Genomic DNA, 68,783 nt, shown 5'->3' with positions numbered 1-68,783 from the left:
TGAGAGCCCTCAAGGTTTTGGGCAAGGATGGAGGGATCTGATGGTTCAGGTCTTGCTCCGACAAGATCGGGGCGCTGAGATGTTGGGTTCCTGCTTGCTCGGCTGTGCAGTGCTCCTCCCTGAGTAATCCTGCATGGAAATCCACATCCTGGCTGCATGTGGAGAGGGGAGGACACCAGCTCTCCTGCAGTCACAGTGCTGTAGCCGGGAGGTCCAGGACACGCCACTGCCCTGCGTGGTGCTGAGGGTGGGCGATGGTTGAAGCCCTGGGTTTACCCGGTGGGATTTAGTCTCTGTAATCCCATGCTGCACACAGGGGTTGTGTTTATCCCCTCTGCTGTGCTTTCGGGCTTTCCCAGCATCCTGCACCTCTCCTGGGACACAAGAAGGAGCCGGGTGGTGGCTTTGCCAGTTCCCACCATAGACAGGCAGATGCTGGGGCTCCAACTGCTGCTTTCCCATCGTGGGCATCCTTCCACGTCCCCTCCATTGCACACCTGCCCTGGCAGGAGGAATCATTCCTATCAGGGGCTTTAAAATGGTGGAGCAAGGCCAGAGGAGGCCATGAGGATGCTCAGGGGCTGGAGCAGCTCCTGTATGGAGCCAGGATGAGAACACTGGGGCTGTTCAGCCTGGAGAAGAGAAGCTGCGTGGAGACCTCAGAGCAGCTTCCAGTGTCTGAAGGGGGCTACAAGGATGCTGGAGAGGGACTCTTCATCAGGGACTGGAGTGATAGGACAAGGGGTGATGGGTTCAAACTGAAACAGGGGAAGTTTAGATTGGATCTAAGGCAGAAGCTCTTCCCTGTGAGGGTGCTGAGGCGCTGGCCCAGGGTGCCCAGAGAAGCTGTGGCTGCCCCATCCCTGGCAGTGTTCAAGGCCAGGTTGGACACAGGGGCTTGGAGCAAGCTGCTCCAGTGGAAGGGGTCCCTGCCTGTGGGAGGGGTTGGAGCTGGAGGAGCTTTAAGGTCCCTTCCAACTCAAACCATTCCGTGAGTCTGTAATTCTATGAAATGCCGTCAATCCTGCAGCTGGAGGCACTTTGTTCCCAAGGCTCAGGTGTGTTGGAGCAGCAGCCACGCTCCTTGCTTTGGAGGCAGAAGACGGCTCTGGGCTGAGCGCTTTTGCACTTCAGCTTATTCATGCTCTGAGTCTTCTCCCCTGAGCTTCCTAAACCTCTCCTTGCTTTCCAGGCATCTCTATGTAACTGCTTCTGGCCTAACTCGAGCTCTTCCCTGTGCCTTCCTCACTGATGCAGCCAAGGGGGAAGACCCCAAACCCCCAGAGGAGGAAGGCACCAAACATGCCTGGTGCTGCCTGAAGATCCAAGCCCTGAGCCACAACACTCCATTTCAGTACCCTGTTGTGGTGCTCCAGGTTTCCATCCCTGCTCCCTCCACCCTGCTCCCCTCTGTCCCAGGGCTTGGGGCTGATCCCAGCCCTGTGCTTTGGGTGGTTCTAATCCAAATGAACCCCTTCCCAGGCTGCTGGGCTTCCTGCAGGCTCCTGAGGGCTCCCAGGGCTGTGTCTCAGCATCTATTATTTGACTGAAGATTAGGCACCTCTCCTTCACTTTCTAATCCGTTTATAGGTGTCCCTGCTTAGCTTGAGAGCTTATCAGCCTTGCTGGGGCGCTCAGCCCAGGATCTGACCAGCTATTCCTGCTGGGATGGAGGGCTCAGAGAGGAGCAGCCCGATGGGGTAGGGTTGGGCAGGAGCATAGGATGCTGGAGAGGAGCTCTTCATCAGGGACTGTAGGGATAGGACAAGGGGTGATGGGTTCAAACTGAAACAGGGGAAGTTCAGGTTGGATCTGAGGCAGAAGCTCTTCCCTGTGAGGGTGCTGAGGCGCTGGCCCAGGGTGCCCAGAGAAGCTGTGGCTGCCCCATCCCTGGCAGTGTTCGAGGCCAGGTTGGACACAGGGGCTTGGAGCAAGCTGCTCCAGTGGAAGGGGTCCCTGCCCGTGGCAGGGGTTGGAGCTGGATGATCCTAAGGTCCCTTCAACCCAAACCCTCCTGTGGTTCTATGATGATGCTGGGAGTGGAGCCAGCACCACGCTTTCACCCGCTGACCCATGTCTGGCAGCGGGTGGCCGCGGGGGGGGCTGCCCGTGTCTCTCCAGCAGATTTTCCCTCTTTAATCTCTTGGCATTCTGGGATGGAAGCATCGCTGTGGGCTCAATCTGTGCAGCTCGGCCAGCCCGGGCCGTGCAGGGTGAGGAGGGCTGAGTGCTGCTCATCCCTGTCCCCTGCGTGGCATCCCTCCTCCCTTGCTGCCTCCAATACCTTGTCCCAAGCCATCCCATGCCACATGTAGCTCTGTTCACCCCAGTAGGGAGAACATCCATGTCCACAGCCCCCATTTGCCCTGCAAGCCATGGGGCAGAGGAAGAGGTTTGGACTCTTTGCAGATCTGGGAGCTTTGGATCCACAAGGTCCCTTCCCCAAGGCTGGGAGCAGCGATGTGTCACCCACCATTACAGCTTGACAGGGATGTAGCAGCCCATCAGATCCCATCACAGCTGGAAGGAAGCTTTTGCTGAGCTCCTCCAGCTTTGCTGCCTGTCTCTTGGCATATTGAAGGGCCAGGGGAGTGACATATCCCCAGCTCTGAAGCAGAAAGTAGGGAATGGGCACCTAATCTGACAGCTCCTTCTGTCACTCCCACACCAGTGTTCCCAGGCTCAATATAATCCACAGGGATGCTCAGGAGCTGCTCGCTCTTGCTGACAGCACGTGCATAACCCAGCAATGTGCTCCCATATGCATGTGCTAATGGGCTGTGCTGAGCCCTAATTCCCACTGGCTGGAAGAGCACAGCTCCGGAAGAGGCTTGGCCGGCACCATGGAGTCCTGTGGTGGGGTTCACCCTGGCTGTGGAGTGGTCCAAGAGCAAGGGTAGGATGGTGCCTGGGCATGGCAGAGGCTGGTGATGGAGGTTTGGGGTGCTGTGATTGATTTGGGGGACAACTGATGGGCACAGGGATGACCACAGAGCTGGAGTGGTTGCCGGGGAAGCGAATGGATCTGGAAAGGAGCTCAGGGATTCAGGCCCTGGGGCAATGCTGCAGTGAGGATGCCCGGGGGCAGCAGCCCTGAGGCGTGGTGATGGGCAGAAAGCAGCTGTTTAGAGGGACAGTGACTGATTTTGGCCTCTGCAATTGCTCTTTCCCTTCCTCCACATTGCAGCACACTCGAGTCCTGTCCCGCTGTGGGGTCTCAGCATCACCAGCAGTACCAGCATCCCCCCCCAGCCCTGGGCTAGAAACCACACCAGTGCGAGCAGCTTGGGGTAGGAAGGGAGAGGGAAAAGCTGGCTGGGACAAAGAGAGGTTAAAAAGCTCGGAGGGGGGATGTCAGCTATTGCAACCTAAACCTTAACATTTTGCTTCCGTTTGAAGGGGTTTGATTTGTTGGACTTCAACATGAAAGTGGATTTCATGCTGTAAAACATCTCGCAGCCCCCAGTGAGATTTGGGCTGTTAATGCTCAGCCAAATCCTCCTCAGCTGCTTTGGAAACCCTTCTGCTTTTCACGTTCTTCTCAACACTGTGAAACTGGTGTCAGTTTGGGAAAAATTTCCACATTTGCATTTTTCACCCCAAAATTCCCCAGCTGCGGAATGTCGCTTAGTGCTGGCACCACTTAGTGACCGGGAAAGGAACTGGGAGCAATGGGAGGGTGCTCCTGGGCTAACTCAGGTGCTGGGCTTTCGTTTCCTAAGGGAAACTGAACTCTCCTGCATCCCAGGAACTCGGGAGCGAGTTTCCTGTCCCCTCCGCCACAGTCACAAACACGACTGCTCTGTTTCTGAGGAGCCCATCGCATCCCAAAGGATGTGCTGGCTCTGCTTTGGCACTGCCCTGTGCATGGCTCTTCCCTGCTGGCTGTCACCTGCCTGGAGGGAGCAGTGACTGGAGCAAGAGCTGGTGGTGCCAGGCACATCTCCTGCAGTGCCTCATCTCTCTCAGCTGGGATTTGAGGTGTGCGGGTGCCCCACACGACGGCTGATGGGGCCCCCCATGCTGGATTGGGGCAGCTCTTGCTCTTAGGAAGGAGATTGTGGATGATGCCTGACCCTGAGGCCATGGCAGAGGCAGTTTTGGGGCCGGGGGACTCATCCTGGCTGGCTGTGGCTTTGTGGTGAGCTTTAGCCTGATGGGATCCTCCAAGGTGGGTCTTGCGGATGGTGCTGTGCAACGTCAAGGGGATACTGTGGTGGCCTTGGCTGGGATGCTTTAAATGCATCCAAATAGCACCTCTGGGGCTGTTGAGCAGTTTCTTGTGTCATTGGACATCAAACCAAATGGATAAATATTGGGATGCTGCGTTCTTCCTTGTCCAAAGCACTTGGGGGAGGCAGCACTAGGTCACCTCCCAGCCTGGCAGTGCTTCTCCACTGATTTCTCAGTGTTCCTCTTGGTGTCACCATCTCTCACTGGTTGGGTTTGGATGGGAGATGCTCTGTCTGGAGATCCTGCCAGAAGTCTCCATCCCACTCTCCCTGATCACTTCCATGCCCTGATTCCTGCAGGAGTTTGCCACACTGACACGGGAGCTCAGTGCGTGCCGGGAGCAGCTCCTGGAGAGGGAAGAGGAGATCTCAGAGCTGAAAGCCGAGCGCAATAACACCCGGGTAAGCACATGGAACCTGCTGCCTGCCTTCCAGGCCTCAGGAATGCGGGACAATGCGGGCTGCTGGGCTGATAGCAGCATTGAGAGCCCCGGGCTGTGAGAGCCTCCCTCCTGCCTCTTGCAGCTCTTGCTGGAGCACTTGGAGTGCCTGGTGTCAAGGCATGAGCGGTCCCTGAGGATGACCGTGGTCAAGCGTCAGGCCCAGTCACCATCCGGGGTCTCCAGTGAGGTCGAGGTGCTCAAGGCACTCAAGTCACTCTTCGAGCATCACAAGGCGCTAGATGAAAAGGTGAGGCAGGCTCTGAGCCCTCCTTCTCCAACCCTCCTCCTCCCTCCCGCTGGATGCTGTTCTTACTGTTAAGCTGGGTGGTAACATGGGGTCCCTCAGGAGGAAGCTTTCTGGATATCCAAAAGCTTCAGCATCCTCATTTTAGGAGCTGGTGGGGCTGCCAAGGAGATGCTGTGGGTTTGAGGCTGTTGGAGATGGGGATCTTGCTTCCCTGGGTAACTCATGGTGATGGCGAGTGCTGGTGTTTGGTACCCTGGTTCAGTCCTGTTACAACTGTTGTTGTTCCTTCTGATTCATTCGCCTCAAGCATCTCCTTCCTCTGCTAAAAGATGTCCTCAGGCTGGCCTGGCCGTAGGTCTCCAAGTCAGCTTGGCTCAGGCTGTTCCTCTCCAACTGGAGCATCCCTGAGCCTGTTCCCTGGATGTGAACACACCTGAGCCTGGCTGCAGCCAGAAACAGGGTCTGGGAGCTGATGCAGATTCTGGACACCCACATCACAGATAAATGATGGCCTTTCCCATTGCCTTACCCACCTGCAGGTCAGGGAACGCTTGCGAGCAGCCTTAGAGCGAGTGGCAACCTTGGAGGAGCAGCTCGTGGATGCCCATCGGCAGGTAAGAGGTGTTTGAGCAGCCAACCGTGGGCCTTTGGTGGGCACCCACTGCGCTGGGACTGCACCATGTCACGACGGTGAATTCCAGTTGAATTTGCTGGAATAGTACCCGCAAAACATGGTGCAGAGCAGAGAAATGGCATTTGGGCACTTTTAATGTAAGACTTTAACTCTAAACTTGCCATTCACATGAAGCATTGGCTGTGTTCAAGTGAATACTCCATGCAAAATAAACAGGCTTCATCCTCCATCAGCGCTGAGCCTTCACAGCATCTCTGCCTTCCCTTTCCCTCTATCCCCCCAGTTCCTCCCCATCCACATCCACCAGGTGGAGGAAACCAGCCCGAAGCTGGTTGCAGATCCGGGTGCTCCTGGGCTGTCCCCACCAGCAGCCGCTCAGGCTGCTCTCATGTCCCTCCTTGAGGAATCCCTGTTCTCATGCAGGTGGCAGCTCTGCAGCAAGGCGCCGTGCGGGAGGCCCCGCTGGGAGAGCGGGATGAGAGGGAGCCCAAGGAGCCAGCACAGAAGCTTCCCTGGAAGGTGAGAGCCCTGGAACCCCCTGCTCTGACCGCGCTCACTGAGGCCATCGTGTCTCCAAACCCCTCGTGGCTGGCTCCAGGGTGCTGAAAAGCTTTTCCTCTGTCCCCTGGTTCAGTTCCCTGGGAAATACCCTTTCTGGTGGATACAGGCTACATCTGAGCAGATGGGAGTTTGTGCTCCCCCTGGGGTGCTCCATGGGGCTGTGATTCCCAGAGATGCTTTGGGAAGCCCTTAGCCATCCCTATTGCATGTGAGAAGCCACATCCCTGGCTAGCGGAGCCTGTTGACAGGGGTCCCAGAGCCCCATGTCCCCACTCCTCACCACCCCACTGGGTCCCTGCAGGGCCGTGTTCCCCCATTGCTAGCCCATGCTCTGGGGCAGCCCAGCATCCATCTCCCTCTCTGGTGCCTTGCAGCGGCTCTCCAACGGCTCAGTGCACCCGGACGATGAGGCAGGGCGGGTGGTGGAGCTGCAGGAGCTGCTGGAGAAGCAGAACTACGAGGTGGTCCAGGCCAAGGAGCGCATCTCTGCCTTGGCTGCCAGCGTTGCTGAGCTGGAGGAGGACCTCGGCACCGCCAGGAAGGATCTGATCAAGTCGGAGGAGATGAGCAGCAAGTACCAGAGGGACCTCCGTGAGGTTAGACCCTGCCCTCTCACACTGCCAAGCCTCTTGCAGAGACATCCACAGCAGCTTCCACTTGCTCTGGATTGGGAAGGGATTGGAGCTTCTGTTTTATGCAGGGTTCCACAAAAGAGGCCCCTGCCTTTGGGAGGTTGTCCCCAAGCCCATCAGCAGAGCATCTCTGAGGTTATAAGCAGACACTGAGATACCCGGCTGGGCTGCAGACCTGGGGCACTGAGCTGTGGCCATGCTGGAAGATGCCGCTGTGGTTGCTTGCCTCTCCCTTTATTGCTCTGCTGTGAAGAGTGGAGCAGGGTTTTCATGGCATGCTTGGACTCAGGGCTGGGTGGCCCAGTTATTGCCAGGTCAGTGGTTACTGGTCAGGGTGTGACAGCCCTGTCACTTCCCCAGGCCCTGGCTCAGAAGGAGGACATGGAGGAGAGGATCACCACGCTGGAGAAGCGCTACCTGGCAGCCCAGCGAGAGGCCACCTCCATCCATGACCTCAATGACAAGCTGGAAAGCGAATTGGCCAACAAGGAGTCCCTGCACCGCCAGGTACCGAGCCTGCACCCAAAGACTCCCCATGACCCTGGGCACTTGGGAGGGAGAAGTGGGTGCTGAGGACGGGACCAGCCTTGGTGCTGGGCACCCACCCTGCCCTGTCCCACAGTGTGAGGAGAAGGCCCGGCACCTGCAGGAGCTGCTGGAGCTGGCGGAGCAGAAGCTGCAGCAGACGATGCGGAAGGCAGAGACGCTGCCCGAGGTGGAAGCAGAGCTGGCTCAGCGCATCGCTGCGCTCACCAAGGCAAGTGCTGGGGCACCAGGGCCAAAGGGAGAGCAGAGACCAGGGGAGGAGGCAGCTCTGGCCACCATGGGTGCCACCCTGCTCTCGGGGCTGTGCTGTCTTCTGCTTCCCCATGGCTGCAGGGACAATGAGCTGGTTTTGAAGCTCTCCACATGTCCTGCATGCATGGGGCTTGCTCCCTTCCCTCAGCTCCTTTCTCCGAGGCGTAGATGGTCCTGTTGGGGTAGATGCCCTTTGGCTTGTGCTGGGATCACTCCGGGATAAGGAGGAAGAGGAAGGACCCAGGCTGGATCTGGGAGGGTGCGGGCCTGGAGGGAGGTTGGATGCACCAGCCCTGCACTTCCTGAGTGCTGCAGCGGGTGCTCGGTTCCGCACAGAGCACCTCCAGCTCCCATCACCTTGCTATCGGGGCCGGTTTGGGCTCACAGCACACAGCCAGCCGTGGCAGGGATGCAGGCAGTGGGAGAGAGCCCTCCATCGTGGGAAGGATGCAGATGCAGGGATGGAAGGAGGGACGCGGGAAGGTCTGCAGGCTTTTGGGGAGCATCATCCGAGAGGGCTGCTCTGCTTTTCCCAGGCAGAAGAGAGGCACGGGAGCATCGAGGAGCATCTCCGGCAGCTGGAGAGTCAGCTGGAGGAGAAGAACCAGGAGCTGGCCAGGGTAATTGATGCTCAGCCTGGGCAGGGGGGGTCCTGGTGAGTCCTGATCTGGTTAATTCCTCCCCACCCAGGATCTCTTAAACTAGAGCCATACAGGAGCTCATGACGCTCTGCTGTGATTTCCCTCTCTCCCAGGCATCCAAGCACTGCTGTCAGCGTGCCACATCCCTCCTCTCCCAGCATCATCCCTTGGGGCAACCTGGGACCCCACACACAGGGAGGAGAAGGGGAAGCTCCAGCAGCATTTCCCCAAGCCTGGATCAGCAGCAGGATGAGACCAAAGGGCACTGGGAGCAAAGAGTGCTGCCCCTCAAAGAGACAGAGAGGCTGAGCTGATGGGTCATGGGCTGCACAGTCCCTGCTGTGCTCCTTAGGCAGCGGCTGGGCTGTCCATGCGGGAGGTTGTGATGCTCATGTCCCAGGTTGCTCAGGTGGGATTAGAGCCCCTGGGAAGCCCCAGGTTGTTTTGGCCTAGGACAGACCTTTGCAAATCACCAAAGCACTCACTGGGATCTGGAATGTTCCCCCCAGTGTGGCTGTCCCTGGTTGCAGAGGTGAAGCTTTCCTGAGGGGCAGGCAGGACAGGAATCCTATGCTCTCTCCTGTTCATCCCTGGCTGGGGAATGCAGAGCCCAGCAGAGCCGCAGCAGTGGGGCTGATCTGTGCTGTGAGGGGAGGGTTTGTCCCCAGCAGCAGGGACGGGGTGGCAGGAGGGGCTCACGTGTTGCTGTTGGCTCCTTCAGGCCCGGCAGCGGGAGAAGATGAACGAGGAGCACAACAAGCGGCTCTCAGACACCGTGGACCGGCTGCTGAGCGAGTCCAATGAGCGGCTGCAGCTCCACCTCAAGGAGAGGATGGCGGCCTTGGAGGAGAAGGTAGCGCTGGGGAGTCCTCGGGGGGGGCTGAGGGGGATCTGCGTGGTCTGCAGCCCCTCTGGCGCAGAGCCTCAGCCACAGCACAGGGGTTTGGAGGTGCCTGTGCAGGGATGGAGAGATGGTCCCATGCAGGGATGGAGAAATGGTCCCATGCAGGGATGGAGAAATGGTCCCGTGCAGGGATGGAGAAATGGTCCCATGCAGGAGTGGAGAAATGGTCCCATGCAGGAGTGGAGAAATGGTCCCATGCAGGGATGGAGAAATGGTCCCATGCAGGAGTGGAGAACTGGTCCCATGCAGGGATGGAGAAATGGTCCCATGCAGGGATGGAGAAATGGTCCCATGCAGGGATGGAGAAATGGTCCCATGCAGGGATGGAGAAATGGTCCCATGCAGGAGTGGAGAAGTGGTCCCATGCAGGGATGGAGAAATGGTCCCATGCAGGAGTGGAGAAATGGTCCCATGCAGGGATGGAGAAATGGTCCCATGCAGGGATGGAGAAATGGTCCCATGCAGGAGTGGAGAAATGGTCCCATGCAGGAGTGGAGAAATGGTCCCATGCAGGGATGGAGAAGTGGTCCCATGCAGGAGTGGAGAAATGGTCCCATGCAGGGATGGAGAAATGGTCCCATGCAGGGATGGAGAAATGGTCCCATGCAGGGATGGAGAAATGGTCCCATGCAGGGATGGAGAAATGGTCCCATGCAGGGATGGAGAAATGGTTCCCATGCAGGAGTGGAGAAATGGTCCCATGCAGGAGTGGAGAAATGGTCCCATGCAGGGATGGAGAAATGGTTCCCATGCAGGAGTGGAGAAATGGTCCCATGCAGGAGTGGAGAAATGGTTCCCATGCAGGAGTGGAGAAATGGTTCCCATGCAGGAGTGGAGAAATGGTTCCCATGCAGGAGTGGAGAAATGGTCCCATGCAGGAGTGGAGAAATGGTTCCCATGCAGGAGTGGAGAAATGGTCCCATGCAGGGATGGAGAAATGGTTCCCATGCAGGGGTGGAGAAGTGGTCCCATGCAGGGATGGAGAAATGGTCCCATGCAGGAGTGGAGAAGTGGTCCCATGCAGGAGTGGAGAAATGGTCCCATGCAGGGGTGGAGAAGTGGTCCCATGCAGGGATGGAGAAATGGTCCCATGCAGGGATGGAGAAATGGTCCCATGCGGGATGGAGAAATGGCCCCATGCAGGGATGGAGAAATGGTCCCATGCAGGGATGGAGAAATGGTCCCATGCAGGGATGGAGAAATGGTCCCATGCAGGGGTGGAGAAGTGGCCCCATGCAGGGATGGAGAAATGGTCCCATGCAGGGATGGAGAAGTGGTCCCATGCAGGATGCCAGCCAGGCACTGGGGCCGGTGGGAGCGCTGGGAAGTGTGCCCTGCATCAAACCCAACACTGCCACTGCCTTCCACCTCCAACAGCAGCAGGGTTTGTCCTGCTCTACTCCTCACTTCCCTGTGTCTCTTCTGCCTGTCCAAGCAAAACCCTGCTGCATTTTGCAGGTGAAAATGCAGTGTTCATCCTCTCCCACCTGCCCATCCCCTCCACATGCTGCCTTCAAACCTCCCTGTCTACAGCCCGACCTGCTCTGCCTGCTCCAAGCCAGGGCAGAGCCCGTGAGCAGCTCCCAGCTCCCACCCTGGGGCACTGGGCTTTCCTTAGAGGAGCCAGCTGGAGTTGCTGCCGCTTCCCAGCATGAATGCAATTAGCTGGGAGAGCAGGTGGCTCAGAGCAAGGATGAACCTCACAGTGCCAGTGGGAGGTCAGGCCTTGATAATTCACCTCTCTTTGGGGTCCTGCAGGGACCAGGCTCCCCTTAGCGAGTCAGAGCACAGAGGGCTTGCATCCCACAGCTGATGCCTCCAGGACTGGGTCTGTCTCTCCTGCTGCTCTGCAGCTCCTGTGCCCAACCAGATGTGGCTGTGCCAGCGTGTCCAGGCATTCAGCACGTAGGTCCGAGTGGCTCTGGGTAAAGAGCAGGACCTAACACATGGGGCTGAGTCTCAATTTCCACCCCAGTAAACAACGAGGACCAGAGTGGTGGCACATCATCTGCTCCTGCTGCTGGCACTGGCGCACCCAGAGCTTCTGCAGGTCTTTGCAGGCAAAAGTGATCCAAAAGAGAGCACTAGATCAGGTAGCTGCCAACACATCTGCTTTTCCCCTTGCTTATTCACTAGCTTAGATGTAGAGGATGTTTTTGCCCTCGATCCAGCCCAAGGAGTTCATCTCCTCTCAGATGCATTTCCTAATGCTGAAGCCCTGTCCTTCAAATCTCTAATCACTTGCCTGCCGTGGCCATAGCGTGGTGCTGCTGTGGGGCAGGAGCTGAGTGAGGGCAGCCCTGCTTGAGGAGCAGGGGGTTTATAGAGCAGATCCATTCACAGGTAGGTGAGGAGATGCTCGGTGGCCATCGCTGTCCCGCGTGCCAGGCGGTCCCATGCTGGCCGTTCCCAGGAGGCCGTTTCCTAAATGGTCTCTCTTTTTCTTTCCTGTTTTTGTTCCCTTTTCTTTTGTTTCGTTTTCCAAAGAACACTTTGTTACAAGAGCTGGAAAATACCCAAAAGCAGATAGAGGAGCACCAGCACGACAAGGTAAATGCGGTTGCAGGGAGCCTGCCCCAGTGACTGCGCTTCCTCGCTCCTAATTCCTGGCTAGTGGCAGTCGTGGCTCCTAAAATGCCCTAGTTTTGGAGGAGCTGGGATCCCAAAGCACCCAGCAGCAGGAGGCCACAAACTAAGCCATGGATGGAAGCTGCCACCCACCCCTCTGGAGACCCCGGTTTGGTTCCCTGACAGGCATGTTCAGTCCCATCTCCATGTTTCTATCCCGTTCATCCATCCCCAACTCCCTGAGGACAGCAGTAAGGCTGGGATGGCTTCACCTCAGGCAGCCACATCCCCTTTATTCCTGAGGCTTTCTCAACCCCCTCACTCCAACTGGGGGAAGATCTGCTCCATGCCCAGCTTGCAGAAGGCCCTGTAGGTCTTCACACCTTCCTTGCTCTCACATAAAGCATCCAAGTAGGGTCTGCAACACAAGTCCACCACGTTGGCCTGTGCTGGAAAGCTGGAGGGTTACGGCTTTTTGAAGCAATGGGAGTTTTTGGGATATGCCCCATGTTTCATGCATGGTTGATTTCCCCCTTGCCCAGGGCCTTGCTCTCCCAGATGCTCCCAGCATCCCAATGTGGGCACTGCTCGTGCTTCCCAGCCATGGCTGCTGGATTAGGGCTGGCTCCAGGCAGAGGCAAAGCTCCAAGACCTTCCTGATGCTGCCTGCACATTGCACACCCTGGTTCAGCCTGTTTGCCCTGGGACTGGGTCCTGCTGGGCTGGAAGATCCATCTCCCTGTGTCCCTTCCCGCTCACATCTCCTGTAGGACAGCACAGCCACGTAGCGCAGGCACAGGTTCCTGTGAGGATGGGACTGGCAGCAGGAGAGACAGGACCAGCAGCACGTTTGGCCAACTGGTCCCTCACTGCTGGCCCCACACATGCAGCATGGAGCAAACCCAGAGCATCCCAGCGGGACTGATCTTCCTTCATCTCTCAAAGCAGCATCGCTTCGAGCACGCGTGTGTCTGTCTGTCTGGCCTGTGATCACTTCCTCCCTTCGCGGCATCACCCCAGCATCGCCATTCACTGTCGCCTGCATGAGCTGTTTCTTTCCCGATGTGCCAAAGGTGCTTTAAACCTGGGATGGGGTTTTTAAAGGAAATAGAAACCTGGGAATAGCTAAGGATGTGGACTGCCCCAAACCTGGCTGCTCCTCAGAGCAAAACCAACCCCTGTCTCTTGTCTCACCCCAAACAGCGGCGGTTGTCTGATGAGATCGACAAACTGAGGCTGGAGGTTGATCAGCTCAAGACCAGAAGTGGGACGTTCGTGGAGAGCGTGCACACAAGGTAAGGGCAGAACCCCACCAGCCTGTGCTTTCACCCTGCACCCATGGCTTTGGCCCCATACTGCTGATGGCATCAAGCACTTCTGGTTTCACCAAGCTGCAGGGTGGTTCATGCAGCAGGGTCAGCTCCGGCTCTGCTGTCCCCACCACGGGACAGAGACTGTTGAGAATAGCCCAGCCCAACTGAACAGTCCAAAAGTTGCTCTTTTAAGGGCAAAACCCCACTGGGCATCGTTTCTTTTTCTGCACAATGGACTTAGGGCTTAATTCTCTATGAAGGCTGGGTGTTCACCAAACACCTTTCCCCTTGTGGTGTGCTGGGGATGGGCTGGTGGAGAAGGAGAATCTCTTCTGAGGTGTTGCAGGCAAAGAAGAATGAACCCCCCCATTTTTACCCCTTCTTTCCACAATGGTTCCCCCCTACCCTTTCACTTAAAGTCATCTGGGAGAATGGGAGCAGCCCAGAGCACCAGGAAGAGAGGTGAGTGCCTCAGGCCTCAGCCCCCAGCACTGACCAGGGTACCCAGCACTGCAGGGGGGTAAAGCGGGAGGGTAGAATAGGAAGGTGACAGCACAACACACTCCCCAGTGTGCTGCTGCGGCTGCCTGGGACACAGCATCCTCTCCTGAGCATCGCATCTGTTGTGGAGAGAAGAAAGATGGAGAATGAGGGAGAGTTCGTGAGGCTGAAGGGCAGCCAGAGGAGCGTGCGGAGCATGTGTGGGACCTCTTTGTATGGGGCTGTAAGAACAAGATGGACATTTGTGTTTAGCTTTGTTTCTGGGAGGAAATAGCAGCAGACAGCTTGAGTTACAGAGGGCAGAGTAATCCCCCTGCTGAAATGTCAGCTTTTGTCTGAGGCGCCTTTATCTGGTTTTAGCTCAGCAGCAGCTTGTCAGTGGCTCCGCAGCTTAAATCCCCTTGAAACTCGGGCTGTGCCTTCGTGTGCAGACACCAAGCTGACGCCAAGTAGAGCTGCTCCTGTCAGTGCCTTTGTCTGGCCTTGGTAGGATGCTGGGGCAGGGAGGCACTGCAAACCAGAGCCATCGTGCTGGTAACCACTGATCTGCCTTGGGCAACTGCTGTTGTCATCCTACATCGAAACCCCCTCGTGCTTCCCATAGCAATGCCCATAGGGAATGATGACCCTGTGCTCTGGGAAGGCGCTGGGCTCAGCTGTGGGGTTGGGTGTTCAGGGTGAGGAGGAGCAAGCAGGCAACACGGAGGTATGCATCAGGTACCACAGGTGGCAAAAAGTGGCCTCATATCCCATAGCTGCTGTGCTGCTCTCCCTGGCATGGCGACCTGCTCCCAAGCACCAGCCTGAGCATGGAGGAGGATGAAGAAGTGCCAGCCAGTTTCTGCTGGAAGATCCCAAATGATGCCCATGTCCCCGCACTTGGAAGATCTGTTTCAAATGGGATTTTATTCAACATCTTTGACATGAAAACGTTAAAGAAAACATAAAAAGGAGGAGAGAAGCTCCCTGGATGGCCCCAGTTCTGTAGCGCGGGGATGGAGAAGGCAGGCACAAGACGTGCTGTACATGTGAGGTGTAAGCTGTTCTCGAGAGGGCAGGACAGGAGGGGACTGCTCAGCCCACGGCTTCACAGCAGCCCCGCTGCACAGGGTGGTTTTCTCCAGGGCTGGCTGGAGGCCCTGGTGGGTACCACAGAGAGGGAGGAGGTAGCAGCAGGGTAGGGCTCAGGGCTGAGCTTCCTATAGTCTGTGAGCACATCTCCAGGGCGAGCATGGGGGGAATGGGGCGCCTTTTTCTGGAGCCTTGGGTTTGCATCATTTATAGAATCCCAGCCTGGTTTGTGTTGGAAGAGACCTTAAACCTCATCTACCTCCAACCCCCTGCCACGGGCAGGGACACCTTCCACTAGAGCAGCTTGCTCCAAGCCCCATCCAACCTGGCAAGAGATGCAGAACAGGCAGGCATCGCTAGGGTGGACATGCCAGGGTGGCCTCCTCCTCCTCCTCTGTCCTCAGCAAGCCTGGGCTGCAAGGGGAGCAGCCTGGGAATGAGGGCATCCCTGCATGGAGCAGTGTCTCCAACAGGGCTCTTTGTCTGCAGGTCCCATATGGGCAGCGCCACGGACCTGCGCTTCCCACTGAGTGCCGTGGTCCATGGTCCCGCTGAGCCCTTTGGGACAGCCCCAGGTCTGCCTCGGGCACAGAAGGGCCGATTCGCCGCCCGGCGAGAGGAGCCAGCCAAGGTAACCCATCTTCATGGGGTCACATTGGGCTGGGGGTCTCCTCCGGCCTTGCATGCCAGTCTCCTGCCCTGGGGACGTGGGGATAACACGGTAGGCAGGGTTTTTCCCATTGGGGTTGCATTGAGTTGTAACTGGTGTGTGGAGCTCTCCAGTTTGGCTTTCGGAGACATGGAGTGCCATGGAGGACCAGTGGATCTTGTTCTCTCCAGGACTGGGAGCAGGCCCAGGCGGGCAATGTCCTGGCCACAGGGCCTCACGCCTTCGACAGCGACCCGGAGATCTCTGATGTGGATGAGGATGACCGTGAGACACTTTTCAGCTCCATGGATGTGCTCTCCCCTGGTGGGCACTCGGATGCCCAGACGTTGGCCATGATGCTCCAGGAGCAGCTGGATGCCATCAACGAGGAGATAAGGTAGTGACCATGGGCAAAACCCACCACTGCCTTGCTCTGAAGTGGCTCCGGAGGGGGGGGCATCAAACTTCCAGGTGGGGGGAGGAGGCTCTGATGCCCTAAAATTGAGGTCTGGGTCCAGCTTCAGCCGGGGAAATGGCTCCAGGACATTCAGCTACATCCTGCACATGGTTTATGTGGATCCTGATGGGTCGGTATAAGGGTCCTGATCCTACTCTTCCTGGAGCTCAGGGGCTTGAGTCACAGCGCCCAGGGTGCATCTCCCCTGGGTAGGGGGCTGCGGTGGCTGGGAGGTGTGAGGTGATGCCCCAGCAAGGTGAGGAGCCAAGAGCCCTGAACCCTGCTGCTCCCCCAGGATGATCCAAGAGGAGAAGGAATCCACCGAGCTCCGCGCGGAGGAGCTGGAGACGCGCGTTACGAGCGGCAGCATGGAGGGGCTCAACCTCACCCAGCTCTGCAAGAGGGCTTCCATCCCCACCTCGCTGACAGCCCTGTCCCTGGCCAGCTCATCCCCCCCGCTCAGCGGCCGCTCTACCCCCAAGCTGACCTCCCGCAGCGCCGCTCAGGACCTCGACCGCATGGGGATCATGACGTTGGTGAGGAGGAGAAGTGGGGTGGACGTGGGGCTTGGACAGGGCGTGCGGGTGGCTGCTGGCGTGGGAGCGGTGCCCCGGCACCCGCACGGCTCTGGGGTGGGCTCTGGGATGGGGGTGCCTGGCCCTGGGACTGCAATGTGGGGGGGGGCGGGGGGGTGTCTCCATTAACTGCCCCCTTTCTGTGTCTCTCTCGCTTTCCCCCTTGCAATCAGCCCAGCGACTTGAGGAAGCACCGGAGGAAACTGCTAGTGAGTGGCTCCCATCCCGTTGGTTTTTGTCCAAGCCCCTTTTCCAGCCTGCTCCTGGCTTTGTCCACACCAGGTCAGGGTGCAGCAGGCGCGGGATGGAGCTGGGGACCCCAGGGATTCAGCAGGAGGATCTTGGGGATCCCATAAGGTGCTTGGAGATGTGCTGGCTGGCAGCCTGGGGGGTCTGGCAGGACATGGGGAGGTGCAGAAAAGCCACTGGGTCCTCAAACATTGTGTGTCCCCTCCGGCAACTGGGTGTCTTTGGGACATTCCCATCTGTGCTCCTCAGAGCCCTCTGCTGAGGGCCAGCAGCTTCTGTCCTCACACACTGACCTGGACCATGGGGCTGCATCCCCTCTCCTTCCTATTCCCAGGATCTTGGCCATACGGCCACATCCTCCCCATCTGTTTGGGCATCTCAAGCCATTGCCACAGCTCTAGTTGAGGCCAATCCTGGAGCGTGGCAAAGCCTCAGGGCTCTGGTGGCTCTTTTGGCCATGCCTCCAAGGAGCAAGAGAGAGGCAGGCAGCAGGGCAAGGATGGAGTTGGGCTTTGGCCACCCAGCCTCATCGCTTCTCTGCCTGTTCAGTCTCCTGCAGCTCGGGATGAAAGCCGAGAGGATAAAACCACCATCAAATGCGAGACGTCCCCCCCCTCCTCACCCAGAACACTGCGGCTGGAGAAGCTGGGCCACCCTGCGCTCAGCCAGGAGGATGGGAAGAGGTACGTGGAGCGTCTTTGGGTCTCTCAGCAGTGCTTGCTCTGTTGGTTTGAGGATTTATGTGGGGCAAGCATGGGACTGTGGGGAGGGCTGGGGTTTGCCATGGACTTGTGCTCTGCTCGGGAATAACCTGAAGGCTTTGCTGTTCCTCTCCCTCCTCCATCCCCAGCTCACTGGAGGAGCAGGCCAGCAACCCCAGCAGCAACAGCAGCCAGGACTCCTTGCACAAGGGCTCCAAGAGGAAGGGGATCAAATCCTCCATCGGGCGCTTGTTTGGGAAAAAGGAGAAGGGTCGTTTGATCCAGCTGAGCAGAGAAGGGGCCACGGGGCAGGGTCCGTGAGCAGCCCCATTCCTGCGCGTGCCGGGCTCCTGGCCCTCTCTGGCATCGGGGTGCTGTTGGGGTGACCAGTGGAGGAGCAGGGACCCCCGCTGCTGCTCTGAGGATATTGGGACCACTGGCTCTGGGCAGTTGGATCCTGGAGTTTCTGCCTTTTGGCCATTTCTGGCCTGAGCATGATGTCACTCATGATGCTCTGCAAGAACTGCAGTGAGGATAGTGACCCCCCCATCACTGTGTCTTATCTTTAATGTCCCCAAATCTGCTTTCCTCCCCATAGGACCTTCTTGATTTTGCAGAGCCCATTGGTAGGAGCTGCTTTTCCACTCCTAAATCCTTCACGGCTATGATGTTGAGCATTTTGAAATGGGAGGGATGGCAGGCTGGGATGCCCTGGGGCTATCCGGGGATGCAGGGGGGCTGTGAGGGTGGGTTGGAAATGGAGACTGTCACCCCCTGTGCATCCCCAACACCCTGGGATGGGGGCTGTGACGTTGCCCACACTAGCCCTGGGGATGTCATGCTCACCCAGGGGATGTCACATTGACCCGAGGGTGTCTTGCTTGGCCAACAGTGTTGCTGACTGACGTGGAGGTGGGCATACAGGACCCTCTGGGGCTTGGCAAGTTGGGTGCTCAGGCTGAGAAGGATCGTCGCCTGCGGAAGAAGTGAGTGAACCTCCTTCCCTGCCCCAGCAAGGGAACATCCTGCCCAATGGCCATGAATAGGGATTGTTGGAAAGACTTCTCATCTTCACCCTCTCTTGAGCCCTGTTAGCTCCTTTAGTGCTGTGCTACCAGCGGATTCTTAGTGCCCATGGCCTATTCCCTTTCAAGAACTGCTTCCTGCCCTACAAGTGCCCAGTGAATCACTCTGCTTCTGTTCCCTGCAGGCATGAACTCCTGGAAGAGGCTCGGAGGAAAGGATTGCCCTTTGCTCACTGGGATGGCCCCACTGTTGTCTCCTGGCTGGAGGTAAGGCAGAGTGTGCTTGTGCATTGTCTCCAGGCACTGATGGCTTTGCAGTTGCTGCTGGTCTGTAGTGTGCTCCCCTGGCAGTGGTACAGCACCCACAGTCCCACCATGCTTGGTCCATGCACGTGGTTGGTGGTTGCAGAAGCTGGGGGTGCAGAGCAGATCCCCAGATCCCTCACATGTTCCGTTGAGTTGTGGTTTGAGTAGAGTTGTGAGCTGAAATCCTCAGTGGGTGCTGCATCCATCAGATCTAGCGATACTGGGCTGCCCACAGGCCATCTGTGCAACAGAAAAGGAACCCCATGGGGCTCTTCAGCTTTGATACTAGGTTAGATATAAGGCAGAAGCTCTTCCCTGTGAGGGTGCTGAGGCGCTGGCACAGGGTGCCCAGAGAAGCTGTGGCTGCCCCATCCCTGGCAGTGTTCAAGGCCAGGTTGGACACAGGGGCTTGGAGCAAGCTGCTCCAGTGGAAGGGGTCCCTGCTCGTGGCAGGGGTTGGAACTGGATGAGCTTTAAGGTCCCTTCCAACCCGACCCATTCCATGATTCTATGATTCAAACAGGAGGGCCTCGATGCTAGCAGGGGGGGTCAGGGGAGGTGACCCAGGCAGTCACTGGCTGTGCCCCGTTTTGCAGCTCTGGGTGGGGATGCCGGCCTGGTACGTCGCCGCTTGCCGAGCCAACGTGAAGAGCGGAGCCATCATGTCAGCCCTGTCCGACACCGAGATCCAGCGGGAGATCGGCATCAGCAACGCCCTGCATCGCCTCAAGCTGCGGCTGGCCATCCAGGAGATGGTCTCGCTCACGAGCCCCTCGGCACCACCCACCTCCCGCACGGTAAGTGCTGGTCCATTGGCCATGGAGGGTGTGGTGCTCCCTCATGGACCAGTCCAACCACCAGACACTGGGCCTTAAGCACAGAGATCGTTGATGGCCATCGAGTGTGAAGCACTTTCCTGTCCTGAGGCACCAGCAAATGCTCTCGTCCTCCCTCTCAGAGGTTGTCAGCAAGAGGCTGGCCCTGTTGAGCCTGCAAAGAGCAAAGCTCTGGGGCTGCCTTCCCTGGAGAGGAGAAACCCATCCAGCCATCACAGGGCTGGTTGTGCACAGCCTCAATCATTGCAACTCAAGCCTTTTCCTGGGACTGTGTGAAATCCCTGGGGCAACCCGGAGCAACTGGAGAACCCTGGATAGGACATGGACAAGATGGAGGGATCATGTCTTGTGCTGGTTCCCAAACCCCTCGAGGGCTTAATGGTGCCCCAGTAATGCCAAGAAGCATCTGTAGCAATGCAGCCAGCAAAAAGAAAGGCCCCAGGCGTGCTGCATGCCCCTCAGATGGCCATGGCTGGGATCACAGCTCATAGAGACAAGCCTGCAGGCTCTGTGAGCATAACACCGAAGTGTAAAGGCAGACAAAGGGCCTTGCTGTGCTCTCTGTGGCTGCACGGACAGCCCAGGTTCCCCATGGGCAGCGGGATGCCACCAGCCTGAGCCGCAAGGAGGCTGCGAGGTGTCCCCAGTACAGCTCCAAGCACAAGGATGGCCCAGTCCTCCATCAGCCTGCACCGGGCTTGGCTCCAGCACGGTTGGGAATGAGGGCACGGCTCTGTGGGGGTTTATCCTGACCTCTCCACTCTTTTCCCTGCAGTCCTCTGGAAATGTCTGGGTCACCCACGAGGAGATGGAGAACCTGGCAACTTCCACCAAGACGGTGAGGCTGCCCGGCCCCACTGCACGGCATATCAGTTACTGCGCCGAGCTCCGGGCATGCATTAACACACTAACCCTGGGAGGGAAGGAGATCTCTGCTGCATCTCGAGTGTCAGCTCTTGGCCAGCACCATGCAGCTGCTTAGAAACCATCTTTCAACCTTTAATAGCCAACAAGTTTTAAAACTGCCTTAAAACCCATCAGATGGGTTTGCCTTTGCCCCTGTGGGTTTCTAGAGTAGCTTGGCTGTCAGTTGTGCGTTAGAGAAGTGAAAGACAAAACCCAAGAGTGATCTCAAGACAGATGCATGAGACTGAGTCCTACACTGATCATTCTGCCCCCAGAAAAGCCACTGTCGAGTCTCTCATTGACCTTAGCACACCCAAACATTGTCTCTGGTGTCTGTCCCCGATAGCTTGGGGTCTCTCGGTGGGATGTGGCTGTGCTCCACAAACCTCTGGCTCCTTTGGAGAGACGTAGCCATGCTCCCCTCTCTGCAGCTTACAAGACCCCATATGCATGTCTCAAAGCAGGGGCAGCATTTTGGGTTTGTTGTTGTGTGGATTGGGCATTTCAGGGCAGCTTTTGTCTGCTGGTTGAGTAGCACAGACCTGCAACCAGTGGGAGTCTTCTGGGGAAGGAGAGCTCAGAGTTACAGCAGGGAAATGACACTTTCCCTTGGTTGGTTTTGTGGGGTTGAGCAACACCAGCATAGCTTGACAAGGGAGGAAATAGCTACAGAATTGGGTTGGGAAACCCCTCTGGGGGTTGGGACCCAGGAGCTGAAGCTTAGGTTTCTGTCTGCATCCATCCATCTTCGGGGACACAGGAGTTACCACTTGGTACCCATACAGGACCACAGGGATGAGCAGGGGCTGGAGCACCTATATGAAGACAGGCTGAGAACATTGGGGCTGTTCAGGCTGGAGAAGAGAAGCTGCGTGGAGACCTCAGAGCAGCTTCCAGTGTCTGAAGGGGGCCTGTAAGGATGCTGGAGAGGGACTCTTCATCAGGGACTGGAGTGATAGGACAAGGGGTGATGGGTTCAAACTGAAATGGGGGAAGTTCAGGTTAGATATAAGGCAGAAGTTCTTTACTGTGAGGGTGGTGAGGTGCTGGAATGGGTTGCCCAAAGAAGTGGTGAATGCTCCATCCCTGGCAGTGTTCAAGGCCAAGGTGTTTCCAACCCAAACCTCTCTATGATTCTATGATATTTCCCAGGAAAGATGTATGATGTCCCTGAGTGTTTGCCACTGTGCCTTCATAGCTCAGTTCATGGTGCAGAACCACCAGGTACTGACTTGACTTGTCCTTTCTATTGACATGCTGCATGTGTCACGCTTAGGACACAGAGGAAGGCAGCTGGGCACAGGTGAGGTCCCCGTGTCACCCTTCTCTGTGGCGGTACGTGGGGTGGATATGGATGGGAGGGAGAGCTGGACACCATGGGGCACCCGGGAGATGAGCTTGGGGCATCAGTATTCACCTCATCCTTGTTGGTGCCTGAACCTGCACCCTGTGGTTGCTCCTCTGAGCCATCTTCCAAGAGCAGGGTGGTCTTCCTGAAGCCACTGAGGACCAGTGTTCTGCTTCAGGCAGAGTGACTTCTTCTGGGACCTCCTTTGCAAGATACTGAGCGTGTATTAAAACCCCCACCTAAGAGTGACCAGCCGCCCTGCATGGGAGGTTTCTAGCTGCACAGACATTTGGGTTTCACCTTTTTTTCAGTCCCAAGTTCAAGATATAGATCATTTTCCTGAATGGAAAAGGTGGGAGGAAAGAGTCCTGATTTGATGCATCTCTTCTGCTTTTATCACTCTCAAATGACTTCTGGTGGATTTTATTTCATTTTCAGACCCAGAATCAGCTTGCAGTGAAAGAGTGAAAGGGAACTGATGCTTTTCTGCCCAAAATTGACCTTTGGTCTCATTTCGAAGTCCTAAAGTAGATCTTCTGGTGATTTCTGAGCTTCTTAAAACCCAGTGTGGGATGCACTGAAACCTTTGTCTTGGTTGTTTCTGGATGAAGCTGGTCATAAAGTCCAGCTATCCCTACACTCGCTTTTTGGCTACTGCTTTGTCTCCTTGGGGGACATCAGTAGGACACAGACCATGGCCAACAGGACCATTCCCTTCAGCACAAAGGAGGGTTAAGCTCCTCTGATCTGGGTTTGGTCCTCAGGACAGTGACCCCCGGGCTGCAGCACTGAATTGTCACTTGTCTCCTGGAGTCTGCAGCTCCACCAAGCCCTGGTTTCTCTAGAGAGAAAAATAGAGAGAAAATAGAGCTTCTCCATTTGCTTCCCTGCAGACACTGGCCTATGGGGACATGAACCACGAGTGGATTGGCAATGAGTGGCTGCCCAGCTTGGGTCTCCCACAGTACCGCAGCTACTTCATGGAGTGTCTCGTTGATGCGCGGATGCTGGACCACCTCACCAAGAAAGATCTCAGAGTGCACTTGAAGATGGTGGACAGCTTCCACCGGTGAGTCCTGTCCTCCGGGAGGTCCCTGCGGTCAGAGCCTGCACAGGGAGCACAGGATGGGGCAGTCTGAGGGATTCTCCCCCGTTTTGGCCAGCCCTGGTGCTGGTGGGTGGCTCTTCTAGGCTAAACCCTGACCCATGAGGCTGTGTCCATGGACCTGCCAGGTCCTCCATGCTCCTTCAGTCTGGAGCAATCCCCATGGGCTGGTTCTCCCTTCCCTCTCCAGCCACCAAGCTCGAAGTGTCCTTATTTGGGTGCAGGCAGCTAGAACATGGTGAAACTGATGGTGTTGGGAATTACCATACAAGAGAGGGACATTCCCCTTTTCCAGCTGAGATCTTCCCTTTGGGTTGTGTCTGTCCTGACTCAACCCTGAACCGAAGCATCCTTCAGGCACAGGGAGGGCAAGCAGGGAAGTGGGTCCCTCCAAGCCACCCGCCCCACGGTGCTGAGCCCTCCTGAGGGTTGGTGATCTCGTGTCCCTGCAGCACCAGCCTGCAGTACGGCATCATGTGCCTGAAGAGGCTCAACTACGACCGCAAAGAGCTCGAGAGGAGGCGAGAAGAGACCCAACACGAAATCAAAGGTCAGCAGCCACCTTGCACCATCCAGCTCTGGAAAAGGAGATGAGAAACCTCTCAGGAGATGCCCAAGCATGGTCCTTTTCCTATCCCTTATTTTAACACAGCATTTGCCTTGGGAAAAGCCTTATTTCTGAGCAACCCTGCCCCCAGTGGGGACCTCCCTGCAGTTTTGCCCAATAGATTGCTCCAAGTGCCTTTGTGCAGCTTTACACCATGGGGAGGGAAGGTGTCAAGAGAGAAAAGAGCCAGTCTGATCATCGGATCATCTCCTGCCCATTTCAGATGCTCAGGACATGGCTTGCTCAGCCTCCCCTTCCTCACTGCCTGTCCTGAGATTGCCTGCACATCTGCCTGCTGCTTGGATTACATCTCATTATTGATAATGCCCCTAATTACAGCAGCAGCCGGGGGTTCTTAGGATTAATTTTCACAGTTGGTTTCTGCCTGTTGGCTCAGCATTCAGTTCGGTAAATGGAAGTAAGCTGCTCCTGCCACTTGAGCACCTGGTACTGATGCTGGCTTGGGAAGGAGAGTCCCAGGCTCATCCCGGGGCAGTGCAAAAGAGCTCCAGGACGCCATCAGGTCCCTGCACAAGGAAGAGCATGGTCTGAGCTGGCCCTGAGACGTGCCCTTGCTCTCTCACAGACGTGTTGGTGTGGACCAACGACCAGGTCATTCACTGGATCCAGTCCATCGGGCTCCGCGAGTACGCCAACAACCTGGTGGAGAGCGGCGTGCACGGGGCGCTCCTGGCCCTCGATGAGAACTTCGACCACAACAGTCTGGCTCTCGTGCTGCAGATCCCCACGCAGAACACCCAGGTGAGAGCAGGGCCCTCGGGGCATCTCGGAGGAGGGTGCCCAGGGTGGGACACGGCTGCGGGGGGACTCCACTGATGCCACCAGCTCAACTCTGCCTTCCAAAGCAGAGCGCTTGGATGGTGCATGGGCTTCTATGCTCCCGTTCTTGGGATGGGAGTTCGGGCTGGAAACCATCAGTGGGGAATGCTCATTTGTGGTTCATTTCAGGCTCGACAAGTGCTGGAGAGGGAGTTCAACAACCTGCTCGCCTTGGGCACGGATCGGAGGCTGGATGATGTGAGTACCAAGCCTCTCCCATGTCAGGTTAATGCTGAACGCCTGTTCTTGTGCAGGAAACAGGAGAGGCAGGACCTCTGCTCATTCTCTCCTTGTGCAGGGGTGTCAAATAGCACATCATGGACTCCTTAGGGCAGTTGAATGAGCAGTATCAGTGGAATAAGCTAAAACTATTAGACAGGGCCCCAAGGAAAGTGTTGCCAGGCTGTGGAGGCAGGGGAGGAAGAGCCTTGTGCATCATTTCAAGCCTCATGCTCAGAGGGCTGAATTTTAGATAGGCTGACCTGGCTTTCCTTGCCTGCTGCTTTAATATTGCCTTTTAGAGTCACAGATGTTCTGAGTGCGACACATCTGCAGTGGCTGAAGCTGGTGGGTTAAGAGAAGCCCCATTAAAGCAGCCAGAAAATGGTTCATATTGAGTCACTAAAGGTGGGAATTCATCTAGATCTCTCCTATGTGTAGCTTCCCTCCATGAGATATGAGAGCAGAGCTATTCAGGGGTCTCTTTAGAGCATGGTCTTTAGAGCAGATGCTTCCAGATGCCATTATCTCGCCAAGGTTAGATGCGTCCCTTGGGGTCTTTACTGGGGTTCGTGTGTCGATGTCTCCAAGGCACCTTTGCAGGCAGGACCAAGAGAAAGGCCAGCTGGAAAGGCTAAAGCCCATGTCACAGCATCCCGGAGAGGTCTCCTACGTCCTTGGCCCGATTCACTCACACACCTCCGCACTGTTTGTGTCGGTGTCCATGTACGGGCACCTTCTACCTTGCTGGGTAGAAGAAGGTCTCTCAGAGGGGCAGAAGGTCCGTAACGGGCTCTTCCCCCGCAGGGCGATGACAAGACCTTCCGCCGCACCCCATCCTGGAGGAAGCGCTTCCGTCCACGGGATGTCCACAGCATCAACATGCTCAGCGGCTCCGCCGAGACGCTGCCCGCCGGCTTCCGCGTCACCAGCCTGGTGCCACTGCCCCCCCCGGCTGCCCCTGCCAAGAAGATGCCCCCGGAAGGTAGGTCCCCACCTCTCCTCCCTCACACCACAGGGTTGATATCGAGTCATTGACTCAGAACCAACCAGGGTGGAAAAGACCTTCAAGATCAAGTCCAACCGTTCCCCAGGCCACCACTAACCCATGGCGCTGAGGGCCTCATCTACACGGTGTGTGAACACTTTGGGGATGATGTGCCACCGGGAGAGGAGAGGGACAGATTGCTGCTGGTGGTGATGCTGAATCCGTATGGTCCTTGAGCTGTAGATGGTTTTATAGGAGGGTTACTTCAGTTGTTGGTCCACCATGATGAAGGAGAAGGCTGGACTGGGAATGAAATGGGGATGCCCAAGGCAGGGGATTGGAACTAGATGATCTTAAGGTCCTTTCTAACCTTAACCATTCTATGATTCTATGTGCGTCACTCATCCTGGGTTGGGCATCCAGTTCAGACCTGCTGGGGTAGCACTGGGGGCTGTCAGGACTCAGTCTTGTCCTTCCTGCCCTTTGGAAACCATCCCCAAAGGGAATGAATTAACCAGCTCAATTCAGTCCAAGCTCTGCGGAGCACCCACTTTCCCAAGGCTGATGGGCCCTGCTTTGACGTGCCTGCTGTCTGTGCTGGCTGTGTGTGTTTTAGCTGTCCTGGGCTCTGTCTTACCACCACACAACTCCTTTCTACCATGTATCTCGGTCCCTTCCAAAGACACAGGGAGGCACAAGCTCCAGCCAGGTCCAGGTGGCCAAACGTTCCTCTTCCTTTGACCCTCATCTTCATGTGGGTGCACAGATGCTGCCTGATAAAGGCTGTGGTGGGAAGCCTGGGGCTAATTGCAAGCTCTGCTCTTTGACTCCCTTCCAGTTGGTGCCTCTGGGTCGCCAAGGCTGGAGACCTCCACGGTCCGGACATATTCCTGCTGAGGGTCTGCGTGATGGGAACCAGCCCGGCCCTGGGTAAGTGGATTGAGGCCTCAGAGCTGGATGGGGACCAAGAGGAGAGCATGAGGCCTCTGCCCAGCATCACCCAGGCAGGGTGTCTGCCTTCACCAAGGTTTGCCTTGCCATGGAGGACCACGGAGACCTCAGTCCTGGGGGACAGCCTGCTGCTGCCTGGGGCTCATAGGACACTGAGACGATGCAAAAGGATGCCCAGCGTCCCATCCACATATGGTTTGTCCAGTCCCTGGACAGACAGCTCCACTGGGGACCCCAGGATGCCATCCTAGATGTGGGGGTCCAACTAGGGTTGTTATAGGCAAGCACTTCAGAGAGGCTCCTGGGATCCTGCTGTACCCCGGGACATGGTTTCCCTGTACTAGGATTCATTAGTGACTCCACCTGGATTTGTTGGCCTGTGGGTGCAGAGGTGGAGCTGAGCCACCATCCTCACGGGGCCTTTCCCACTTTGTTTCTCAGCACATCCCCACTCTCCGTACGGCCACGTGCTGGCTGCCTTTCAGGACAAGAGCCCAGCATGTCCCTCGGCCCAGCAGGCGCTGCAGTCTCACTGCTGTGGACCAAAAAGGATGCTCTCCCTTCTGCTTGTGCACCCCACCACTTCCCCCAGCTCCCCATGGCTCCTGCCTGTGGCTTGTTGCCCACCTCTCCCCGCACTGGCTGCGGATGCGCTCGCTGGGTGCCTGCTCCGTTGCTGGCAGAAGCATGGTGCAATCCAGGGGAGCAGCAGAGACACCCCAAAAGTGGGCTGAGATCTTTGGAAACCTTTCTCCTGCCTGGTTCATGTTGCCAATACACCGTGGGCTGCTGCACTGACCTGCCCGAGCCCCGGGCATCAGGGATGCTGCTGCCCACAGGACTTGAAGCCAAGGAAGATTCAGGCTAGCGAAATTCCTCACGCTGCCAGGCACGGAGCTGCCCCAATGGGGACTGGAGCCAGTGCCAGGGTTGGTGCTGCATGGGATGGAGCAGGGACCAGCCATCGTGGGGACAAGGAGGTGACATCTGCCTAGAGGTGGGCAGCCGGGGTGCTGCAGGTTTGGGTGCTGCCAGATGCCACATGGGGGGAGGCTGCATGGGGAAGGGCTGGAATCACCCCATAGGGCTCACTGCTGGCTGGGGCAGTGCCCGGCATCCATAAGAGAGGGGACACACTGGGGGCACCCACCACGCCGGGACATGCCCGTCCTTTCCCCTCCAGGCACAGAGGAGATGCTCTTCCCCCCCTGCCTCCAGGCTATGGGCAGGGATCTATCCAGGAGGCTCCCACTCTTCCCATTTCTTCCCTGTAGGGTAGGATCTCTTCATCTCCTCATGCCACGTTTGCCTTGTGTGGCCCCTATTTCTGATGTGATATTTATTGATGGCTCGAATGACCTTATACTTATCATGTGCTGTCTGGAAGTGCAATACCTGAGAGGCTCTACAGTCACCATGTCTTTTCAGTGTATTATTTGCCTAATACAGTATTAAATATTTTTTTAAGTTGAAGAGTCAGTGAGCCCTTTATATCGAGGCCCTATTTCTTTCGTCATATTATTGGTACTGCATGGACTCCAAACCCTGGATCGGGTCAGGAAAGGATGTATGTGTGTTCCAATAAACAGGATTTTAAAGCAGCGCTGGCTTGAGCCTTCTTTCTAGAGCCCAAATTAAGAACAGAATTCATCTTTAGCTCCACCAAGAGCTCCTGGGGTGCAGGGCTGAGCCCCACTGAAATCACTGCTCTCTGATTTAACCGTGGGACATCCAGCAGTATAGAGATCCACTAGGATTCATTAGTCTGGATGTCTATAACACTGAGATCCAGCTGGGTTTTCTGATAATCACAGAATCCCAGCCTGGTTTGTGCTGGAAGGGACCTCAAAGCTCCTCCAGCTCCAACCCCTGCCACGGACAGGGACCCCTTCCACTGGAGCAGCTTGCTCCAAGCCCCTGTGTCCAACCTGGCCTTGAACACTGCCAGGGATGGGGCAGCCACAGCTTCTCTGGGCACCCTGGGCCAGTGCCTCAGCACCCTCACAGGGAAGAGCTTCTGCCTAAGAGCTCATCAAACTCTTCCCTCTTCCAGTTGGAAGCTGTTTCTCCTCATCCCATCCCTACAGGCCCTCGTCCCAAGCCCCTCTCCAGGTTTCCTGCAGCCCCTTTAGGCACTGGAGCTGCTCTCAGGTCTCCCCTTCAGGAGCCTTCTCTTCTCCAGGCTGCCCCAGCCCAGCTCTCTCAGCCTGGCTCCAGAGCAGAGCTGCTCCAGCCCTCGCAGCATCTCCATGGCCTCCTCTGGCCTCGCTCCAACAGCTCCACATGTCTTTCATGTCCTTGCTTCCAGAGATGAGCACAGCACTGGACGCAGGCTGCAGCGCTGCTGTGCAGGAAGCCCCGAGCAGTCAAACAAGAATGCCTTTATTTAAAAAAAAGAAAAATCCAAATAAGTTAGCAAAAATAATCATTAAAAAACCCCCAAACAAGAAATGGCAACTCCACACCACAGCGCTGCTAGAAAAGCCACCGTGGTGCTGAGCCCAAAGAGACACCAGCCCCAGAGAGACGTTGGTCGAAGAGCATCTTGGAAGGAAATCAGCAAGCGAACCCAGCACACGTGTTGGCCCCCAAAACCCAATGGCCCTGGATGGGTCCCTTCTGTGACCCGGGGCCACGGCACTGCCCATATCCCACCTCTCCCTGTTGTTTTCTCAGCTGCTGAGCAGGAGCATTTCAGTGGGAATGGGAAAGAAGGTGAGCGGTCTCAGTGGTGCGGTCCATGATGCCAGAGGGGTAAATATGTTTTCCAGTGACTGGAACCTTCTGGCATCTTATTCCCACCCCATTACCAGCTCGAAGAGCCGCCAGGGTTGGTGACAGCTCAGTTTTGGACCTGCTCCTCCTGGAACGTCACAGCCACGTCCTCCACGGCGATGCTCTCCACAATGGAGGAGAGGGAGTGGAGGTTGCGGTCCTCTGCTGTGTCATCAGCCAGGAGGTGATCTGTGGAGAGCAAGGGGATGGCAGGTCTGTAGGGATGAGGACTCTGCTGGGGATGGCTCCTGGCTCCACACAGCAGGGATCCAGCGATCCCCCAGCAACCAGAGTGATCTGGGAACCGTTCCCAGCTCTCACTAAGGGGGATGATGAGACCTTCTGCTGAAGAGGGCAACAGGGAGTGAAACCTCTGGACACTTCTTGAGGTTTTATTCCCCATTGGAAAATGAGATTTAAGTTTCTGCTTTCTGGAGGAATAAACGTGTGGATGTGGCGGGGATGGGGATCACTGGAATTATGGGAAAAACAATCAGCAGCTGCAGAGGGGACATGGGGAGGGAAAGGGAGCCTGGGGCAGAGATGCTCAGCGCACAGCAATGCTCAGCGCAGCAGCTGGCAAAGGTAAGCCAAGGGATGGGGATGGATGAACCCTTGATGGGGACCCAGGCTGCTGCAGCCCAGTTTCTCACCCCCTAAGAGAACGTTTCTTGGTGAAATCATACAGTGAGAGTAGGCTGAACTCACTCAGCATCCAGCCAAAGAGGTGCTGGAGGATTTATGAGTCTGGGGGGGAGCCATCTCTGCAACAGCAGGATGGGGAGAGAAGGACAAAGCTCCTTCGATCCTATGCTCCAATCATCTCCTGCTTGGGGGGCTTGGCTCAGCAATGCTCTGCTTCAGGGCTATGGGTCCCCGACTGCTGCCCCTCATTGCAGAGCCCAGTGAGGTGGGGATAACCTTACCTGCGGGGTTGGTGCTGAACTCCAGCTGGCTGCTCCACTCGGGGCTGCAGGACGAGCTGCCGGACCCACACTCGCTGCCCGCCTGCAGGGAGCCAGGATGTTCACCATGGGTCTCACTTCTTCAGCCCAGCCAAACCCCACCAACCACCCCAAAACCATCCCAGGGAGCCTCCTGCCCGGCAGAGATGGGGACATCTCTCCCCATCTGCAAAGGGGCTTGAGGAGGCCACATCATTCGGCATCCCCACGACCCATTGGGAGATGCTTCATTAACCATGAAGGCTGAAAAAGGGGGAATCCTGGGGAACATCTTTGGGCAGTTTGATTTGTGTGTTTGGAGCTGAGGGGCTATTTCAGAGGGAAGAGCTGACAGCCTGGAAACCGAGAGCGTTACTCAGCAAAGCTCTGCCTTCACTTTCCTTCTGTGTGCATCTTTACCTGGAAGTAGATGCTGGCTCAGGTTAAACCCCAAATCTGATTTATAGGGGCAAGCCCTGGGACCCAACTGTTTGTAGCAGCCTTGAAATAGCAGTTTGGGTCCGCAAGCTCAGGGCAGCACCAGCCCTCAATCAACACTTGGACGGGAGTCTCTTTTCTACACCTCTTATAAAGCCTACATCTGCATCTATATCCATATCTTTATCTATATCCGTATCTAATTGTATATCTCTGTATCTATATGACTATATATCTCTAAATCTATATCTAAATCTAAATCTGTATCTATATGTATATATCTATATATATCTATATATCTATATATATCTATATCTGTATCTGTATATATATCTATATATCTGTATCTAATCCATACATCTATAACTGTATATCTATGTATCTATATCTATATATACATACTTATCTCTGTATCTCTATCTATACCTATTCTACATATTGATAGCTAGCCCATATATCTCTATATATCTATAACTGTATATCTATAACTGTTCCTCTCCCTGTATCATCCATAGCTGTAGCTCTCAACACAATTCCACACACAAAGAGCCACAGGGAAGCGCACGCCCGGACCCCAGTATTCAGGTCTCAAAAACTTGGTTCAGTGACCAAGACCCTGTGATGCGATGGGGCTGGGGAGGAGGCAGTGGGGCTGAGCCCGGGAGCACCCATCCCTGCGAAGCGTGGTGGGAGGCAGTGGGTGCTGACCCCCAATGGCCTTTGGTCGGAGGCTTTGTGGGTTGTGTCACCCCTTGACTTCACAGGGAGAAAGCAGGAGCGTGAATCTGTCTGTGAGCAGGGGGAGGAGTCACCTGGGTTTGTTATACTTCGCTATTTTGTTTTATTTCACTTTTGTTTTAATTTGAATTCACTTAATTTGGCTTAAAAAATGCTTTATTTTATTTTGGTTTGGTTTGATTTTTGTTTCATTTGATTTCATTTCACTTCATCTCATTTAATTTCATTATTCCATTTTATTCTATTTTATCTTAGTCCCCCAACAGCACTCAGTGCTCCAGAGCTGCCCACAATGCCTCTGCTTGGGATCACCCCCGTAGAGCAACACCCCCATGGGCATCCCTCCATAGAGTAACACCCCCGTAGAGGAAACACCCCCATAGTACATCATCCCCACAGGGCATCACCCCCATAGAGTGTCACTCCCATGGGACATCATCACCCCCATGGGGCATCCCCCTGTGGACCAACACCCACATAGAGCAAACACCCCCGTAGTACATCACCCCCACAGGGCATCACCCCCATGGGGCATCATCATGGCACTGATGGGGACCAGGGGGATGCCCTGAGGCACTTACCCCAGGCTGGGCAGCGGCGGGGTGGAAGCGCAGATCCCTCTGCTCCCGCTCCTGCTGGTTGAGGGTGCTGAGCAGGCTCTGCAGGCGCTCGATGTACTGGATGGCGCTGCGCAGGATCTCCACCTTGGGCAGGCGCTGGTTGGGGTTCAGCAGGGTGCTGCGCTTCAGCGCCTCGAAGGCTTCGTTCACCTTCTTCAACCTGCGCTTCTCCCGCAGCGTGGCTGCCCGCCGCCGGTCCATGGACACCGTCTTCCTCTTGCAAACCTTGCAGGCCCAGGGCAGGCATTGCCCGGGGCAATGCTCAGGCAGGGCTGAGTCCTTCTCCTCCAAAGCCACTCTTCCCTCGGGACACAGGGACACCTCCGGTCGCTCCGGGAATGCCGCCGGCTCGTAGCCCTGTAAGCGGGAGCCCAGGAAGTTTTCCCCATCATAAAACCTCTGGTCTGGGAAAAAATAAGGATTGGTCTCAAAGAGCTCCATGGTCACCGGGACAGCTCAGGGACGTGTGTGTGGCTCGGGGACGGCTGCTCCCTCTCCCCACACCAACTGCTTGGTGCCATTTAAACCCTGGCGCTGGCATTAAATCACAGAGATAAATATAGAAAACCTAAAGGAAACCTGAGCTCGGCCTGAAGCTGCTGCTGCCTCACATCAAAACTTGTCCATCTGATTTCATGTGCTCTCCCCAACGGGGATTTCACTGCCCAGACCATGCTGGGGGGGCCTGGGGGAGCTGGCACGGTGGGGACGGCAGCGAACAAGGGCTTTGTTTGAGCCCAGGGGTGCCACTGGGGACGGCCGGTGGCTGCCAGCTCCCCCCGGCATTCCAGCATCACCTGGTCCCTTCAGTTATGGCTGGGATGGGGGGAGCCCACGGTGGCCTCATGGCCAGGCTGCACGGCCAAGGCACCCTCGTCCCTCCATGGCTGCACCCCTGCATCCCACAGCACCCCGGATCCGTGCCTGGACCCGACACTGGCACAGCATCAGCTGCTGCTCAGCCTTTACCACCTCCCCACCACGCTCTGCCGCACACCGCTCCTGCTCACCCCATATTTCCAGCAGCATAAAGCCCTGATCCTGCTGAAGCTGTGGGGAAGGGGAGGAATCCAGCCCCATGGGGGACATCCCGATTCGGGTCCAGCCCTTTCTCCATGGGCATCCCTCATTGCGCAGTACCAGCCACTGCACTCTGCTGCCCATCTCTCCTCCCTGATCCACAGGCAGGATGGCTCCAGGCCCAGACTTTCCTCCACCAGGAGCTTCCTGAAGGTTCCTGGCCAAGTCCCTTATCCCAGAGCTGCATTTTTAGCCCAAAATCCGTGTTCATGGCTTCTCCCATGCACTAAACCCAAAGGGCCCCATGCCCCATCAGAGAAGCCCAGCTGGGATGGATCCCACCGGCTCACCCAAACAGGCCTCTCTACCTGTGGATAACCAAAGCCCACCCATCTCCCAGTAAAGACACATTGCTCCTACATTCCCAATGGGGAAACTGAGGCACGATCATGGACACTGCAGGAGCTTCTGCCCCCACCCTTCCCTACTGACCCCAACGCCTTGACCACGTCTCTCCAGCTTTGTCTTTAATTCAGACGGGATGGTGGGTTTTTTCCATCGGGAATGTCAGAAACCATCTCCCATCTCCTCCTATTCCTGCTCCAGGCCAGATTCCAGCCCAGGGATCGGTCAGTGGAAAGAATGTCAGCAAAGAGCAGGGCCAACCCGGCCGGGTTTTTTCCTTCCCCAAATCCCCCCTCCCACAGAGGCCACATTCCCTGTGCGTGCTGCTGGCACCGCTGCTCACTTTGGGTTCATTTCCAGCCTTTTTGGAACCCACCACGATGTTCTCCTCTATTTGCAGTGATTTCTTTGAGGCCAGGAGTCTTGTAACACATCCTCACCCTGATTTCAGCTCTCCCAGGGTGTCAGCCCACAGGGGTTTAGCATCCTGCAGTAAGGAAAGCAGCACCTTCAGCCTCGAGGGTCACCCTCAGCACAGCACCTGAGCTCCAACCCCAGAATACTCAAGAAGGAAAGAAATCAGAGCTCCTGCTTGGCCTCTGTATAAGGAGAAAGCACTGAAACAGGTAGGAAGAGGCAGGATCTATCCCTCAGAGCACGCAGAGCAGCCAGCAGCAGGCACAAAGGTGTTGGGAGGGGATAACTTGAGCCTGATGGCTTCACATCACCACGTCAAGCGGTTTGACTCACTCATGGGGATCGTTATTGGTGACAGTTGCTGTGGATGTGGCCCTGGGGAGCCCCTGGAGCTGCAGCCAGGTCCCTGGTGTTGGTGCCTGCAGCACTGCCCTGGCTCACCACATCAATGGGCTTTTTCTATTTGCAAGAGCATGTTTGGAGGGTGAGGAACCCGGCGGTGACATAAGTGGCTCCCAGGGCACGCGGTGGACCCGTACAAGAGAGCAGTCAAGCATTTAGCACTTCATAAACCAGGGCAGCATCAGCGGAGCAGGGCAAGTGGGTTGAGCCAGCCCCGATGGGCCACCAAGGCCACCGTGTCCTGAACAGGCAGAGGAGACAGGAGGTGGTCCATGAAGACCATGAGGGAAGGGCAGCCAGTGCCAGAGCGGGATAGGCACTGGAAAGAAGGACCCTGCGCTGGGGTGGCAGCGCCAGCTACCTCTGGGGGGTCTCATCCAGGCTGCCAACATTGCCCCTGATGTGAGGAGCTGGAATAACACTGTGTTCCTCCATCAGACCCGCTGTGCCAAGGATGACTCTAACCCAGGCCATGGCGAGGGGACACAGCAGTGTCTGGGGTCCCCGGGTCCCAGTGGATATCAAGAGAGGGATGATGATTTCTCCTGGTCAAGATCATCATTGAGGGACCCCAGTGAAGGGGCTATGGGACCCCATCACAGCCCATTCCACCCGGTGCAACCCACGAGCAGCTTGTCCCGGGTCCCATGGGTGCCCCGGTCGGCTGCAGGCTGCGCCCCGGGTGATCCGGAGCCGTCGGGAGGATTAGGGCTCTGCTGCCGGCTGTCAGGTTAGCCCGTGATGGATGGTGGCGGCTGGGAGGGACACAAAGGGACACTGTGCGAGCCCCGGGCAGAACGTGCTGTGATCCGTCACGGGATCACCTTTCCCGGCTGCCGGAGGCCTCGCGGGGACGGCTAAAAATACCCCTCCATTGAGGAAACCCCGCTCCTCCGGGGCAGCTTCCATGGGGCAGGGTCATGGGGAGATGCCCCGGGGCTTTCCCACCGTGGCTCATGGTGTTGATTTGGTGAGTTCTGGGGAGGCACAGCACAGACCCCTAGATTCAACCCATCTGGGAAAGACCTTTCAGGTCATCAAGTTGGCCCAGCACTGCCAAGGCCACCACTAACCCATGGCACTGGGGAAGAGATGGTGACTGCAGCCCTGCCCTGGGCAGCCTGTTCCAATGCCTGAGCACCCTTTGGGGAAGGAATTGTTCCTCAGCTCCATCTAAACCTGCCCTGGTGCAGCTTGAGACCGGTTCCTCTTGTCCCATCCCTTGTTCCTTGGGAGCAGAGCCCAGCCCATCCTGGCTCCATCCTCCTGTCAGGCAGTTGTAGGGAGTGATCAGGTCCCCCCTGAGCCTTCTCTTCTCCAGACTGAACCCCCCAGGTCACTCAGCCATTCCTCGTAAGACTCATCATTATAACATCAGCATGTTGCAGGCTGCTGCATGTCCCTCCTTGATGCATGGAGCTGCACACGCTGGTTCCATGTCCCTCCTTGATGCATGGAGCTGCACACACTGGTTCCATGTCCCTGCTTGGTGCATGGAGCTGCACAGTCCCTGCACTGGCGAAGGGATGGTGGGGATGGTGCCAGTTGACTTCTTCCATTGGGAAGGGCAGAAGAAGCAGCAGGCTTTAAGTGCTGATGAAGTGATCTGGGTGGTCAAGGCAGCATCTACACCCGCAGGGTGTGGGTACCACCCTGCTGATGGTACCCAGGATGCAGTGAAGAGATCCCACTGGGATTTCAACACAGGAAAGGCATCCCTCCAAAATGCCACTTCCAATGGGACCCACCCTCCCATTAACCAACCCCCCCCCAGCACCCCACTGCCCCGCATCCCCTCTGGCTTTCCAGGCTCACCGACATCCCTTCCTGCACCGTGACAAGTCCTAACATATTTGGGAGCAGCTGCAGGCGGCGGGAGATGCTTGGCCCCGTCCCCGCTCCCGGCCGAGGAATGCGGAGCAGACCTCTCCGACACCCGGGATTTCCGACGTGCCTTCCAACGGGGATTTGGGACGGCGACAGCTGCTTGGCCACGCTGGGGCCACAGCAGGACCTGCCCCTTCGCCCCCATCCCCGCAGCCAGCCGCTGTGCACAGCCGCGTCTCAGCCTGCTGCCGAGTCGGGGCTGGGGTAGGTCCTGCATGGGGAGGGATGGGGGATGATGTCCTGTGTCTGGCCTCCACTGGGACGGGAGCAGTGGTGGCAGAGCTGTCCGACAGCCCCTTCCTCACCCATATGTGCCAGTTTGGGGTGGGATGGGGCTACTCATGCCCCTGCAGTGCCATGTCCCCATGGGGCTTGACATAGAATCACAGAATCATGGAGTGATTTGGGTTGAAGGGACCTCAAAGCTTCTCCAGCTCCAACCCCTGCCACGGGCAGGGACACCTTCCACTGGAGCAGCTTGCTCCAAGCCCCTGTGTCCAACCTGGCCTTGAGCACTGCCAGGGATGGGGCAGCCACAGCTTCTCTGGGCACCCTGGGCCAGCGCCTCAGCACCCTCACAGGGAAGAGCTTCTGCCTAAGAGCTCATCTCAGTCTCCCCTCTGGCAGGTTCAAGCCATTCCCCTTGGCCTGTCCCTACAGGCCCTTGGCCAAAGCCCCTTTCCAGACATCATACAGACAACATTAGCCATCTAGTCCAACCTCCCCACCTCAGTTTCCCCATCATTAAATCAGGGATGATGATGGAGGTCTAAAGTCTGGCTGGAGAACAGTTTTATTTCAGTTCTTAACTGCCTTTATAGGTTTGACCTGGGATGGAGCCTGGCTATCAGCAGAGAGGGGCTGGTGGTTGAGCAGCTCCCATTCCACTGGTTCCCAGTCTGGGGACAATACTGGGTGCCGCAGCACACCAATCCTCTGGATCCCAGCCAGGGGGTATTAGTGGGCCCCCTGACCCACAGTCTGCTGTGAGCATCCTGTGTGCCCTGAGCCTCCGGTTGCCAGGATCTCAGTCTGGAGACCAAACCAGGTGCCCCAGCACACCAGGTTCCCACCTGGTTCCCAGCCCATATAGTGGATGTTCTGACCTCCCTACCTGCCTACACTGATGGGGTGACGCTCTGCCCCACAGCCAGCACTAAACCTCCTGATCTGCCCTTCCTTACCCTGTGACCCCAGGTCCTGGACACAGCCCTTCCCTATGGAGGAGGGATTCACCCAGCAGGACCCCACTAATGAACCATGGGTTTTCCCTTCCAGAGTCTCCCCCCATGGCAGGGGCACCCCCAGCACATTAAAGGCTGCTCCTCCATCTCCTCCAGGGTGGCACCGGCCGCTCTGCCCCACACAAAGGGATCGGGGGGAAGGATTCTGGTTGTCAACAAGGGGTTGTTTTGCAGTGGGTTCGAGCCTGGCTGGGGCGAACGGGAGGACAGGTGGGTGCTTGGAGGAAGACCCATGAATGTGAGGGATTCAGCAGTGACATATGGTGGCTATTCAACCCCCCAAGAGAGACAGCTGTCTGGGCCGGGGGGTGGCACAAGGCCCAGTGAAGGGACCCAGGGACAGCAGTGTCCCTGGGCAGGGGACAGCCCTGAGATGGGATGCCTAGAGCCATGCTGGGAGGGGGCTGGTGGCTGCAAGCCAGATCCCATCATCTTGTCCCCATGGTGGGCACATTCCTGCTGGGGCTCATCCAGCCCCTGTGGCTGATGCTGCAGGATGAGGGTCTGGTGAACAGGGTGGATAAAGGAGTTGGTGATGCTGATATGGGGCTTTCAGGAGATTAAACAGCGATCCTGCATTTTTCTGCCCCATGGGACAGCAAATATCTGCCCTACCCTGCAGTAGGGCACCCCACAGTAGCTCAGAGAGCCGGGGAGGGAAGGATGTGGGGATTCTGTGGCTCAGGGTGGGATTCCCAAGCAGAAAAGGGGAGGCAGCCCCTCCCCGGACATGCCAGTGGTGGTGCCAGACACGCCGGTCCCCATGGAGGAGCACCCAGCCCGAATTCCCATCGCTGCTGGCTCAGCCACCCCATGAGCACCCAGGCTCGGGGGCCACCCACCTCCAGGCTGGTTTTACCCCTTTCCGGGTTGCTCAGCCCCATAGTGGGGCAAAGTCCTGCTCACATGCTCAGCTGTCGGCTCCTCCTGCACGTTCTGTCGGGATGGGGAAGCGGCTGGAGGGAGGATGATCCCGACCCTCCACTGGCGAGACCCGGGGCCGGCAGTGCTGCATCCAATGGGGGTCCCCAGGGCACCGACCATGGGATATCCTGCACCCAACGGGCTGGTGGAGCCGGACCACAGCCAGGGCAGTTGAGAGCCAGGAGGATGAGGAAGGGCTGGGAGGGGTGAGGGAGGCTGCGGGGGTCTGGTGTAGGGAACAGAAATGGGGTAGATGTTGCTGGGGTGCACCCTATGCCCCATCGCAGGGAGTCGAGCTCCTTCCAGCCCGTTTCAACCACTGAGTGAATGCTGTGAGGAGAAATGCCTTCAAACGCGAGGCTGTGACCGAAGATAAACCCCCCGTTCCTTGGCCGGCTCATCCCGGATCCCATGGGATGGGGTCTGAGGCCACCCGCTCCCTGCCAGGAGGGACGCAGGAACCATCGGCTCCTGCAGGCGCTGCAGCCGCACGATGCAGCCGTCGGGAGAGGGCACCAGCAGCCCAGTTATGCGCACACTGATCCGGATTTCGGGCTGCACAACCCAAGGCAGAGGCTTAAAGCACCTCAGAACCCTTTGAACCCCCGCTTTTTTTGGAGCGTGGGGGAGAAAACCCCACCGCCCCGCTATGCGGAATCCGGGATGCGGATGCAGCCCTTTGCCTGGAGGCTGACGGGAGGATCGGGATCTGGAAACCCTTGCCTCTGGCACTAATTCCCATCAGGGATGAGCCCGGCTCTTCATTTCCAACCCCCCCGGGGGAGAAAATCCGGAGGTTTGTTTTTTCCCGCAGTGTAATGACCCCAGCAGGTGCTTTTCCTGCCCCAGGGCTCAAAATAGCTCCCAGGGTTTGGCTTCCTCCAGTTCCTGCCTCCCTCCCGATCCCCTCGTTCATCTCTTGGACCAAAACATCCCAGTCCGGGGAGGAGAGGCTGCGGGAGAGTGAGGGGACTTCCCGGAAACCCTTTTCTTTGCATCTTTCTCTTTGGATGGAGATGGAATCGTCCTGGGGAAGGAATTTCTGGCTCAGCTCTAGCAGCCACGCTGCCCTCGAGTCTCTCTTGGGGAGCAGCTCAGCTTTCACCCCATCGGCAGGAACTGGAATGTACTTTGAGGGGTTTCCCCCTGCCAACCCTTCTGGTTTTCCTGCAGGAGCTGTGCCCTCTGTCCCTCAGGATGCTCTTGTCCCAGCTGGTCCCTTTGCCCCCCATGGATTCAACCGGTTTTGGGGAGTGAAATGGCTGGGGGGGGACCAACCCCTTGGCCACCATCACTAGCGCTGGTCACTGCCTTATCCAGACCATTGCTTTAGGGTGTTGAAACCAGGACCCCCAGTTACGCCTTGGCCTCTGCAGCACTGAACCTTCACTGATGGGTTCCCACTTCTCCATCACCTCCAAGCCCTAGAGCATCCCACTGCAGCAGCAGGTCCACAGGGCATCTCTGCACCAAATCACCTCTTCCAAGGGCACAAATTCACCCAGGGGCTTCCCAGTATGGGGCTGGGCGAGGCCCAAGCTGGCTCCTGCACCCCAGATCCCCTCCAGCCATGGAAGCGAGAGGAAGAAAAGCAGGAGAAGCAGCCTCTATGTGCATCGGAGCTCCAAGCTCATGGCAGGGGACTTGTGGTGATGTGTCCCTGAGGAAGGCAGCCAGATGTGGGAATGTCACTGCCGACCATGCCGGGGTTGCTGTGTGTGATGCTGAATGTCCCATGTCCCACTGCAGCGTCACTGTCCTGCTGCAGCCATCCCATGGGGTCCAGGAGGCTGTTTTCAACGGCGCTCAGATGGTTTGAGTAACGTTTGTGCTGCTCTAGGGCCACAGGGGAAAGGATCCCAGCTGGAAGAGAAGAGGAACAGGGCAGGAGGTGGATCCCCTCTGCTGATAAGGAATTTTCCATGTCTTCAATCGGAATCTGTAGGTTTCCGTACATGGGAAGGGTTTAAACAGCTTTTCCTCCAGCGCGCAGGACGTGCCCAGTGAATCTCTGTCCTGACTTGATTTCTGGAAATGAAACATTCCAGCTTGGAGAGCTTGGAAGGAACCAATTTGGGCAGCAGCAGCAGAGTCAGGACGTGGTGGCTGCAGGGCTCAGGTGACTGTGCTGGAGGGTGGCGATGTGGTTCCGGTCTGTGACATGAGGGGACAACTCTCGACCTCAGCCCAGGGCACTGAACCAGCCCAGCCACGTCCTTCCCTCCGGCCCTGCCCTTCCTTCACCCCCTGCTTTCTCTTTCACCCCAAATCCTCATCCTCCTATACAGAGTATGAGGTTAAGAGCGGGTGTCCCCAGGCCACCGCAGTCCCAGGTCTGGGGCTGGCTCTGGGGTCTTCCAGCCACAGCACCCATTGGGATCTTCATCCCTTCCCCAGTATTGCCCCAAAATCAACGGGAAAATGATGACCCCACCTCAGAGATCCATCAGGAGAAGAGATTCCACACCTCCATCAAACCAGGATTTGCCAAAGTCACATTTTTCCTTCTATATTTCATCCCCTCCCCCCCCCCCTTTATTCTTTTCCCTTTCCTGGGAAGTTGCTGTTTCACACAAGACTTTGCCCCAGAAGGATCTGTCATCACCCCTGCGTGCTGCAGAGCGCTTACAGCCTCCCTCCTCCTCCCTCCCCATGGGCACAGCTCCGTGCCTGCTGGGCTGGAGGCAGCAAGCACCGTCCTGCCCCTCCATGGGCTACTTCCAACAGCAAGAGAGGTAAAACAAGTGCTGGGTTTGCTTAAGGGGTGGCCAAGGATTTTTCTGTCCTCTCACTTCATTTGCAGGGGTGGGAAGGTTTAACCCCATCCTGCAGCACCGAGCCTGCGGGAAGTGGTGCTCAGGAATAGCTCTTGGCCGTCAGCCTGGCTCGATGACACTCCAGGGCTCCCTCAGGATTAAAATAACCCCGGTGCATAGTGAGGAAGATGCAGCAGTGAAGAGGCCAAGGGGCTGGGTTGGGGCAGGAGATGGACACTGGCACCTCGCTGTGGAGCTGGAGATGGGGCAGAGCCCTGCTTTACCCACTGCCGTGCCAAGCACAGCTCTGGTGGGGAGCTCAGAGGGTTTGGATGTGTTTTCTCTTCCACTGGGTGATGTCTCAGCAGCTCCTCCCTGCCAGGGAAGCTCAGAAGCCCATCAGCAACCTGCAGTGCCAAGGCACCAGCTTGGCTGAGCCCCAGGTGCCTGCAGGCAACATCTGGCTGGCATCTGGCAGGGCACTGAGTGAGGCTTGACCCCTTTGGTCGCTGTGTGGGGGCCCATGGAATTCGCTTGGGGTGGAGGGAGCTGGGCCATGTCCTTGTGCTGGTACCCACGTGCTGAGTGACCAAAAGCATCATCTGTGACTCAGTTCCTGCCTCAGAGCATGGGCAGCGCTGCCAATGTGCTTTAAACCCTGCTGTGGGAGGCAGGGCTGAGATGGGCTTGGTGGGAAGGGTCAGCCTGTGGGGAAGCAGCCACTCCTTCATCCATCCTCCAGGATCTGCTGCTTTGAATTCTCTCCCAGGCATGTTTTCTATGCTGTGTCATGGCTGCGGAGTGTCTGCCTGGGGATACATGACCCTGCAAAAGCTTCCCAAGGGTCGGGTATGCTGTTGAATGGGACAGGAACCCAGCACAAGTCATGGAGCAGCCCTGTATCCCAAGGGAAGTCCAGCTGAGGCGCTGCGTCACCGGTGGCCCCAGGGCTGGTGCTATGGGGTGAGCATTGGTCTGCAGCATCTCATCCTTGGAACAGCTCCGGGTTTTCCCTTTGTTTGCTCCTTTTTGTGCCATCTTGTCTGGACCCACTGGCCTGTGGCATTCAGGAGGTCGCTTGTCCTCATGGAGACGTCGACGTCAGCTTCATCCTGCTGGCACCAGCCATGCTCCTCATTAACTTTCCTCATTAAGAGGCCCCTTTCCATGACCAAAAGGGCTGTGGGATGGTCCCTGTGATGGAAGAGGTGGAGAAACCCTCAACTTTGCCTGCCCTGAGCACCTGGGATGGCAGCAAGGAGCTGCTCTACAGGGAGGTAAACTGAGGCAGGAGGGGGAAAACTCAAAGCCCCAAGAAAGGCTGAAGGAAGACGGGTGGAAATGAGCTGCCATCGCCTGGACTTGCCTCCTCGGAGAAGCATTCCTTGGCTGCTCCCGAGCCCTGGGGGTGTTCAGCTGGGGTTTGGTTTTGTCAGCCAGGCCCTGACACGCCAAACCCTGCGGTGAACGGAGCTGGCACGGAGCCGGACACCCACCAGCTCCTCCTGCCATGGGCAAGCTTTGGTCCTGTCCCCAGCTCATGGGAGGTGCTGAGGTGGAACAGCCAGAGCAGGAACACTGGAGCCACGCTGTGTCCCCTCTTCACCCTCCTTCATCCCATCTGCGCCGGGGATGGCAGTGGGTATGCGCCTGTAGCAGCGTTATCCACCGCTTCACAACCCGCTGCAGGTCCCAAGCCGTTTTCTTACTCCAAACCCCAGCAAGACCCTGGAAGACAGGAAAAAACCTTCTCAGTGCTTGATGTCCACTGGAAGATTGCCTTTCATGGGATTTTAAGGGATCTCTGGCACTCACCCGACACAAGCCTGGTGTCCCAGAGGGCGAGGAGATGATGCCTCGTCCATCACCAACAGGCTCTCCACAACCACCAGCAGCAACATTTGCTCATTCCATCTCTGCAGCCTCTGCCAAAGCCTCAGGACCATTTCGTTGGGCTGGTGGGAGAGCTCCTACCCACTTTGGCCAACTCCCAGCCGGGCAGCTTGGTTTTGGCATTAAATGAGCCTTTTTTAGGGGTGCTGCTAAAATTAAGTGTGCCGGGGCATGAGTCCAGGCGGGGAGAACAAACTGCAAATGCACTAAGGAAAAGGAGTGGTTTTTCATCTGTGTTTGGGAGATTTGCATACAATTAGGCTGGGACCTGCCTGCGTTTGCTTCCGCATTGCGCTCCCGTGAGGAACCTGCCAGTTTTCCTGCCCTGCTCCCAGCCAGAGGTTGATTGCAAGGACGTTCCCCCTGGGAAGCTGGTGGGCAAGGGGGCTTTGGGTCTCCCTGGGGATGCTCTTTCCACTGTGGTCCCCTGCCCCGAGCACCATGTGTTGCCTCTGGCCATACAGCTGGGGAACGGCTTCCTCCCTGTGCTGGAGGATGTGTGAGGAGACGCGCTGGGAGATGCTCCAGTGATTGCCTCCCATAAATAGCACGGTGTTTACATGAGCCCGCCATCCTCAGTTTATTTTTCTCTCTGCAGAGCAAACAGATTGTTCAATCCAAATAAGCTCTCCTGGCCCTGGTGCTGGCACAGCCCAATGGCACATTGCTGCAGGCCCCAGGCACTCTTTGGGTGCTCAAACCCCTCAACCCCACACTGGCCACTTGGCCAAGGATATGAAGGGGAAGCCCATGGGCCACCAGCTGAGAAGCCCAGCACTGGGTCTGTGATGGTCTCGCACTGTTCCCATCCCCACCTTTGGATGTGCAGGCTCTGATGGAGGAGAGGGTGAGGGTCAGCCCAAAGGGGCAGATCCAGGTGCTGGGACATGTCTCACCGAGGCAGAGCAGAGGAGGGGACAACTCACCGGAGTCTCACCAGAGGAGGGAGAAAGGATGGCAAGAGGTGCAGATGGTATCTGAGAGCATCCCCTTGCTGCAGATCTGGGACTGCAGCTGGTCCATGTCCCTGCAGCACTTGGATGGACTAACCCCACTCCTGGGGAGCGACTTACGCAGGATGAGCCTAGTCCATGCCTGGCAGGAGTCCCTGCAGGGCTTGGCTGCTTCAGCTCCATCAGTCCCATTCCCTCCGCACTACCCAGCCAAGGGGTGAGATTTTGGGGGTGACCATTTTTTCCCCTACTTCTAGGATCTTAAGTAATATCTGGCCCAGCCTCACCACCAGTTTGGGGTCACTATTCCCAACCAGGACCCTCCGCCTGCCCCAGCGGCTCTGTTTAGCATTGGCACAGCCCCAGCACAAGGAAAGCTGCCAGCCCTGCACCTCCCCAGCCTGGGGTACAGCCCCATCCCAGCACCCAGGGAAGATAAAGGTTGCTTGAGGGTCTCACCCCCACACACCCCAGCAGTGATTTGGGGTGAGACATTGTCAGCCAGAGCCTGGGGTAGCCCCCACGGCTCTTCGCAGGTCTGACTCGGGGGGGACCAGCCCGTCCTGTCCGGTTGATGCTCTGGGTCCTCGCTCCCCTCGAGCGCAGGCGCTGCCTCCGCGCCCGGAGCCTCCGTCACACCCGACCTCCACAACCGGTTTCGGTGCTAAAAGCGGGACCGGACCCGTGCAGGGAGCTCGGGGCTGGCACCGGCTCCGCTGCTCCCCCCGCTGCCGGCTCCACCCCTCCCACACCGTCCCCCCCTCCCGGTTCTTCCCGGCCTCGACGAGCCCCAAATCGGGTCAGTCGCTCTTTAAACGCCTGGAAGGCTGCACCATGTGATGCTCCAGCTCCGGTTGGGAGCCGGCGGAGCCTGCGGGAGCCGAGCGGTGCCGGGCACCGGGCACCGGGGACCGCGCACAGCGCCGAGCGCCCCGGGCATCCCTCCGGCCGCTCCGCAGCATGCCCCCGGCGGCACCCTGCGGGTGAAGAGCTGCTCCTGTGCCGGGGTGAGGGCACCCCGAAACAAGCCCTCTGCTTGCAGCACAAGGTGAGGTCCGTGCCCGGCCCGGAGCGGGCGGCTGCTGCCGGGGCAGGGACCAGCGCGGGGGGGAACGGGGGTCCTGCTCCGGTGCCTCGGTCCCGAAGGGCTCCGCCGGGGCCGGTCCCGCGGCTCCGGGAGCGGTGGCGAAGCGGTGGAGGTGGGTGCAGGATGAGCCCCTGGGGTCGGAGCGCCAGGGGACGGCACAGGGCTTGGCGGGGGGGGGTCCTAGATCCCACCCCCTACCCAGGCTCCATGACGGCTCGCAGCGCACCCAGCGATGCCAGTTGCAAACCGCGTCCCTGGGTGTTTGCAGGTGACCGAGGACCCCAGCGCGGGGGGCCCGCAGCACCATGGCACACCCCGTCTCAGCCTTCCAGGCTGCCTACATCTCCATCGAGGTCCTCATCGCTTTGGTGTCCGTGCCGGGGAATATCCTGGTCATTTGGGCTGTGAAGATGAACCAGGCGCTGCGGGATGCCACTTTCTGCTTCATCGTCTCGCTGGCGGTGGCCGACGTGGCCGTGGGGGCTCTGGTCATCCCCCTGGCCATCATCATCAACATCGGACCGCAGACGGAGTTTTACAGCTGCCTCATGGTAGCCTGTCCCGTCCTCATCCTCACCGAGAGCTCCATCCTGGCACTCCTGGCCATTGCCGTGGATCGATACCTGCGGGTGAAGATCCCTGTCAGGTAGGAAAATGCATTGGGATGAGCTGTGTGGTGGCTGCTGTGGGGAGAAAGGGAGCCCCAAACTCTTGGTGAGGCACTGGGAGAAAGGTCTTCCTCCACGCTGCTGCTGCTGGGGCACATCTGGCTGCAGCAGTGATCCTGGAGCCTTTGGCAGCTTCACTTGAGGGTTCAGAGGGTGCTGGGGTGCAGGCATTGTGGTCCCTCATGGGTTCCCACTGCACATGGAAGAGCACCAGCGAGTGCTCCAGGGAGTGGAAAGGGGACGATAGATTTGCCTTCAATCCAGTGTTTCCCTCACCATGGGCAGCCCAGGAGCCGTGGGGTGATGCCTTTCTTGCTCATGGGCATGTGTGGCACAGTTCTGGGGGTTTGAGGGACCAGAGGTGACAGCTGGGCATGTCTTATAGGGCAGGCTCACGCAGGGGAGACCCTGCCTATGGGGCTGCCCCACGGATGTCTCCTCTCCCTGGTTTTCCCCTTCTCATCTCTATCTATTGTCAAAGCCAAACCCATAACAAGTACGGTGGGGTGTAAATGGGGGGTATGAACAGTGTCTGAACCCTGCTGCTCCAGCAGGAGATATTTAACTGCTTCGTGGCTGGCTCCTGGTGAGCTGCTGCAGCCCCTGGGGCTGTGGGGAGGCAGCTGTGGGGCCAGATCCCACAGTGGGACCGCGGCTGTCAGTGGGGCTGGAAGGGATCTGACACCCGGCGCTGGTACCTGCACATCCCACCTCAGCCCTGCACTGTGCTGTCGCTGTTGCTGGTTCCCCTTGCTCTGTTCAAGGACGCCTTTGCCAGGCTCATCCGCTCTGGGAAGGCTCTGGGAAGGCTGAGAGCATTGCTGGAAAACTCAGCCCAGCTGGACGGCTGAGCCCGAACTCAGCTCGTGTCACCCCACTGATCCTTTGCAGTTCAGTCACCGGTCCATGACCCTTCCTCAGCACAAAGACCCCCAAAACCGACCCAGCCCTCTTGTGTTAAGTGCTGCCCAGACCCTTCCAGGGGCAGGAATCACCTCCCTGCGCAGGGAGACAGGGACCTGAGGCTGCTCCAGTGTGCTCGGTGTCCCTGGATCCACTGGATCATCACTGCGGGGCTTTTCCTGCACCCTTGGCCCACAGAGGCTGCTCTGGGAGGGACCGTAAGGCAGAGAGGGGAGGCACAGGTTAAACCCCAACCCCTCCCCGCCACAGATGATTCCTGAGGCTGTTCCCGACTTCCTCCCTAAGTGTGATTTTCCCAGCCTGACAAATCCTTGTCTCCCAGCCCGTCTGTAACTGAAGTGATTCTCACCCTGTCATTGATCTGGGTGCTTTTTTGGTCCTCCTTGCCTCCCCTGCATGCTGGGGCTGGATTCAGGAGTGGGAGTGCTGCAGCTTTATACATAGCAACACCGCCGAGCTCTCAGCAGTCATTTTCCTAACAAATCCAGCCTTTTTATGTCCATTCCTGCCTCTGAGCAGCACATGGGGAGATTTCTGCCCTGCGCCCAGGAGTTTTCCTGCAGCAATGTTAAGCTGTGAATAGTTCGGGTGAGTTTTTCTTAAGCAGTATTGACCCTGACTTTGGCTGTCCCGTTACGTGGCTGAGCACTTGGCACCAGGAGATGTTCCTCTGAGCTTCTGTACCCTACTTAATATTGAAAGGCTTCATAGCCACAACAAGAAGGGCTCGGCTTCACCAGCTCTCCCATTCTCTTATCCCCGGGTGCTTCCTCTTCTCCCTGGCAGTTGGCAGATGCAGTGATTTTAGGGGATTTTGGGCCCCAGCAGCAGCAAAACACAACGCTGGGGATCACAAATAGCAGGGAAACCACCACTACAGACTCCTCTGAGCCTGGAATGCGGCGAGTTTCCCCCAGCCTGTGCTGGATGCTGAGAGATAACACTGACAACATTTTGACAGCTCCAATCACGGCTTCGCGGTGTCGTTCCTCACTGCGACACCGAACCCAGCAGCCTGCAAACGGGTGCTGAGAGCCTGCGGCAGCACTTGGGTCCCCACTGAGACACATGTGTGTCCCCGGGGGTCCACAGGCAGCGATGGCACCCACAGAGACCCGCAGGTGATGTGGGGGGATCTCTGCCCCGGGCACATCCATAGGGCAGCCAGGACATGGAGCAGGGACATCCCCTCTGGCACATTGGCATCGGGCATGGAGGAGATGGGGTTGGCAGACAGGGTGCGTGCCAAAGAAAGTCCCCACACAAGGTGGGTGCTCCCCAGTGGGATGCACACATGGACAAGGGGCCTTGGGGGCTCTTGTGCGTGGGGATCCCCCATTCCCAGCCCCACTACTGGCTCTGCCGAGGCTTGGGAAGAGGGGACAGCAGGGAAGCGAAATGCATCTCATAGAGGCAGCTGAAAAGGGCTGAAAGCAGCAAGGAGGGAGGCTCCGGGCATCCGGGCTCCATCCTTGTGCTGCCCACCCTCCCAGTGCTGGGTCCCCAGTGAGTCAGCACTTGTGTTCTGGGTTCTATGAAGGGGTGTGCAGGGTTTCCACATCCCTGCCACGTGCTGGCCAATTGCGGTGAGAAGCCAACGGGACTCTTGTCTGGGAAGAGTTGTCTGGAGGAGAAGCCAAGGCACTGGTGGATTTTCCAGGGTTTCCATTTAATTAGGCAGAGCCAGGACTGGAAGCACAGCTTGGCAGGGAGCTGGGAATGTGGTGCATCACAGCCGGGATCCTGCTCCAGCTCCCATGTACAACCCAGCCCTGGGGGCTGCGAGCTTGAGGGAAACACCTTCAGCTTTGCTCCTTCTTCCAGCAAACACATGGACCTGACTGCTGTCCATGCACTCAATAGAGATCAAGCCCTGGGGCAGGCCGGGAGCTTTATGGCCCCAGGGGTGGGTGTTTTCTGGCACAATGTCTTGAGCAAATGGTGCCCTGAGACATCTGGGATGTGTGGGATGGCAGTGGGAAAGTGGCATCGGATGGTGCTTCTCAGGCATCCTCCCTGCTCCCATGGCTGTTTCCTATGGACACAGAAACACAGAGGAACACGGGCCGCTCGTGCAAGGTGGAGGCAGGTTTTGAGGGATGGAGAGGGGTCTTCCATGGCTCTGTGTTGGCACCTCTTTCCTCCTGCTCCTGGAGGGAAACCCTGTGCACACCCAGCATGGTTGGGGGACCAGGATATCCCACTGAACCCTCTCCCTCTGCCCCAAATCCCCAGGTAGCATCTCTCCAGTCTGCTGGGATCTGCAGGATGCTGCCTCCCCACAAAGGGCATTTCCTTGACTCTGGAGGGATGCAGGAGCATCACTGGGGTTGAGCGGGCTGGAGCAGAGGGTACCACACTCCCGAGCCTCCACAGGAACTGCTCTAAACAGCTGGAAACCACCCAAAATAGGTTTGCTGCTTTCCTGCGGGTGGAAGCGCTCACATCTCCCCTCTCGCATCCTTCCTCCCCTTCTGGCCTCAAGGCAGGACCCCCCCTGCTGCCGTCCCCGCCGCCGGGCACAGCAGGGCCCCCAGCCCAGCCCAAACTTCCCTCTCCCAGCCGGGCCTGGGGAAGATGAAACGAGTTCAAAGGGAGGGGAAGCAGCCGGGCAGGAACCGGCCCCTCGGCAGCAGGATGCTGGGGGCCGGAGGGATGCTGGGGGGGGGGATGTAGCTCCTCTGGCGCCAGCCCCTGCCCTGTCTCTGCTCTGAGGTGCTGCACTGGGCTTTGTGGAGGGGGCCATGGCAGCAGGAGCGGGTGTCCCTGGGACATACTGAACCGCAGCCCCTTGCCTGGGGATGCTGGATGCGCTGGTCCTGTCTTGGTGTGTCCTTGGGGGTCCTCACCTTGCCCGCCTTGCACCATCAGCTCTTTCCTCTGAGTCTTTGAAACATGGGCCAGAAAGCTAAAAGTTGGAGAGATCTGCTGGTAGCAAGAGCCCTTGTACGTGGGGGTCTCTCGCTCTGCAGCAGGGACCTCCAGTGCCCACCCAAAGAGCATCCCGCAAGGCAAGCTGCATTTTATATTGCTGAAGGTATTGAACATGTATGTGAGGTTGCAGAACCATGGAAATTAGACCAAACTGCAGTGGAAATTGCTAGGAAATGGTGGTGGGGGCAGTAGGGGATGGTTTAGAAGAACCCTCTCCTGAGCCTGATGAGATAAACCAGCTCAGGTGTGGCAAGAGCATCCCTCAGCCCCGGACTGCAGCACTTGGAAGCCGAGGAGGTGAGAGCTGCAGGCAGCCTTGGATGGCCCCGGTGGTGGAAGGGGGAAGCTTTCCCCCCATGACCCCACTGTTGTCCAGGCTCTTGCTGGGATTGCAGCGCTCTTTCCCCTTCTCTCCAGGCCTGCCAAGGGCTGCAGGCATGGGGCCAGCTGGGGCTGGGTCACAGGGAAGCCTCAGCACCCTCAGCCAGCTGGGTCATGGAGCAGGGCTTGTGGCTGGGATGGTTTTCCCACCTTTCTTCCACTGACAGTGGGATGGGGATGGGGAGGACATTGGGATGAGGCCCTGCTTTGGCCCAAATTCCCAGGCATCAAAGCACATGGGAAACCTTTCTAGCACCCCCAACACTTGGGCTCTGATGTGTTCAGGATGGAGACGAGAAGGGTTTGGACCAGGCTGGGATGTGTGGTGGCCCTGATGCCTGTGGGAGCTGGTCCTCTGAGGAGGTATCAAACCACAGCAGCAGGTTTTGAGGCTCTCATCAGAGCAGTGGAAGCAAAGGAAACGTGTGCTCCATCTGAGGGCTGTTTGCTGGCCAGGCAGTGGGTTTCATGGCTACCCAGGGAGGCAAAGGTGACTGGAGATGCCTCAGCCTGGCCAAACCAGCAGGTGATGGGTAATGGCAAAGTGATTGTGTCCACCCAGGCAAGGGAATAAACCAAACCCTGGTTGTCCCAAGGCTTATTTTCAGTCTTGGAGGAAACATTTCACAAGCATCCAGGTGACTCAGAGCCAGGAGCATGAGCTCAGGGAGCCGCAGGGGGGGTTTGCACCCAGGAGCTCCTCTAGGTTTCCTTCAACCTCCATTACTCATTATCCACCCCTATAGGCCCTGCCCCTGTGAAAGCAGATTGAATTCCCAAGGAAAGAGCTCCCATTTGTCCTAAACCGGAGAAATTTGGGGGTCCCTGCAGCCACCTCTTTTATTCCTTCCCTTGCTGCCCTCCACCAGGTGTATTTTTAGCAGAGGAGGGTGATCTATGGAGACCTTCATTGCCAAGGAACAGGCGCATCTGAAGCAAGGATGGAGCTTAAAAGGCAGAGATCACACACAGGGAGGTCTGCTGGAGCCTTCAAGCTGTTTCGAAGCTGCAGCTCCCAGCTCAGCGGGTGGGTGCTAAATCAGAGCCAGCATTTCATCACCAGACCTGGGGTGCATGGATGAGCTGTGCCGGACCGGGAGCTCGATTCTGGTATCACCAAAACACCCAGAGCCCTGGCACCAGGATGGGCTTTACCAGCAGGTTATATTGGTCTTAAGATCCCAGTAAATCCCAGAGTGAGCTGGTTTGCAGCACGATGCTTTGATCCACAGAGTGGTTTTGAGCCAGGAGCAGGCTATGTCAGAGATCCCTGGGAGAGGGGACATCTGGAGGAGGCTCAGTGGGATCGCACACAGCTGCAGCAGCAGCACCACGGGACGCTTGCCAGCAGACACAAAATCAGGTCACTCTAACTCCAGATGCTGCCACGCCGGCCGAAGGAAGCAGTTTGGGCTGTGAGCAGTGTCTGCAGCTCCAGGGCTCTTAGGGAAGGCGCAGGAATGGGTGTCCCCTTGTTGGTGTCTATGGGTGTCCCCTCCTTAGGATGCAGCGAGGGTCTGACTGTGGGATGCTCCGCTCTCAGTAGCATAGAGGGAAGAGGAGAAGAGCAGTGAATCCTGTGCAGGGACACTCTGGATGTGCTTGGATTTGGGCTTATTCCCAAATTCTCTCCATGAAAAGGAGGAGGGGAGATGTGTGACCCCCAGAGATCCTGGGCAGGCTTCCTGGGCACCAGCATCCCATCTCATCCCAGCCCTTCTGTAGGTCTGAGCAGGGTGCTCCCATGCTGGCTAATCTGCCCAGGGTATCATTCCACCCTGACCCCGTTTGCTGTGAGTTGACATCTGGTCCCTCAGCAGAGCTTAGGCAGAGCTGTAGGGCAGGGCACAAATACCAGCTCCTTGCTGCTGGTATCTCCCTGCTGCACCCCAAAATCCTGCTCTGGGATGCTTTTTTCCCTTCCATCCCCCAGATTTTCAGGCAGAAGCATTGCCCCTTGGAGCGATGTTTCCAGGGCAATAGGACATTCGCAGACAGGGAAACTGAGGCACAGAGCAGCAGCGTGGCTTGCTCAGCATGACCCCAGCAGGCAGGGAAGGGGGCTGGGGCGCAGCAGGGATGGAGGCTGAGATGGGGCACTTGCCAGCTTGCGTTTCTTCACCCCATGGCAATATAAACTGCTCCTGAGGTGAGGAGCACCAAGAGTCAGGGCCACCTGGACATGGTGGGATGGACAGGGAAGTGCCTGCAGTAAGACGAGGTCCCTCACTGCCCGTGAGTGATGGTCCATGGTGCAATAGTCCATCAGTCCATGGTTGGACAGCAGAGCCCCAAACGCCCCCCCAGCCCCAGAGCTGCAATTTGCAGGCCCATCAGACAGATTGCCACACTTCCAACCGCGCCACCTTCAGAGCTGGCTTTCCCTTCTCTGGAGTGACGGGGCGGTTTCCAAGGGCTCTGGGTTGGCAGAGGCGATGGCAGCGCTCATCGGGCCATGGTGTCCAGTGCTTCCCAAGGCCCCTGTGCAGCTGCTGGCAGCAGGACAAGTGAAGCACCCTACAGGAGGCCCTGCCAAAGCAAAAGCTGCTGACTCAGCCTGCCGGGTCCCCAGCAGCCCAGCCTGGCCCTGCAGGCAGCATGTCAGGAGTGAGTCAGGACCAGCTCACCACGGTGTGTGCTGTCACTGCAGCCATCTGATGCTGGAGCTGGCTTAGGGCATGCTGGAGCCCTTTGATGGGGGGTCCTGGGTCTTCCCCCACCCCTGACATGGAAGGATGCGGCTCCCTCACTGGGAGGCATCGTCTTTACTGGCTCTTACAGAAATGGTCCCAGCTCTGCTCCGTGCTGGCCAGAGCGTGTGATGGAGCAAAGTGACTCAGGGGTCAGGGCTGGGTGTGCAGCAGGCTCAGGCATTCCTCTGCCATGGAGCCAGCACCAATCCACTCCCCAGTGAGTCTCCTTGTCATTGCCCAGCCCTTGGCATGTGGTCTGGCTCTGGCTGGACATGTGCCATGTGGCCACCAGCAGCCAAGCCACCCTCCTCTTACAGCATGGGTGCATCAGAGCCTGGTTTTTCTAGCTCATGTGCAGTGTTGGAATAAGCTTCACCATGTCTTTAAAGTGCCACGTTGACTCTGTTGACCAGAAAGGGGATTTTGGCCATAAGCTTGGATGGGTGCTCTGAGGGGACATGGCAGCCATCATGGTCCCTGCGCCTCCAAGGAAGAACAGGCAGGGCTGGGCAAAGGCTCAGGGATGGGAGTCGTGGAGCTGCTGCATTCAAATGGCCATGCTCAAAATCAACCGGACAGTGGGGAGGAATCATAGGATCATAGAATAGTTGGGGTTGGAAAGGACCTTAAGACCATCCAGTTCCAACCCCCCTGCCATGGGCAGGGACACCTCACACTAAACCATGGCACCCAAGGCCTCATCCAACCTGGCCTTGAACACTGCCAGGGATGGAGCATTCACAGCTTCCCTGGGCAACCCATTCCAGTGCCTCAGCACCCTCATAGTAAAGAATTTCTTCCTTAGATCCAATCTAAACTTCCCCTGTTTCAGTTTGAACCCGTTACCCCTTGTCCTATCACTACAGTCCCTGATGAAGAGTCCATCCCCAGCATCCCTATAGTCCCCTTTCAGATACTGGAAGCTGCTCTGAGGTCTCCACGCAGCTTCTCTTCTCCAGGCTGAACAGCCCCAACTTTATCAGCCTGTCTTCATACAGGAATGGCACCGTCATTCCCAGGGATTCACTGCTCTGACCCCTCGGGAGTCTCAGCATGGAGAGGGGCTGCAGTGGGACCGGTTGGAGTACCCATGAGAGAGTCACGAGGGGTCTGAAATTCAGCAAGGCAGTGCATTGGTGGGTCTGTATCCTATTGTGGAGGCAGAGGGGAGAGAAAGGTCACTGCAGCACAAAGGAGGATGGAAAAAAGGAGGAAAACGTGGAGGAGGCACCAAGGTGAAGTCACCTGGGAGATGAGTTTCTGTGTGACACGAGCAGGACTCATTTCAGTGAGCAAAGAAACTGTCTGGCTGGATGAAAACCTCTGACCAGCAGAAGGGCAGGGAAAAACCCTGCAGGGTTCTGCCCACAGGCACAAGTCCTGGGGGCTGAGGTCCCTGCAGACAACAGGACACGGAGCACGTTTCAAAGTGATCCCGGCAGCTGCCGCAGGGATGGATGGGGAGAACGGAGCGTGCGGGATGCTGATGGGCAGGGAGGAGAGGCCTGAGGGAGCCAGTCCTTTTGGGACACGTCTCATCCAAGGTGACCCGAACTTCCAATCCCATGAAATGGGAACCCAGCTGTCCCAGAGGCTGCCCAGGCTCCTGGCAGGGACAGAGATGCCTTCTCTGGCAGCACGGCTGCCCAGCTGCCCGGGCAGGCACAGGATGCCCGGTTGCAAGAAAGAGCAATTGATGCTCTCCGAAGCAGCCACAAAAAGCCCCACAGGCACGGAGGTGTCCTGCAGAATAGCAATGAGCTGAGCACCCCCAGCACCCAGCCCCAGCACAGCCTGCAGCCAGGCACGCAGCTGCCTTCCCAGACGGGCAGATCTGGGTATTAAGGAGACATCACTGGTGATGCCATCAGGAGCAGAGTATAAAACAACCCCAAGGGGTTGAGATCCTTCTTCCTATAGAGCAGAGGCAGCAACTGATGGAGGGTGAGTAGGGGAGGAAGGGTGATGGTGCTTTTGGTGATGTAGGGCACTGCAGAGCACATCAGCCGCTGGTAAGTCTGGCAGCATCTGGGTTTGCCCTTCACTGCCGTGAGCCCAGTGGGACCCAGCAGCTCCCCTTTATGCCCTTGCCCCACGTCTTGCTGCCTTTTTTAACCTCTCCACCATCCCTTCCTTGCCTGGACTTTGCCCCCCAGCACTGAGCCGGGGACCACTTTGAGCAGCCACTGCAGTTTGATCGGATTGATCTTAAGAACAGAAGTCTCTGTTCACAAAAAGGAGCTGGAGGAGGGAAGAGGATTCTTCCCCAGCCCCGTTTCTTTGTCTTCCTCACCAGCCTCCTTCACTGCTGTCCCTAAGACTGGCCATGGTGCTCTTGCACGCAGACCCCTGGGTACCAGTGATGCCCAAGCAGGACCACAGGGACACAGAGGCAGGAAGGTGACATCCCCCAGTCCTGGACCTTGCATGGGGTGACAACACCACCTTGCCATTGATCCTCAAAGGAGAGCCCCAGCACAAGAAACCAGCACATCACTGGAATGGCTGCCTATCAACCTTCTCCAGGCCATTTCTCTCCCTAGATCCAGAGACCAGGATGATTTTTCTTGGCCTCTTTCAGCTAAGGGAAGTGCCAGCCTCTGGCACCAGGGATGCTTTCTCATTCCACTCAGTTCATTTTGCTTCACTTGGCACATCACAGTCCCCCTCTGCGACTCAGTTTCCCCATCTGTTCACAGAGGGAATGATGCTCTACAAACACTCCAAAAGCACCAAGAGGATGATGCTGAGAAACACTGCCTCAGCCACAGCCAGAATTAGCACAGTCTTACAGACCAAACGATTTCTCTTTCCTTTCTGCACTGGTAACAACACTCAGTGACTCAGACCTTGTACTGCACAACTGAAGCACTCGTTTCTCTGGGTGCAGAGAGCTCTGTTCACTGCAGCACTGAGTGGTCAAGGCTGGGAGAGAGCTTAGAGCACAGCCTGTGTCCAGATGGACGTGGCAAAGCCTGTGTCGAGCCAGGCGGGTGCCCACAGAGCCTTATGGGCTCAGAGAGGTCTGTTTGCTCCAAAGGAGCTCAAGATGTGCTCTGATACCAGCAGCCATCCCCATCTTGCTTTCACACCCTCTCCCATGGTTCTCACAGCATCAGTGATGTTGTTGCCACCCTGAGTAGGGCTATGCCCTACCCTAAGTGCCAAGGTCCAGCCACAGCAAAGCGTCTCCATCTCCAGGAGCCTGGGGACCTTCTTGCGTGTCCCTTGTGCATCAGGGAAGGGGGATGCTGGGTCCTTCACAGGCCCTTGCACATCCCTTGTGGCTGGGAAGGACTTGATCATCATCATCAAGACTTCATCTCCATGCCGGGCACCAGCTAGGCTGCATGGGCAGACTTCTGCTATGTCTGCCCATTGCTCCTTGCCTGGATTTAACTGCCAGAGTCATTAGGAAGAGGCACGGGGTGTAATTTATGCCCAGCTGATGCATTTCACTGTCTTGGGTCTCAGCTTTTCCTCTCCACCATCCTGCTGAGCTGCTGAGCTGCTTCCTTCAAGCAGCAAGGTCAGTTTGCCTCCAAGGGAATAAATAACCTTTTAAATCTGATTGAAAAAACCCAACATTTACATAATAAACTGCAGGTTTGCCTTGCTTTTGCACTTTTTAGTTGTTTTCTTGGTGATAGATGGATTCTCTGCAGCGAGAGAACATTGGATTGTGGTTTTAACTGGAGCCTTCCCATTCAATTTGGCATTTCATTTGGCTGATCGAGATATATAGATTCATCCCAGCATAAATAAGTTAACGGCTTGACATGTATGCAGTCTGACCCCCACTTCTCCTGTTTTGAGGCTGTTGTTGAGGGATGAATAACACAGGTTTTCCTCCAGCTTTGTGGCAAGTTGTGTTTGCACTGAAGTTGGAAGTCAACTGTGGTGTGAAATGGCACCTCCAAAGTGATTTTCACTAATTGCAAGTCCATATAGCCAAAAATTCAATTCAATTAATCTAATCCAACTGCTTTTTGCGTCTGAAATTGATCTTTTAATCAAGGGAAATACGCATTGGGCAGAAGGCGCCGAACTGGTTGTTTTGGGGTACTGTGTCCTCTGAGGTTTAGAAACAGCAGATCTCATCGGCACGTCCTAATTCTTGTTTAGACCTTGGGTGGAGAAAACAACGTCCCTCAATTTGTGAGCTTCCAGCCAATTTCTCAGTCTCGAGTGTGTTAATCTCTGAGCTGGGCCATGGGCGAGAAGGGAAATGTTCCCTTTGCAGTGACAAATTGTGCTGTGAGGAGCCCGGCCAGAGATAACCAGTTGTAGCCTAAGAAACTGAGGAGCTGAGTTGTTGACTGCGAAATGAGGAGTTGGGTGAGCAAGCAGAAGTGCAGAAAACAAGGGATTAAAAGGCAGATGATACTGATCTCCTGTTCCAGCTGTAATGTGGGATATGTCTTCTTCTGAAGAGTCCTTCTGCACTGGAGAGATAAAGACCCACCTCAGCCCTGCTTCGTGGCTGGGTTAACACCTCTTAACAGGAGATGATGGTTCCAGTTTCCTGCCTCCCGTTTATCTCAGGAACAGGTTGAATTCAGATTGAATGCCAGCAGCAGGTCTCAAGATCCCTCTTGTTTCCCTTCTAGTTGGGATCTCTGATTTGCTCCTGCCTTTTAATGGCTCTCGGTGCTTTCCAGACTCACCTGGTTGGAGGCATCCTCTGGGTACCCACTCGTCCTTTGCTTTAGCAGCACTCACAGAGCATGGTGGTGACATGCGGGGAAGGACGGTGGCACCGGGCAACCTGCCCTAGTGCTGGACAGATGGCCCCAGGAGCATCCTTAGCTGGTGCCTTCCTCCCGACACGTCCGGCTTTCTGCAAGCCACGGTGTTTTGTGGGATGCAGTATGAGCCATGGAGGCCCAGAGAGCCCAGTCACACCGGGCGGTTTAGATCTCATTTCAATTTCTCATGGAGCCCACATTTGACAGGTTTGGCATTTGAAGTGGTTTAAAGAGCTGCTTTCTTGCTTTCGCTGTCCTCTCCTCTTCCCCCTCTCTTCTCCATTTTGGGCGCTGACTTTCAGAGTCCTCATTTCAAAGATGTTCTTTTGCATAAAGAACAAAAATATGCAGTGCATGAAAAATTCAATACAAACAGCAATTGAAATAACTCGCTGTTTATCCAGCAAAGGCCTGGATTTACCCTGAAGATAGCCAAAGCTGCCTTTTATCCCTTCCCCTTTGTACTACACAGGTACCTTGCCCTGACATCTCTCATCACACAGTGACACGCAGAGACATGCCTGGGCAAACAGCTCCCAGGCAGTCACCATGGCAGGGGCAGGGCTGATGTATGAGAGCCTTAGAGGTGGCCAGATCCACAGAGCAATGGTCCAGGGCAGATGACCTGAGAGTGCTGGCCAAGCACATTCATGCTGGGTGAGAAGCACCTCCAGCACAGCGCAGAGGGGGATGCACATGGGTTTGGAGCAGTTCCTCCTGTAACCTTCTTGCCCTGCTGTAGCTGCTGGAGGTGGGTTGCTCCCAGAATAGAAAGGGCTCAGCTGTGTGATGGGGACGTGCAGGACCTGCCCTCACCTTCAGGCCTGTCCTCCTCTCCAAGGAGATGTTTGCACACCAAATCCCTGGTTTTGACAACAAAACTGCTCAGCCACTAAAAACGTCCACTGAGGTTATTGCTCTGGGGTAACACTGAAAACAAGCCCATCGTACCCATCACGCTGCCATCAGTGATGCAGCCACCTTTTCGAATCTCACCCCCATCTCTCAGGGACTGGGCTGTTCCTCTCTCTGTGTTCTAATTCCCAAAGTCCTGGTGCTAGGGAAGAATCCCCATTTCTGTTTCTATTCTCGTTTAAAGCAGCACTTCTCATGCTTTGCGGCACAGAGAAACGCTCAAAAATGCCACTGCCTGAAAGCAGGAGCCAGAAGACAAGAACATCACAGTTTTTAACCAGCAGGCCTGAGATTCTTCAGCTCGTTTCATGATTTGTAGCCATTGCCAATGGAGTTAAAGCATTTTTCCCTACCTCGGGGTCCTGGAGGGAGAAGCCAGTGATCCAGGAATGTCCTGGGGGGCTGTGCCCACACATGGAGCTGGGAGGGAGCCCTGGAGCTGCCTGGGTGCAAAGCTAAGGCTCAGTGCAACTTGCACCCCACTGACCAGGGACACTGTCACACGTTAGCAGGAGGGTGACATCCAGAGCATGGCCACCCCAATGATGCTCACAGCATCAGGCAGTCTCACAGCTCCCTTTGGGGTATGCAGGGTCTGCTTGGGGTTAGAGGGCAGCACTCCCCAATAGGCACAAACTAACTTTACCACTTCCATCAGGCATCGGATGCCCTGTGTGTCCCCAGCCCCTTGCTTGGTCCCCATCCAGTCGCATTTTGACTGCCAAGCACTGAGTGGTCGTTGCCAAGAATTCCTGCTTACACAGCCACAGAGCACTTGAACGCGTCAGGATCCAGCCACAGGCTGTAAACCAAGCCCAGTCTGAAAACAAGCTCAACTTTATGTGCACAAAGGATTTATACTCGCTGCCGGGATGAAGGATGCTGCTTGAAGGAAGTGAGAAAAACGGCCTTTCTCATTGAGCAGCAGCGGACAACACGTGCTCCTCTGCCTTCTTTGGACAAGAGCGCTGTCTCCTCCACACCCAGGGCAGAGCTTGAAGGGGAAGGATGTGTGCGAGGTCCCTGTGCTGTCCATCCTCCCTCCCTGCGATCTCCAGCTCTTGCTTGCTCCCCTTCCCCTTACAGCATCCTGTTGCAGTGGGATGCCCAAGGTGATGCCATTGGCGCTGGTCCATGGTGGAGCTGCCGTAGAGGTTACTCACATCCCACCTCTGAGATGAGGACAGCTGGGCAAGAGGTCTGGAAGGAGCTCTGCAGTTACTGGGTGACTGCTGTTTGTTCCCGAAGATGGGCTGTGATTCATCTCCAGAGCCTAAACAGGCTGCAGGGATCCGGCAGCTACTTCTCCATCAAGGCCAGGAGCAGCCGCAGGAGGGGTATGTGACTGCTTGGCACTGAACTCATCCAGGCTGGTGTGATGTTCTGCCTGCTCCTAAGGACCAGAGATGTGGTAAGTGTCTTTGGCTCAGCAGGCAAAGATTTACTTCAATCCTCCAGCTGGAGCCCGGACTATGGCAGGTTTAGACTCAAAACCCAGGTGAACAGTGTGGGCTACAGGGGAGCAGAGGAAGAAGCCTTTACATAGCCTCATAAAGTGATGTTGCCTCACAGAAGATGTCAAGCTGAAGACGGGCTGAGCTGTGACGTGCTTTGAGGCTGATGGCATCAAGGGAGCAGCAGATGTGAGGGGATGTGTTTGGCTTCTGGGTCCATGTTGTGGACCGCTGGAGCTGGGGGGAGACACCTCTTCCTATACTTGTAGCCATCCACTGGATGGACATCCCTGATGGACTCCCGTGCTTTGTGCCTCCAGTCTGGGGTGAAGATACCCTGACACAGCCTGGCTGGCCTATAGAAGTATCATTCCCTATTTCCAGGCATTTTATCCCATAAAACCCTTTTCTACCTTATTGCTCCTGCTTCTCATGGAGATGTTTGTGACCTTGGGGCTGCTTTTGAATGTGCCCACATTCCCCTTTCTTGCCATTTGCTAGAGCTGTGGCCACCACAGCTTCACCCACCACGAAACCAAGCACTCACCAAAGCCCTGGGGATGCTGTGTTTCAGTGTGTGTGGACCAGTCAATTTGGGCAGGATGGATTTGTTCTCGGAAGCCTCACCATCACCCTCACCTTCATCCATTAGAGATTTACTGGCTATGAAAAGGGGTCAGGAGCACTCGGTGGCCTCGACAGCTGCCTGTGCTTCACAGTCACTTGTGCAGGGTAATTCCTTTGCAGAGAGCTACAATCTTAGGATGCTAAAACCAAACCCTGGACACAAGCTGGACCAGGAGGAACTTCAGTGGGATGCACACTTGTAGATCTATACAGTCCCATGCAGATGCTTCTGGCCTCTCTCTTGGCTTTGGGTGAGGTTTGCATCAGTCATAGAATCCCAGACAAGTTTGTGTTGGAAGGGACCTTAAAGCTCATCCAGTTCCAGAAGAACAATATAAGATCCCATCTCAATCTTCCCTCTGGCAGGTTAAAGCCATTCCCCTTTGTCTTGTCCCTACAGGCCCTTGTCCAAAGCCCCACAGAGCTTGGTGTCAGTGGCAAACTTGCTGTGGGTGCTCGATCCCACTGTCCATGCTGCTGACAAAGACGTTGGCTCATTCTCTAGATCTCCAACCCACAGGTTGATGCAAATGTAACACTCCCAAAACATCTCCTCTTGTTCTGGTTCAAAAAGCCTCAAAGACTCCAGGTCTGGTTTGAATAAAACCATTTTGTTCTTTAGTATTTCCTTGAACATCCTTTTTGTCCAAACAACACCTGCAGTTGTCCAGCCAGCCCCAAGATGTGGCTTTGCTGGTCCCTGCTCTGGTAGGGAAATGCATTGCAAGTCCTGGGGAGTTAATTCACTAATGAAGGCAGGCCATAGCTAATGAAGTTAAGCTGGGGCCAATGCGGTAGGAGGAAAGGAGGCCAAGCTGACATGAGGCTCATCTGCCCTGTGAACACAGCAAGGCAAAGCAGCCAGCGCACGTCCTGATCTAATTGAAAATCTCTAGACAAAAGTCCTTGGATGGCAGAGGGTTTGGGTTTCTGCTCCTCCTTCCTGCCTGCATCTTTGCTTCTGATCTTCCAGTGTCCCAGAGGCTGCTTGGGTGGGAAAACTCAGATGTCGGTGATCAAAGCTGCTCAGAAATGCAAAGCTGAGAAATGCCCAGGGCTGGGATGAGGAGATCCCTGGGCACCTGCACGAGGTGGGAAGTGCTGCAGAAGGGACACTGTGGGACAGATCTTGGGTTCTCGTAGGTTCTTTTTGACCTCTAATGCTTATTCCTTCTTAGATCTTTTGCTTTGGTTGTTTACCTCCTTCCATTCAGATCTCTCTAGGGCTTCATCTAGGTAAGCTCAAAATCTGGAAGGTTATCAAGGATTTGAAGGTGGATTTAGATGTCTAAAAAGGTCTCTTAGCATTAGCATTAATGTCTCCTAGCACCAACATCCTCTTTGCATCACCCGAGTGCATCTCCTATTTGTTCACACCCCTCCTGTTGGGGGTTTTGTGGCTCCTTAGGGGACAAACATCAGCCACTCAGTCCTTCACACTGCTGACAGCATCCATCCAACAGCATCCATCCAACCACTGCTGCAAGTCAATGACAGTGATGGGCCCACACAGCCTGCAGACACAGCTTGAGCTGTTGGATGGCTCCATGAAGACTTTTCACACCCTCCTGGCAGCTCTCACAGCCCGGATGGGGACACAGATGGCAATGGCAGTGAAGTGCTGACACCATTTCAGCACGTCCCTCTCCTGTTCACATCACCTCTGGTCTTCCACCTTGGAAGAAATGGGGGCTTGTGACCACTGGTGGCTGCCTCACTATGGAAGTGATGGCCTTGGGAGGGACGGATGTCAACTAACATCATCCAAAGCTGGGAGCTGGATGGAGGGCTGGACAGCCTGTTGCTATACATGCTTGGAAGGGAGGAGTCTGGCCCTATCAGCATCTTCACTGGGATGCACGGGGCTTGTCCTGATCCCAAAATCCCAGGCTTGTTGCTTGTCAGATGCCAGCTGGCAAGTAAAGATGTAAACACTGGTCCAAAATCCATGGGAAGTCTTTGAGGTGGGACAGAAGAGTGCGTCCTACAGCAAAGGCATTGGTGTTGGTTGGTGATGGAGCCCCTTTCCTGCACCAAAACAGCCCAACAGCCTCCATCAGCACAGTGTTTCCAGCCTGACACTGATGTCCTACCACAGAGACACTTCCCAGTGCTCCAAAGGAGGACCCTAGGTGCTCTGTACCCTTCCCAGCACCTATGGTTTGTTGGCCTGCAACAAGTTTGAGCTGTTGGAGAAAACTGAGAAAAGCCATCAGGCTGCTGGGGGAAGAAGGAACAAGAGGACGTGGTGGGACAGGAGAGCCAAGGTGGTTTCCACCATCCTGGCCTCTGATCCTTGTGTGACCTGGAGGAACTGATTTAAAAGGAGCTGAGCCCGTCCTACCAAGAGCCAGAGAAGGATTTTCTCACCATATGGTGTCCTTGCTGCTTGGCATCATCTCTACAAGCAGCTGGCATCTTTCCTATAGCTCATCCCACACATGGTGACATGGAGTTACAGCAGCTCAGCACCCCAGGCTCAGCAGGGATTGGAGCTGGGCATGACCAACCCTCTTCTTTGAGGATCTCTGCTCCCAGAACACTTCAGGTGTGCACTGCAGCAAGAGGAGATGGGCATCACACCATGAGGTTGTGTAGAAAAGCTGTTACTGCCCCATCTCTGGCAGTGTTCAAGGCCAGGTTGGACACGGGGGCTTGGAGCAAGCTGCTCCAGTGGAAGGGGTCCCTGCCCGTGGCAGGGGTTGGAGATGGAGGAGCTTTAAAGTCCCTTCCAACACAAACCAGGCTGGGATTCTGTGATGTCCTGGAGAAAAGTGGCCTCAGTGTCCCCCCCAGTGACTCCATCCTCAGCCCAAGAAACTTTGACTGCAGCATCTCCTGGAGCATCCCATCACGAGGCAGCATCTCTCCCTGGAGGACCCTGTTCCACATCTCCCTCTTATCTCTACACAGCCCTTGGGGACAATTTGTCTGTCTCCGCCTTCAACCATCACTTCTCGCACTTCCTCTTGGGATGCAATCAGCACTCCAGCAATAATTGACACTTCGCCTCCTTGCATTTCTTTCCAAACCACCAAAGACATTTTTGCTCCACACCAAACCCAATTTCCTGCCCATGCCATCTCACTGGGATGTCAGTGAGGCTGGATGGCTGCTCTGCTCCCTCCGGGCTCCTTTCTCCTGGCCTTGGCAGGGCATGCAGGAGGCCTTGGGGCGATGCCCATCCCTGTGGGGAAGAGATGGTGCAAAAACCACCACTGAAGACAATCTAGCAATTATGGTCAGGCTCAAAACCCCACAGACAAAGGACACAAACCCAGATTGGGTGGTGATGGTGGTGATTATTATCAGGGATGCTTTAGTCACAGCTGTTAATAAAAATAATAGCAGTAATAAAATCGCAGCGATGCAGTTGTTCCGACGCTGACGAGAATAATGAGATTATTTATTAACTGTGAGCCATTAGCAGCATTCTCTCCTGCTTCTGCCTCCCAGACCCATCCCAAACTCCAGCCCTATCATATTCATGCAAAATGAGGTAGAGGAGAAAGGCTTTTTCTATATGGCATAACCAAGGAAGAGACATGGAAACAGCCAAGCTCATCGCCCCCAACCCAACACCCTGTGCTGTGAGGTTGAGCACTTGGTGGGATCAAGCACTAGGTGGGATCTTGCATTTCCTTCCTTTAAGCCAGATTTGCAGCCATCAGAGCAGCTGAACGCCTTGAGAGCTGCATGGTCAGACCCTGTGGAGTGGATGAAGGAGGAACTCAGAGTCAGTTTAAGGCCATTGTCAATCTCCATGTGGGGCTGATGGGGGACAATGGCACCCGTGAGCCCCTGAGGACCATGTTTCACTGCAGGATGCTGCAGCTGCCTCTGCCTTTGGCTTGTTGCTTGAAGAAGGACAAGGAGCAAGGGAACAAAAGCCCCAGCTCCAAATACTGCTGTTTCCTATGGATTTTGGGGGTTCGGCTATGGTTCCTGGGGGGATGCACAGGCAGGCTTTGGTCTCAGCTGCTGGCTGCTTCTGCAGTGCCACAGTTAAAACCTCATGGTGCAAAGTCAAGCAAAGGATCATGAAGAGGCCGATCCTGATGTTAGAACTGTTGTGTTGCGCAGCAAGGGTGGAGATGGATGTGCAGCAAGGAGGGAGGGATATGGACCATGGCAGAGAGGTGGATGTGCAGAAAGGAGGGATAAATACGGCCTATGGCAGAGAGATGGATGTGCACCAAGGAGGAGGAATGGATGAGCAGTGAGGTGGCAGCATCCATGTGAGGCAAAGAGGGATGGATGTGCAGTGAGGAGGTGGGAGGGATGCTCACTGGAGAGGAGAGGTGGAAAAGCAGCCAGCAGCGTGTGAGGCTGTTGCTCTGTTGTGTGTGTGTGTGTTGGACACTCTGGACCACTCGAGCTTGCGTGCATCCAGGGACCTGAGATCTGCACATCCTCTGCAGCTGTGCTGATAGTGCTGATAGCCATCTGCAACAACACACAATGTTCTGGAGCTGCAGGGGGCCGGGACCGGCCAGGCTGGGCCCCCTGCAGCCATTCCCCATCCCTTCTGCTTTGGCTGTAAGAGTGAACGCTGAGTCCTTTGATCCGACCCTGGTTCATGGCTAACAGGGTCCCAGTGCTCACTCTGCCCCTTGTGCTCCCCCAGCCCAAGCATGAGGGCAGGGGGAGAAGGGGTGGGTGCTGGCTGCAAGCCTTGGGGTGGTGTTTGGAGACCATGGTGCCCAGCAGCCCTGTCTGTCTGGTGATGGGTGTCACAGAGCTCTGCAGGGCAGGGAGCACCCGGAGTGGTGGGAACACATTCATCAGAATCAATAGAAGACCCTGGAAACCCTTGGGAATGAGGAGATGGGACTGCTGGGACTGCAGAGAGGGAAGGAGCGAGGGCAGGCGCTTGGTGCTGTGATTTCAACCTGCTCAATCCTAGGTGGTGGGAATGGGGTGTCGCAGCTGCAAGGGAACATTGGCTCTCCCCAGGGACCTGCTGAGGGTGATGCGGGGTGCACAGACCAGCACACAGCCCCACAGGAGCCTCTGCTACCCCCTGGCACCCCCATTCCCATGGGCCCCCCACCTTTCCCTTCGCCTGGCTCGCAGCGCTGGTGCTCTCCCACCACCCCTCACCCTGCCTGTGCCCCAGCGCTCCATGCCCTGAGCCTTTCTCAGGGTCTCCTGCCCTTGCTCCTCCCTGCGAGGAATAAATCACCCTCCAGCACTAACCTTGGCTCCCAGAGGAGCTGCCTGCGCTGCCACCTCCTTCCCATGGACTGGGCTGCCTCCGGGATGCTGGGAATCTTTTCCCAAGCTAGAGGGGTGTGTTTGGGAAAGCTGGCAGGGACTGGTGGCTTTGGACCCTCTGGATTCCAGTGTCCCCCAGGCCATAATCCCACTCTGACACCTTGCCCATCAGATGGGTCTTGAGAAGGGACCCTCAAGGGGGAGTGGGGCTGGATTGGGGCCCTTAGCTTTGTTAAAAAGCAGAGAGCTTTGAGCACTGGGATGGAGATCCAGGCTTGCCAGCCACCTCCACATGGTCCCCATGGCCAGGTTAACACTGGCAGCACTGCAAAAACCCCAGCAAACAGTCAGAAAATGCCTTTTGTTCAATCCCCTGTGGCGGAAAGCAATAGCACTTGGGCTGCAAATCAACTTGGCCTCTGAGGAGAAGCTTTACTTTGAGGACCAGGGGGAAAAATCAGTCCAGCAGCCTCCACTTCCCGCATGGAGAGCTCTGGAGAGATGAACCCAGCCGCATCGTGCTCCCCAGTGGCATCAGGGAGGGAGCAGAGCCCAGCCAGAGCATGGCTTCCTCCTCCTTCTCCTCCATCTCTTGGCACTGGCCCATTAAGAAAGAGGGTTTGGTCGATCAGCCCAGCACTTTAGGAAATGAGACAAGCTGTGCCCAGAGCCTTCCCCAGGGCTCCATTAGTACCAGCAGATCCTTCCTCCAGCCCCGTGGGTCCCAGAGGATGCTTTTGCTGGTGATTTCCTCCCCCAGTGCAGGGGGAATTGTGTGGGACAGGGTGCTGGTAGGGCTGGTGCATGGGGGGAGGAAAGGGGGAATGCTGCTCCGGGTGTGAATGATGGATGGAAGATGGAAGGTGGGCTGTTGGAGCACTGTGACCCCCCCCTAGATATGAGGGTTGAACACGCATGCTCCAGGTTCCTAATGCATTCCCTGGCTTGGCATCAACCCCCAGAGCTCCAGGATCATGGCTGAGGTCTCTGCCCATCCCTGGGGCTGGGGGTGGTGGTGGGAGACAGGGTGAGGTTCCCCAGGGCCCATGCAGAGAAACCAGTCCATTAACACGTCTGTCCGGACAAGCTGCTACCGCTTGCCAAGGGTGGGAGTGAGGAGCATCGCGGCACCTCAGCACGGGCACTGCCACCTCATTGGAGCAGCCTTGGCCCCCCAGGCAGAGCATGGGGCTCGTGTTTGATTCTTCCCTGTGGTTGTTGTCTCCTCCACAGGTATAAAAGTGTGGTGACGCCCCGGCGGGCGGCCGTGGCCATCGCTTGCTGTTGGATCGTCTCCTTTCTGGTGGGACTCACCCCTATGTTTGGCTGGAACAACCTGAACAAGATGCGGAGGACTCAGGAGCTGAACGCCACCCATACGCAGTTTGTCATCAAGTGCCAGTTTGAGACCGTCATCAGCATGGAGTACATGGTGTACTTCAACTTCTTCGTCTGGGTCCTGCCTCCTCTGGTGCTGATGCTGCTCATCTACCTGGAAGTCTTCAACCTCATCCGTAAGCAGCTCAACAAGAAAGTCTCCTCCAGCTCCAACGACCCCCAGAAGTATTATGGGAAGGAGCTGAAGATCGCCAAGTCGTTAGCACTGGTCCTCTTCCTCTTTGCCCTCAGCTGGCTCCCTCTGCACATCCTCAACTGCATCACCTTGTTCTGCCCATCCTGTGAGACCCCGCACATCCTCACCTACATCGCCATCTTCCTCACCCACGGCAACTCAGCCATGAACCCCATCGTCTACGCCTTCAGGATCAAGAAGTTCCGGACAGCCTTCCTGCAGATCTGGAACCAGTACTTCTGCTGCAAGACCAACAAGAACGTCAGCACCACCACGGCCGAGCCGGGCAACTGAAGCTGAGAGAGAGCAGAGAGGGGTCCCCCATGGCCAAGCCTGGTCCCTGCCATCAGGGGAAGGGGTAGTGAGGACCTGGGAGGGCTGGAGTCACCAGCCCTGTGTCCCCCCGCTGCCCAGGGGGTTATTTATTCACTGGTTTGATATCATAGCCTGCACTGTTCCTCGCCTTTCTTTTTTGTTCTGTTTGGTTTTGTTTTTCAGGGTTGTTTTTTTTTTAACAGTTGCCAAGTATTTAAGGAGAAATTGTACAGACAAAGGCACGGTTTATCTTCATGCAAATAAAGTAAGATGATAAAAACCACCCAGGAGGTCCTCTGCCATTGATGGAGACCTCCGGCTCCCTGGAGCGCGGCAGTGGGTGATGCGGGGGCTACCACATGCTCTGGGCCCCACATCCATGGGGCAAAAGGGTGCCCTGGTGGGAGTGAAGCTGCTGAGAACCAGGAGAGCCCAGGACAATGTGGTTTCTGCAGCTCTGGAGCCAGGAGCTTTCAAGCCCTTTCTTTCCTATCCATAAGCAGGGACAGGTGAGGGAAGAGATAGGAAAAGGCATCCCTGGCAGCGCCAGCACCCGCAGGGTGATGAACCCACCATCCCTGTAGAGCAAAGGATCAGCCTCCAACTCTAAATGCTATCAGAGAGGTAGGTAGAGGGGAAAGAAAACCCTTAGGCGTAACCCAGAGTACTCTGCAAGAAGAACCCTTTGATGCCCATGGCCCCCAGCAGCACCCGCAGCCCTGTGAGTTATACCCTGTGTGCCCCTCATGTGTCTTTTCTCTCCTTTTAGTCTGGCTCTGAGTTATTTTTCCCTCTTTAATCCTGCCCATCTTCAGTGCAAGGCAGTAGCAAGTCTCTCCCAGCCCTGTCTGTCTCATCTCTCCCACATTGCTCCCTACCACCCTCCCTATGCCGCCAAACTCCTTTGACCCACACTTTGTGGGTTATAATTCAGACACCTCCATGGTCCACGGGAGCAGAGAGGAACCTGCACCCATGTGGGGGCAAGTAGAAGACAACTACAGCCACAGGGTTGGTGTTGATGCTGCCACAGGGACACTTTCCCACCTCCATGTGCCTGCCACAGGTTCAGCCATGGGCAGGGTGCATTGAGGAGCTCTGTGGTCCCTATGGATGCTGGCAGCCTCACTGCCGGTCTTTGCTCTGCAGCAGGACCTCTTTCAGGCTGAAGACGTGGTGGGAAGAGTTAATTTGAGTTAATTTGAATTCTTTTCTTATCAGCATCCCTTGTTCACCAGTCTCCCATTGGAAACACACTCCCTATGACCCTGACCCTGCCCCAGGAGGGTTGTGCCCCTTGGACGTCACCAAGTCACTGCAGCAAGTTCCTGCAGGGTCTGGGAGGGGGTGCAGAGAGGAAAAGGACCTTGAATGGGTGAGATTTATGGGTGGCTTGTTAGCCAGCTCCAGAGAGTGATGCTGTGCACATAAAGCATGGGCAATGGGGCTGCTGCGTGCCCCCTGTGCCCACTTCTGCAGCCAGCTCTGTTCAGCCTGGAGGGAGTTCCTTCACGTCTCTGAGAG

General features: G+C 56.5%; 3 protein-coding genes across 5 annotated transcripts in view; 2 read left to right on the top strand and 1 right to left on the bottom strand.

The window, feature by feature from the left end:
* Window positions 1-26,253, top strand: part of PPFIA4 (PTPRF interacting protein alpha 4) — a gene marked incomplete at both ends in the record, with an annotated part of 29,771 nt that extends 3,518 nt beyond the window's left edge. Inside the window, 28 exons of one of the 3 annotated variants that reach the window (XM_080632752.1) lie at window positions 4,533-4,634; window positions 4,758-4,922; window positions 5,462-5,536; window positions 5,980-6,075; window positions 6,492-6,713; window positions 7,110-7,256; window positions 7,372-7,510; window positions 8,088-8,167; window positions 8,910-9,041; window positions 11,580-11,642; window positions 12,864-12,955; window positions 15,035-15,176; window positions 15,386-15,591; window positions 15,947-16,187; window positions 16,400-16,435; window positions 17,025-17,158; window positions 17,326-17,489; window positions 18,069-18,162; window positions 18,387-18,468; window positions 19,104-19,304; window positions 20,119-20,181; window positions 21,526-21,552; window positions 22,491-22,666; window positions 23,155-23,252; window positions 23,896-24,071; window positions 24,279-24,347; window positions 25,176-25,353; window positions 26,195-26,253. In XM_080632752.1, the coding sequence (XP_080488878.1) occupies window positions 4,533-4,634; window positions 4,758-4,922; window positions 5,462-5,536; window positions 5,980-6,075; window positions 6,492-6,713; window positions 7,110-7,256; window positions 7,372-7,510; window positions 8,088-8,167; window positions 8,910-9,041; window positions 11,580-11,642; window positions 12,864-12,955; window positions 15,035-15,176; window positions 15,386-15,591; window positions 15,947-16,187; window positions 16,400-16,435; window positions 17,025-17,158; window positions 17,326-17,489; window positions 18,069-18,162; window positions 18,387-18,468; window positions 19,104-19,304; window positions 20,119-20,181; window positions 21,526-21,552; window positions 22,491-22,666; window positions 23,155-23,252; window positions 23,896-24,071; window positions 24,279-24,347; window positions 25,176-25,353; window positions 26,195-26,253 (3,459 nt within the window). Of the gene's footprint in view, window positions 1-4,532; window positions 4,635-4,757; window positions 4,923-5,461; window positions 5,544-5,979; window positions 6,076-6,491; window positions 6,714-7,109; window positions 7,257-7,371; window positions 7,511-8,087; window positions 8,168-8,909; window positions 9,042-11,579; window positions 11,643-12,863; window positions 12,956-15,034; window positions 15,177-15,385; window positions 15,592-15,946; window positions 16,188-16,399; window positions 16,436-17,024; window positions 17,159-17,325; window positions 17,490-18,068; window positions 18,163-18,386; window positions 18,469-19,103; window positions 19,305-20,118; window positions 20,182-21,525; window positions 21,553-22,490; window positions 22,667-23,154; window positions 23,253-23,895; window positions 24,072-24,278; window positions 24,348-25,175; window positions 25,354-26,194 lie in introns of all 3 variants that reach the window. The other 2 variants (XM_080632753.1, XM_080632754.1) reach the window with 2 other exon arrangements.
* A 2,896-nt stretch (window positions 26,254-29,149) lies between these two features.
* MYOG (myogenin) lies at window positions 29,150-32,263 on the bottom strand (the record flags this gene model as incomplete). The annotated part of the gene is made up of 3 exons (XM_080633062.1): window positions 29,150-29,271; window positions 30,009-30,090; window positions 31,784-32,263. The coding sequence occupies 3 exons, from the start codon at window positions 32,261-32,263 to the stop codon at window positions 29,150-29,152; spliced, it is 684 nt and encodes a 227-aa protein (XP_080489188.1).
* A 12,852-nt stretch (window positions 32,264-45,115) lies between these two features.
* ADORA1 (adenosine A1 receptor) lies at window positions 45,116-67,238 on the top strand (the record flags this gene model as incomplete). The annotated part of the gene is made up of 2 exons (XM_080632791.1): window positions 45,116-45,456; window positions 66,605-67,238. 2 exons carry the CDS (start codon window positions 45,116-45,118, stop codon window positions 67,236-67,238), a joined length of 975 nt encoding a protein of 324 aa, XP_080488917.1.
* Window positions 67,239-68,783: the final 1,545 nt, after the last annotated feature.

This window comes from Psittacula echo (genome assembly GCF_963264785.1).
Source record: "Psittacula echo genome assembly, chromosome: 22".
NCBI classification, from domain to species: Eukaryota; Metazoa; Chordata; class Aves; order Psittaciformes; family Psittacidae; genus Psittacula; species Psittacula echo.
Note: the sequence above shows the minus strand (reverse complement) of the source record. Positions and strands in the feature narration are given on the sequence as shown.